General features: G+C 35.5%; 5 protein-coding genes and 1 long non-coding RNA gene across 6 annotated transcripts; 4 read left to right on the top strand and 2 right to left on the bottom strand.

The window, feature by feature from the left end:
- Positions 1–16,413: 16,413 nt before the first annotated feature.
- Positions 16,414–20,917, top strand: LOC108336968 (ACT domain-containing protein ACR2). Its single transcript, XM_017573409.2, has 8 exons — positions 16,414–16,487; positions 16,576–16,627; positions 17,013–17,127; positions 17,235–17,302; positions 18,210–18,902; positions 19,365–19,469; positions 19,979–20,335; positions 20,840–20,917. Exons 1-7 carry the CDS (start codon positions 16,414–16,416, stop codon positions 20,312–20,314), a joined length of 1,443 nt encoding a protein of 480 aa, XP_017428898.1. The 3' UTR covers positions 20,315–20,335; positions 20,840–20,917.
- Positions 20,600–25,987, bottom strand: LOC108337558 (probable glycosyltransferase At5g25310). The gene is made up of 4 exons (XM_017574113.2): positions 25,608–25,987; positions 25,235–25,413; positions 22,164–22,515; positions 20,600–21,428 (listed from the first exon to the last, which is right to left on the bottom strand). Exons 1-4 carry the CDS (start codon positions 25,851–25,853, stop codon positions 20,763–20,765), a joined length of 1,443 nt encoding a protein of 480 aa, XP_017429602.1. The 5' UTR covers positions 25,854–25,987; the 3' UTR covers positions 20,600–20,762.
- Positions 25,988–26,653: 666 nt separating this feature from the next.
- Positions 26,654–28,401, top strand: LOC108318936 (uncharacterized). The gene is made up of 4 exons (XM_052880627.1): positions 26,654–27,265; positions 27,350–27,475; positions 27,558–28,198; positions 28,272–28,401. Exons 1-4 carry the CDS (start codon positions 26,654–26,656, stop codon positions 28,399–28,401), a joined length of 1,509 nt encoding a protein of 502 aa, XP_052736587.1.
- Positions 28,402–28,413: 12 nt separating this feature from the next.
- On the top strand, positions 28,414–28,831 carry LOC128197657 (uncharacterized). The gene is made up of 3 exons (XR_008250286.1): positions 28,414–28,517; positions 28,607–28,729; positions 28,808–28,831. It is a non-coding gene; the product is annotated as an uncharacterized LOC128197657 (long non-coding RNA).
- Positions 28,832–32,449: 3,618 nt separating this feature from the next.
- Positions 32,450–34,865, top strand: LOC128197819 (protein FAR1-RELATED SEQUENCE 5-like). Its single transcript, XM_052880626.1, has 2 exons — positions 32,450–34,621; positions 34,707–34,865. Exons 1-2 carry the CDS (start codon positions 32,450–32,452, stop codon positions 34,863–34,865), a joined length of 2,331 nt encoding a protein of 776 aa, XP_052736586.1.
- Positions 34,866–37,572: 2,707 nt separating this feature from the next.
- Positions 37,573–40,582, bottom strand: LOC128197818 (uncharacterized). Its single transcript, XM_052880625.1, has 5 exons — positions 40,538–40,582; positions 39,224–39,358; positions 38,432–39,061; positions 38,226–38,348; positions 37,573–38,140 (listed from the first exon to the last, which is right to left on the bottom strand). The coding sequence occupies exons 1-5, from the start codon at positions 40,580–40,582 to the stop codon at positions 37,718–37,720; spliced, it is 1,356 nt and encodes a 451-aa protein (XP_052736585.1). The 3' UTR covers positions 37,573–37,717.
- Between the last annotated feature and the right edge of the window lie 31,050 nt (positions 40,583–71,632).

Genomic DNA, 71,632 nt, shown 5'->3' with positions numbered 1-71,632 from the left:
TGCATTAATTTGAATAAGAAACTTAACGTACTCTTTAGGGAATAGAATATACCTCATAAAAATAAGTGAAATTAACTTTTCCTAAATAATAATTTTTTTTATTGTTCTATACTTTTTTATTTGATATTATTAATCAGTTTAATTATGTACTATAGAATAACAAATAGAACTTGTGCTTATTTGGTCGCGCACGGGAGGATATGACAACTCTTTTTACTTTTTTTTTCTTTCTCTGCATTTTATGTATATAAATTTTTACAATCTTTTATTTTCTTTTAAAATACTTATTGTTGTTGATTAAAAATAGAATTTGTGACCAAATGATCATACTTTTTGGAAATTTTGGTCATTGTATTGTATAACCACCCGACTAACATATGATCAAGAGCTAGAAACGTCAAACAATCCAAAGATCGAGTGGTTGTACTATGCGAATGGTTATTCTTAAACAATGATTAAACTTGATGAAAATTACTTTTTTATGACAAAACATGATTAACACCAATTGTACCAATATTAGGTTGTTAATAATCTAAAGTTCATCCCGAAATCTATGAATACATATTTGAGGTAGGTGATTGCATTTGTTACGCATTATTGTTAAACTAGTTGAATTTGTACTAATTTTAACATTGGAGTACCTTTTGCATGTAACATCCTAGTTAGATTGAACAATTAAGTGGACGAATGGTAATTATGAGAAGAATCAAGACATACAAAACTTAGAAAACATATAACCTCGACCACAAACAGTCATTATAAGAACATACTCATTTAAAATATTGTGTAATATATTTGATTATTTTTTATTTCAATAAATCTTAAGAAATACACTTTTAAGTCTAATTCAATATTAGAAAACTGACTTGCAAAGTGAAGTTTACACTTATGTATTGTATATGTGTCTTTTTTTTAGTTAATGTAGGACCTTCAACACACACCGAAATATTTACATATCTAGTGACATTAATGGATAATCTCATAATGGTGACACAATAGATCCAACAAATAATAAATCTTCTGATAATAGGTGACACGATAAATCCAACAAATAACAAAAGCAACAAAGCTCGCTAAATTATGCTTCAAATAACTCTGATATTATGTTAAGAAGTTATATGTAAGTCTATCTCAACTTTATAAAACCATGTAAGGTACAATTTGTTTAAGGACCTAGAAAATAGTTTAAAGGTAGTAGTGGTTTAATAATAACACTAAATTATTTTATTCATAAAAAGTTTAACTATAAATAAATTTGACGTTAATCGAGTTTTATTTTATAAAAACTACCATATCTCTAGAATCTTTTTTAAAAACTTTCCTTGCATTCTCTCTAATTGTATGAGGTCGTCTCTCATTTTGTTTTATGATCATAGAGCACTAGTGGATTCACGGTAAAAAAGTCCACACTTCTGATCAATCAAAATCTCAAATAGAGTAAGTTTACTTTTTATTCTATTTTTTAGTCAGTTTAGCATTTTGAAGCACACGTGGTTTTAGGATCCCTGCATGTGACTCAAAAAAGCTCAAAAGGAATCTTTGCTTAGATGTTGTTTAGATCTATGATATGATGTTTGTCAAGATAGTTAGAGCATCCTATGAGAACTATAGCCTTAGGAAAAACTTTGAGCCGAAGGTGTTTTCTACACTAGATATGGGAAGCTAGTTTAAATTTAATTCTTGATGTAATATATTTTAGAATGATAATTTTACATGTTTTGAAGTGATTGATTGAATTGATACTTGGTTTATGAAGTTTTAGGTGTTTGCACTAATGTTGTGTATTGGTGGCGTGAACTGAATTGGACTTGTTTGAAGCTAATTTATAAGAAAGTTGTGTATGCTTTTTAATTAAATAAGTATAAGCTTAGACAAGTTTAATTAGGAACATACGTACCTATAATAGATCTAACTTGCATAATTTGCACACTCGCTAGGCAAACATATAGATCACTAGGCGAGAATACATAATTTTAAAGTTAGAGAGCTCTAGTGATTTGACTCGTTGAGTGAGATTTTTAAAAGCAGTCTTAGGGAATATACTCACTAAGCAACGCAAAGCTTGGTTGGGTAAGTATGATAATGTTGAAAACTCATATGCAAGTTATGTGCTTGCCTAATTGAGCAAGAGAGTCTCAATGGACGAATTTTTAAGCAATTTAGTTCAACTACTTTCTTGCTGAATGAGGCTATATGTCGCTAAGTGAGAAGATTTTTAGCAAATTCATAAAGCATCAGAGTATTCTTCTTGTTGGGCAAGTATTGTGGTCACTAGCTGAGTCTCCTTCCTAGGAGTGGCAAAACGGCTAGCTTGACCCATTTTGGCATGTCCCATCTTTGGCCTGTCAAAAACAAGTTGGGTTAGACTAGCCTACCACCAAAAAATAAGTCATAAATTGCAACTCACCCCGCCACAATTGGGTCGGCTTACTAATCCACCACTTTTTTTTAACAATTTCTTAAAAAATTTAATTTTAAAATTTATTTGTATATGTTCTTATAAATAAATATTTAAAGCATATTTAGTCATATAAATACTTTATAAGCTTTTAATTAATTAATTAATATTTTAATTAGATAAATTAAAATAATTATTAAATTTACATTTTAAATTACTTTATTCTTACAAATACTTAAAACTTAATTAGTAAGTGTTAATGAATTAAATTATAATAATATTACATATTTACATTTTTACAAAAATATAATATAAAAAATTTAATCTTTTTAATTATTTTAATTCTAATTTTTAAATTAAAAAATAAAAAAATAAACGAGTTAGCGGAGGGGCAAGCTGACCTGCCTTGGCTTGCTAATTCGGCGCGCTAGGCAGGGTAGGCCAAAGTGGGCCAACGGGTTGGAAATTTCAAACTGGCCAGCCCCATTTTGGCATGCTAGCCCGTGGGCCAAACCCACTTTAACACTCATACTCCTCCTCAGGGATGCTCGCTAAGTGAGACATGACTTTGTTGAGAAAGAACTTACTAGTCTAAAATGGTATAATTAGTTTAAATCTGGTAGATGTTATTAGGATTGATATGAACTTATTTGAATAAGGAAGTAATGATTCCTATTATGAGAATGCTACTATGGTTTTATTGTGTATATTGTATTGATGATAGAGACCAAAATTCTAAATGGGAAATGCTAAAATTTACTACAAATTTTAAATTGAGTGTTAAACAAAGTCCTTCAAATTGAGAAGACATATATGAGCAGAGTTCCTTTTCATTTGTAGTGAGTAATTTGATGTATGCAATAATATGTACAAGACCATATATATAACACACGTTATTAATACAATCAAACAATTTCTATCAAATATTGTGAAGTAGAAAGTTGGAATTTATTATGTAAAATAATCTAAACTTATAATAGGAGGTAAAAAAACTTTTTTTTTTGTTTTCTAATCTGAAGCCACTAATTTATTTGGAGTATAGTTTCCCTCTTGAAAAATATGAGAAAATCTAAATTACTAGTCTTTACAAAGCTTTAAACATTTTTTCTATCTACGCACCAAAAGAACCACTACAATATAAAATTAAACATAAAGAGTCATATTCAAGGCAAAATTTTATAAATTAACATTTCAAACATATTCCACCACATGTATCACGTCCATAAATTCACCACAAAGAGTATTATGAACTCCTAAAAAGATGAAAAAGTACTAATATACTCTCTATTACCCCTCAAAATATCAACACAAGATGTTATACCTGGATATTGACTTAGAGTCTCAATGTAATTTTAATCCAATTAGCTATAGGTTTGTGAGATGACTTAGTGTTAGAAGTCCTACATCGACTAGAGATAAGACCCAATTATAATATATAAGTAGGGTGCAAACCTTACCTTACAAGCCGGTTTTGTAGGGTTGAGTTAGGCTTAAAGCCCACTTCTTAATATGGTATCAGAATCATAGTTGAAGTCTTTCCTAGCGAGATCTATATGGGCATTATGTTCCACTCGTTGTCGAGCCATCGGATCACCCATTAATTCTACTCTTAGAGATAAGGCCAAATTCATGAATATGTATGGTGCATTCTCCATTAATCTAACATAATTTTTTATAATGCGTATTGCTCAATCAACATATGGATAAACTGCATTGAGACAGGAAATGTATGAACAATTTTATTTTTAACTTATATAAGTTCATTTTAAATTTTTTTCTTGTCCAAGTTTTTAAAAACTTCGTCCAAATATATATTATGAAGCAGAAATAAATTACGTGGTCTAAGATTAAGGTTTTCCTCTATATATATATAACCAATACGCATATTGTTGTTCGAAAGTCTTAAAACAAGACACATTTAATTTAATCGCTGGAATCACATACTTTTCAAAAGACAAAAGCAAAACAACAATATACTATAACTTACAAAATTGTACCAAGATTCTCTGGATGGGAGAATAACAAAGTACGAAGCATTTATAGTAAATTTATTATTTTACAACATTTCATTGACGTCGACCTATAATAACTACGAAGTAGTGTGATGTCAAACAAAATACCCATATAATTCATTTCAATAATTGTTATAAGAAATTTCTATTTGTCTGGTCCATCTTTACAGGGTGGAACATAAATGTAAGTTGTAAGTTGAAAGTTATTTTGATTAAAAATGAATAGCATAAACTATATAAGTAAAAACTTAACAAATCCATTAATAATTTTAAAGTTTTATATTAAAAGGTAAAAAAGTCCAAGATAACTGTAAAAAGTGATTAATGATGTTGTGAAACTTCATATGTGTTTGAGGGTGAAAACTTTATTCATTGTCGGGAGAAGATGTGTACTTTCTTTACAACTTTGAAAATTTGTCTGTCTTTGATATTCCAACACCATACGATGATAAATATCATTATTATAAGAGAATAATACGTAAGATTAATGTAAATTACCTTTTTAACAACAACAACAAAAATATTTAAAATAGCCAAAAAAATAGCTTAATCCTTGATAAATGTTTGTTTTATGTTATTTTTGGTTTTATTTATAGGATTAAAAAGATGAATTTATAAGATGAAGTTTAGTCTTATTTTCAGTCAATATGGGATTTTCTTTGATAAGACATGGATATCACAAACATATGATCAGATATTTGTAAATAGTTTGATAATGAATGATGTAATAAATTCAACAAACATTAGAATAAATTTTAATATCATATTAAAAAATGAATTTATAATTTTATAAAATTTGTAATCATTATAATTTAATCTTACTTTTAATCAATATAGAATCTTCAACAAATATAAAAAATAAATATTTGTATTATATTTCTTCAAGTAGTTATACTACTTTGTAACTCTTGGATGCCATGGAAGTGGTGGTATAGCAATCTGGTGAATGAACAAAATGGTATGACGAGAAATGTTGGTGGCGTAATAGACTATTGTGGATGAAATTGTGAGGAGGAAAATGGAGTAAACGTAAGTTGGTGACAACCATAGCTAAGATATTAGAATCCATGATAGTTGGTACCCACGTGCTCTTGTTCTACCATTTTTGTCTAGCTAGGTTAACAAATGACAGTGAATATAATATCCGACATCCTCATCCATTCGTCTACGTCTAAACATACAAATAGGAGAGAAAAGTCTCATGATGTTTTAAATTAGTAGTTGAGGCTTCTTTTTCACTAAATTTAATTTGTATTTCAATTTCTTCTTAGAAATTCTGGGTGGGGGTAATTGGGTTTAATTTTGCGTAATTTAAAATCCTCATTTTAAAAGTGTATTTAAAATATGAAATTATGGAGATGTAATATGAAGGTATTTTCTTTCAATAATTTTGATTTCCATAATCTATATCCATACCAAACAATGGTGCAACATGATGGTTAGATGAGACCATGACCAACTTCTGCACAAATTCATTCTACTTGGATTTGTTTGTGACACTTATTCAGCCTATTAAATACAGATAAGACTAACGAACGATTTCTCAATGGGGACGATGGTATCTTAAAGTTAGAAAGCAAGATGTGTACGTGCAAGAGGGTAATGACTTGAATCACATAATATATAAGGTAATGCTGTAAAAATGTCTTAAAATCCACAAATTAATTTGGTTTATTTCTGTCAAAATCCATAAATTAATTTGGTTCATTACATATTTAAGGAGTTGAATTTAAAAAAAATACAAATTTTGATACGAGTAAAAACTAAATCTGATTCATTCATATGAGTTAGGTTGACTCATCAAAATCAAAGTCTTAAATCTAAATTTTATAAAGAATAATAGTAATTTGCTTTGTATTTTTTTTAATTGTATTTGAAGTTTAATATGATTTTGGATTTTATTGTATTTTTATTTTGGATTTTATATAGAGTTTATTATTATATAAATTATTTTTTTATTAAAAAAATAGTAATTAAATGAGCTAGTGAATCAATTTGTTTAATCCATAAACATATGGTGGACCGAGTCATATTTGAATTTTTTGGACTCGCTACTAAGTGAATTAAGTTGGGTGCACTAACTAAGTAATCAACCTGTGATGAGTTGGGTAGAGTCAAGCCAAATAACCTATTTTGAGAGCTCTGATCTAAAAGTTTGATTTACAAATAAAGACAAAGTACAAATTTTAAACATAATTAAGATGTATCATATCGCAAGAAAACTTAATTAGTGGCTATTATGGAAAAAATATTGTAGTTAAAAATAAAATAAAATTGCATATTATTGTCAAGTACAATTTGTCGATAATAGTAAAAATGCGTCTATAAATCGTGTTTATCAATGACTACAATAGTAAAAAATTTATCCATAAAGTGGTTGTAGGTAAAATTTACCCACAATCAAGAATTTGTCAATAAATTTCCGTTAATAGTCCAATATATTCTAGTCATCAATAACATCTGTGAGTAAAAGACGCAATTGGTCTCCTTCTTCCTCTTCATTTTCTTCTCTCTCTTTTTTCTTCATCTTCTTCCTCTTGTCTTCCTACTCTCCTTTTCGCAGGGTCATCATCTATCGAGGAGGAGCCTGTGGGTTACACAAACACCAATAACATCTGAGCCAACTATATAAAGGATGAACACCACTCTTTACCCAAAACCTTAAGGCAATGGGTTAATGGGTCTTTCATCTTTATATACTGCTCTACTTTCTCATTTTTATCCAATGTGGGACTTGGACTCACACTTGAATTCCCAACATCTTCCCCTCAAGGGTGAGTCCCTTCCACATAGGTACACTCCCCCTCCAGCGGAAGCATTCCCAACTAACCACAACCACGAGTAGCCCTTTCCAACCGCCGTTCAACTTAACGGAACTCGCTTACCTGAATACCCTTTGCCAAGAAGACTTTCGGTATAAGGATCATTATACTCGTCTAAGCCAGTCACCAAGACAAACCATCGGTTTTGATACCACTGTTGGAAAAAATGTGACCCGCATAAATAATAATACTCTTCAATTCACTGGGCTTACTTTTCATTGAACCTTGGCAACCTTTAAATAGGTGCAAATAGGGTCTTGGGCCAAGTACAAATAATAAAAACTAACAATAGAATATCAACTAACTTAAAATAAAATCTACTTAATCTATTTCTATCTTATATCAATAAAATAAAATAATACTCTCATAAATAAAAGGAAAATCAAAATTACCTATATCTATTTTATCTTTATCAAAATCAAACCAAATATTACTAAACCCAAAACTAATAAAATAAGATTTTAATGAATCCCTAAAATTTAAGTTTATCCCAACAAACTCCCCCATAAACTTAAATTCTTCCTTCCTTCATTCGGCTTTCCATGTGCATCATCCCACATCGGGTTTGCTTCTTTCAATCAGATTTGAGTTGGAGTTATCCAAGCTCTTGCTAGTCATATCTTGTTTCAAACATCTTCTCTCCAAGATTTTCAGCTCTAGTTCATACAACCGGTTCTTCTTTGCTTTTACCTAGGTTGTTAGACGATCATGCTTATCCTTTAAATACAATACCTGGTCCTTCATAAAAACTGAATTACCTTTTCAATTATCTGACCCATGCTTAAAATATTGCTCTTTAGCTCCGGAACATAGTAAACATCCCTAATCTCTCCAACTCGTCCATTCTTTTGCATATGTCGGATTGTTCCACGCCCTTTCATGGTCACCTTGGAGTCATCTCCAAACGACATAAATTTGGCCTCCACCTTGGTGAGTTTATAAAAAAAGTTCTCATTTCCACACATATGATTGCTTGCCCCAATATCTAGATACCATACCGAGTTGGTAGAAATCTCATCAGCCTTCATCTCTTCTTCATCTTCTTCTTCCCTATTTTTATTTGGTTCATGAACTCTATATGCTTTCTCTTCCTTTTCAAGAGCCGCCTTCTTCAGCTCCTCAAGCTCAACCCTCTGTTCATTTAGAAGCCTCCCTATCCGCTGAATCTCTTCATCTTTTTGTTTGAGTTCTTTCTCCAGATTTTTCTTCTCCACAATTGTTGCATCCTTTACTGAGATCACTTCATCCATTATTGGGATTGGGCCCTCCATGTCCACTGCATCCAAGCTCTTTACCAGCAATAATTCTTCTGCATCTTCAGTAAGGAGATTCGTCTCCCCCTTTGTCTCGGTCTTGCAATACTTTGCAATATGGCCTACCTTACCACAATTGTAGCACATGCTTGATCTACACTCATTTGCATAGTGACCATACTTGTCACACTTAAAACATTCAACTCCTAACCGATCTCCTCGGCCTTTCCCTTGTCCTCGGCCTCCTCTCCCTCTGCCGCCAGGACCTCGGCTCTGAGTAATCCGAGATTTATTTGAGTCAAACTATACCTGTAGTAATTGATCGTTGGGTTCCCTCTTTTTCTTTTTCTTCCTCAATTCGTGGGCTTTTAATGACCCAGCTAACTCCTCCACAGTGAGAGTTGACGAATCCTTTGTCTCTTCAATAGTGACCACGATACTTTCAAAATCATCCGTCAGATTTCTCAAGATCTTTTCCACAACCCGATTAGGAGGAACCTCTTCTCCATTCATTCCAAGTTGGTTGGCCATCTTCTGCACTCAAGTTATAAACTCGGCAACTCCCTCATTTACATCCATCTACATAAACTCGGACCTGCATCACGCGAGTATCTCCTTTGTACAATCTATCTTTCACTCGTGTCTTTTTCAATGCAGCAATCCAGTTCACTGTCTGATGCTCATCATCTGTGGGTTCAATGTACCTGTCCTCCACTATGTCCCATACGTCTTGGGATCCACGAAGAACCTTCATCTGCAAAGACCAGTTGTCGTAATTGGTATTTTCCGACAATTGTGGCACACTTATCCCATTGAATACCTTTCTCATCTCTCTCACAAAAAAATCAAGCACGGTTACACAAACACCAATAACATCTGATCCAACTATATAAAGGATGGACACCACTCTTTACCAAAAGTCTTAAGGCAATGGATTAATACAATAGACCAATGAGAAAGTCAAAATGATTTAGAAAAGTTGACAAAATGTAAGAGAAAGTAGAAATTTTATTCAAATTAAAGGAAAAGACCTTTCAACTTCTCTATTGATGAACAAGTATTTTTTAGAGTTACATTATTATTTGGTCAATGAAAGTAATCAAATTGCAAAAATTCAACTCCATAGTTCATAGGACCTCATCAGGTCTTAAGAAGATAGTTCATGTTGCATATGAACTTACCTTACCTCCCCTTTAGCCAACACCCCCAATATCTTTCATGTGTCCTAAATGAGAAAACACATACTTGATCCCAACCATTTATTGGAATTTGATTTAGTGCAAGTAAAAGAGAACCTATTGACTCATTGGATGGCAAGTCACCATAGCAACTCAACAAGTCAAAGATCAAAGGAATCCTATTGAACTAACACGTGACTCTCACTATTTACCATTTGGTGTCATTTCTAAATATTACAGGACATTCTTTATTTTCTCATCATTGACTCTCTATAGTTAGTGAACAGAACATGACCACATTTCAACGTACAAAACCTCACCAAGATGTGAAAACAAACAATAATTCTGAAATGGTTTGATCAGATTTCACTTTCGTTAGTAATCTGAATATTCTCACTTTCTACCAATCTAGCATGGTTACCAAGTGCTGCAGTCTCATTCAGAAATTATTAGACAAGGGAAATTTCCAAATTTTTATTTTATTTTTCAATTTTCAGAAACCCCAGTCTGAATTTTTTATGGTGACGATGATGAAGTTGATGAGTCCTTCTCAAATATGTTGGACCACCACATTTAGTGATGGAGGTGAATTCTTTGGACCGGTGAAGCCACGTTTTACCAAAGGAATAGGACATGTTTGTTTTGAATTTTGTGAACAACTAATAATGTAAAATAAAAGGGTAGAGTGTCTTTAAAGGAACAATATATATCGTCATTGGGTTGATTATAAATAATTCTTTATTTTTAGATTCATTAACTTTGTAAATAAACATTCTGGATTTCTGCTTGACCTAATTTAGAATTTGGTTGGTCAAAGTCTTGAAAGAAATATTTCATCTCACTTTTACTTTCAGTTACTAAATAACATTTATCACAATACCTTTTAATATTATTTATCACAATATTTTTTTTTCTCCTTAGGGTAGGTCATTATTCTCAATCTTTATTATTTATATAAAATAAGTCTTCTTTCTCATTTCTCCCCGCCCTCTAAAATATAAGCCATTAATATTTTCTCAATAGTAAGTATTTATTACTGAAAAAGAAAGATAAAATATATATATATATATATATATATTAGAAAACAATTAATAATAAAGTAAATATGTATCGAGAAGATATATATACACTATATTATAAGTTTTTACATTTTTTTACCAATTCATATATTAATAGTCATGAATGATACATTTGTTGATTTTTTACGAGTATGGATAACTTAGTTTAATTTATAACTAAGTTGGTTTTGGATTATATATTTGTTGATTTTGGATAAAGTTTAACTTAGTTTAATCTTGGTTGGATTTAATTTTTTATCTTAGCTGCCGCTCAATCTAATTGAACTTATTTATAACTAAGTTACTTTGTTAACCACTTTGGAGTGATAAAAAATATTAATGATGTGAGTTTTTTTTTAGGTTTAGATAATAGAATTTAAATTAAATGAAAAATAAATATGTCTTTATTTATTAAAAAATCATTTTCTTAACAATTTGAAATTATCTACATTTTCTATAAATTCTAAACTGATCGTTTGTTCTTCTTACGATTAGACAAAGCTTGACAAACAATTGTGTATATATTAATCAAGATGGACTAATTATAATTTTGATATGGAGAAGTTTCTCTTGTGCTGCATAAGCTTGAATCAATTAAGGAATAACAACTTTTTTATTATTAGAATGAATTTAAATATTATATTTTCTAGGTTGGTATTTTGGAACTTCTTGAATTCACCTTCAAAAAATTCAAGTGTTGGAGTTGCTCTTTCTATTGAATAAGTTGAACCTTATAACTTACATCTCATAGATTATTTTGATTCAGATCCGTTGAATATCATAAAATGAAATTAGTATTTATAGGAATTTGAAACACTAGATTTATCGAAAACTAACTTGGGCTCATTTTGAGTATTAATTTGTCACATTTGAGTTGGATTAATAAGCATGCAATTTTGAGCGAAAACATATTGATTTTGATGGTTAAAACATGTTAAATATATTATATAGGGTGATTATTTAGGTGACATTTATGTGATTATTGACATTTATTGCATAATTTAGTTGAGTGCAATTTCTTGAGGATGTTCAAGTGATGATAATCATTGTTAAGATAGAGAACTTTTGCTCATTGCTAAAATATTAAAAAAAAAAATACACTATTCAATTTTCCTTGAAGACTTGCTGCCACAGACTCACACAGTTTCTCTTCCTTATTGGGTGCATAAAGGGTCATAGCCATTTGCAGGAGGAAGAAGAAGAGAATTTAGGTTTTTATTCTATTTTTTACTAAGGGCAAAATTGTCATTCCACACTTCATCGGGGTACAAATTGAAAACATCAAATAACTTAAGTTACAAAATGTAATTTGATAGATTTAAGTAGGATGAGTTCGACCCGATCGCTCACCCCAATCAACTTTCATATAGATTACATTAAATATCATAAATTTATAAATTGTAATTAATTTATTATAATTATTTTAGTAATAATATACAGAAGTTAAACTCAAAACTTGTTTTCTAAAACTATAAATAAAAACAAGGCAAACAAAAAATATATGAGAAAAGGCCCATGAAGCTCATACGTGAGGAGCTTCTTGCTGCACCTCCATAAATTCCCCTGCACACTCCCACATGAAAAAAAAATTCCATATTTTCCTCTTTTTTTTTTAATTCAGAATCGATTTAACTTTCAAATTATGTAATTCTAAAACTAAAAATGAATTTTAAATGGTATTATTCAAAAACTGTCTTTTTCTTAAAAGAATCAAATCACACAATTCAAAAGTTAAAAATAACTTTTAAATTATTTAAAAAAAATCTAAATTACAGAATTTGGATGTTATTTAACTTTTAGATTATAATCTAAAAGTCATTTTTATCTTTGAGATTGTATAATCTAAAAAATAAAAAACAAATAAATAATCTTCAGATTATATGCAATCAAAAAGTTATTTTTAATTTCTAAGTTACATGATCTGAAAGTTATTTTTAAGATCACATAATGGGAAAGTATTTTTATATGATACAAGAAGAAATTTATAGAGGTGCGGGAAGAAACTGAGAATAGGTGATTTTGGTCCACTTGCAGTAATTGGATCTAATAAATTCTTTTCACTTAATTGATTCGGATTTAATGACGGTTCTTTCAGAATTTAGCCCTACTCAATCCGTAGTGTAAGGTTCAAAGTGTAATTAAATTGATTTCGGTAAAGTTTAATGAAGTTTAGAAGAGTATTAGAAATAAGTTATTAATTACTTTAATATTTCAATGTGTATTTTATCTTTAAAATATGATGGTATTTTGTTTTTATCTATGAAACATTTACCTTTTGCTCTTTTTAAAATTATACTTTTATTTTTGGTACTTCCAGTACATTTATTTTTTTGTCATATATAATATTTTATTTATTTTTTAAATTAGTCTATTTAAAAATATTTGACGGAGATTAAAAGACAAATTATCGACATACTATAGATTAGGACAAAAAAACACTACATTAGAAGGACAAACAAAATAACATAACAACTAAACAAATTTATAGGGTCAAAAATTAAACAAAAATATTTTAGTAACAAAATAAAATATGACTAAACTTTAGGAATCAAAATTAAATTTAAACCAAAAATGTATTGTAACTTATGTCTTTTTATGAATAATTGAATTTGTATTTCTTCAAGTCCTAAATTTTAATGAATTGTTAGAATATCAAATGCAAGTTTTTTTTATTATTAAAACCTTCACTATATTTCTATTAGGTTAATTAAAATAATGTTTAATCCACTAGTCAAACAATATTATAAATATAAGACTTTTATTGTATTGGAATGTATTAGTCCTCAACAAATCAAGTACTTTATTAAGTGTATCCGTGTCAAGTGTTTTTATTTTTAAATTTAACTGTTTCTCTGATATTTTTTTGATTTAATAATTTTTCAAACTAAAATAATTTTATAATACTAAATATTTAGAAAATAAATAAAAAATATCTGTAATAAAATTATAAAAATAATTTATATGTGTTTTCACTAAAATCAATTAACTATTATCAATTATGTAAATTTGTTTGTAGATGGGATTGGACTATTCTACGTGCTTCCATGTATTTAATTTCTTTTTACTGATAAAGAAAAAAGTGCATTACTCTCTGCCATGAAATAATTAGGTGAAAATTTTGGTATTTTTGATGACGTTACACACACCTTGCATGTTAACCTGGAAAAAACGATGATATTATATGATAAGGATTATTAGTTGCTATCGTATCGTGATGGGAAGCATAACTCAACAGTGTCAATACGAACACATTTCACGATACTATTCATCTCGTGTTAATTAGGAAATTGTTTTATAACAAAAATCATGCATCACTTTTCAAACATGATAATAAAAGCAGTTTTAAATCTCAAAATTATTATATATTTATGGTAAGGAAAATGAGAAGTTGAAGACCTTCATGCTTCATGCGTATTACAAAATTGAAAAAGACTTCGTAGCTTTTTAAAATAGGAATTTCTCAAACTTCACAACAAAACAAAAACATGACAATTGCTAAACATTGCCCTCGTATTTGTCAATCGTGTGTGTGATTGTCAAAAATCCAAAAAGAGAGTTTGCTTTTTTATTAAGTAAATATTTTCTAAGTTTAACTCGTAATTACAAAACCGATTTATAATATATTTAACGATAATAAATTATAACTAATTCTTATACAGTATTAAGAAATAAATTTAAATTTAAATTAATCATATAAAATTAATTTATAAAAATAAAATTTATATTCACTTATATATTATAATTTATATATTAATTTTCAAAATAGTTTTATGATTTATTTATGAAAAAGATAGAACATAGGGGAAGAAATTTGTGGAAATGTGTGTATGTTTAGGAACAATAAATGTAATGGTCAAAACGTGGGTTGAGATAACTTAGTTTGACTTTTGTACATTTAACCTTTGGGTTCTTTTCTATGATCTTTTGTGTTCCAAGAACTTTGCATAACTTTGAAGTTAATCTTAAAGACATTGGCAATGAAAGGGGCCCACCAAATCAGCATTTTGTTTTCTCTCTGTCTTTCGACACATTATTATATATAGAGCACATGTTTGTCATTTCTTCTTATGTTTGAATTTGGAGAGAGGGAACTTTTCTATCTTCTGGGCATTTTTTGGAGCACTTCTGAGTTGTTTTTAGGGTTTAATCCTCCTTGGCTTTGTCAATCAAACATTCTGCTTTTTTCATGTAAGATTGTAGCTCTTTTTCCTCTCATCATATTCTTTCTAATCTTATCATATTCTTTAAGCATTTTACATACATGTTTTGAAACATGCTTGAATTAGTTTGTTTTAAATAATTAATACATTTTTAACTTTGTTTAATGATATTGACTAAAAATGATCTTCCATATATAGTCTTTTAACAAACACACATGATAACTGTGTCGATAAATAGGAGTAATTAAATTAAAAAGGATTTGATTATCTGTGACTTTGTTTCATTCATTTTCAGTTAATATAATATTAGTGTCAGAATAAGATACTTTTAGACTTGATGCTTCTTTGTGAATTTTTCAGATATTTAGTATGTTGGCAAAGTGAATTTTGTTGGTAGATTTTGAGGATCATTCTTTCTTTCAGTTTTGTAAACAAAATTTATATATATGGGTTAGGATACCCTAAATATTCTTATTATATATATATATATATTGTTTTGATAAAAAAAATTTATATTTTGATTTATCCATGTAACAATTTGAGATGAAACTATCCATTAATATGTAATTAAGTTTCTAAAGGGATAATTGTAATTCTAATAAAGTTGAACGCCCAAATTGACCCTTCAGGATACACATTGTTATGAGGGAAAATGAGAATGGAAAGAAGATTTAAAAAAAAATATTGAATGCATGTAGATAATTTTTGTTTGACTTTATATACACATTAAAAGGGTGTATAGATTTTTAACATTTTGGTTTGTTGTATATCAGCCACATTTTGGGCAAATTACTTCTTTTTTTGGATAGGTAAATTACTAAATGTATTTTATCTTTTTGGTATGAAAAAAAAAAATAAGTTTTGTATTTCCATACTCCTGATACATCCCCAACTGGGTTAAATAAAATTAAAACACCACCAAAATAGTGTTTTTATTAATAATCGATACAAAGCATTTTAATGTTTTCCAAAAGTATATTTATAAGTAAAGATTATTTGATACACTTAAATTTTTATTTTTTATTCTTTTTTTTCTTAAAATAATATAAAAATTTACATTTTTATGATATTTTACCCTTGTGTTAAATGAATGTAAGAGTATATCATGATACAATTACTAACGGTTGTAAAAATATGTAAGAGTAGAACGGCACCATGCATAGACTTTTTTGTTTTGGTGGTTTGCTGCGTAGAATAAAAAGTATTTATTTTGTTGTCTATATTGAGGTAAGAAAAGTAGAAAGAAAAGGTCCATAAATACAAAGTTTGTTCTAGAGAAAGAAAGAGGTGTAGAAGTTGTCCTACATTTTAGGGTGAACGTTTAATTATGTTGGTAAAATTTGAGTAGCTGTGCATGAAGGTGCTTAGTTGTGAGTTGGTGTTATTGTTTTTGGCATGAGTTACGAATGGTTGAAATATTTATATGTTAAAAGCTTCTCATTCGTTCGTTCATTCCTCTTCTGTCGCCCCATTCAAAAATTTCCCTCAATATTAGCACTTTCTAAGAATTAAAGTAACTCTTCATTTTCAGCATGAACAACAGCGTTTGTTGGCCTTACTTTGATCCTGACTTTGATACTCTCCCAGAAAGATTATATGGTCCACCGTAAGTCTTTCTTCCTTCCTTCAATCTCTTTCTCATTAATCATTTTCATCTCTTATATAATCAAATTTTCATTTTTCTTTCCATGAAGATGCCGAGTCTGCATCGACAATGACAGCATGAACGGATGCACAGTGGTGAAGGTACGTATCTTACTTTACAATAATCAAACAAAATAAAATATTGTTTTTTTACAATCTACCATCTTGTTTTTTACATCAGAAGATCATTTTCTGATCTATATACCATATTCTTTTCACGCCACAAATTTGCTTTTTCATATGTAATACCAGAATTGAACTGAAAATTCAATTCTAATAATATAATGGGTTGATATAATTATCAGGAATCTTATACTAATATATGTCATAGGAACAACAATCACAATACAACAAATGATATCATTCAAAATAATAACAGAAAAAATATATAACAAGACAAAAGGGAAAAACTAAAATAAGGATTTTGTTTTAAAATTCTGCTATTGTTTTTGTAATGAGTAACATATATAACATTGTTTGATTTCAGGTAGATAGTGTTAACAAGGAGGGTCTCCTCCTAGAAGTGGTGCAAGTTTTGACAGACATGAACCTTCAAATCTGCAAAAGCTATATTTCATGTGATGCTGGTTGGTTCATGGATGGTGTGTAATAAATAAATTTCTTCAGTCAATGTTTGATATTTTGAATTAAATTAAATCTTTTTCTTTTTTTTGGGTCTGAAATATCTGTAATCCAAATCTAATTGCAGTGTTTCATGTTAGAGACGAGAATGGCAACAAACTAACGGATCAGAAAGCCATTAACGAAATCCAACAGGTACTCCAATCTTCCTACAACAACGATCACAGGGTTTTATTTGTGTCAATTTCTTTTCTATACCCTTTATAGTTTTACCCGAGAAATTATTACATGTTCTAGAATCATATAGTTCTGTAAATATCTCTGCATTATGTGTAATCATATTGTTTTTTTCTATCATTTTTTTAATGTGTTATTTAGAAGAAATTTATTAGAATGACATGGAGTTCAGCTAAAACATAATCATTGGTCCTTTTAAACATTATAAAATGTCAATTCATCTAACAAAACTGAAAAACATGGTTAGATTGAAAGAGGCTTTGCTTTAAAGGATCCTAAATGCATAGGAAATTTATGGTTATAGTATGTTCAAACACATTCAACTATTGACCCAATTTAGAACAAGTTTGTTAAAACCCTTATATTTCTCTACATAGCATCTCCTTAAGAAAATAAAGAGTTACATGAAATAATCAAATTTCATTACAAGAATCTGTATATAACATAAAAAGACCTTGAACACAAAATTTAGTTTTAATTAATTTGACATGAAGAAAATAAAGTAATTAATTTCTTAGATATCTAAAGAGAAAATAGGCTTATAATTATCATCGAAACACAACTCATTATACGATAAAAAAATTTATAATAATTATTTTAAAAGCTAGATCAAGATATATCTCTAGTTAACAATTTTTACACTCGTATTTTCTAATCATTAAACTCTATTGTTAATATTGTTTCTTAATGAAAAAATAGAAGAAAGTTTGCATAAATTATTAAAATAAATTCTAGTTTTAATTGAAAAAATCAATAAAACACCTAAAAATTTTATATAAATTAAGTTTCTGATTGTTTTTGCGTGCTTTTTCTTTTCTTTTTACATAGAAATGGTAGAGGGTAAATCTGAAAAGCGTGCATGCAGGCCCTAGGAAAATCAAGAGCCTCTCCACCATCACAACAATACAGCAACATCAATTCAGTCATCACAACAATGACTAACTACAAGACCTATTCCAATAAATTCATTCCTTTACTTTCTAACTCAACTGAACAGTACACAGCAATTGAAATGACCGGTAGGGACCGTCCCGGATTATTTTCGGAGATCTCGGCCGCGTTGGTGGATCTCCGATGTAACATAGTTGAAGTCCACGCATGGAGTCACAATGCACGACTCGCATGCGTGGCTTACATATCGGATCAATCCACCGATTCTGCTATTGAGGACCCTTCTCGTTTAACCTCTATAGAAGATCACTTGACAACTGTATTGCGTGCCACCACTAATCGTAATGGTGATGGCACGAGTACTCGTCCAGATGTCAAGACCTCGGAGTTTTTGGGAGGAGAAGGGAACATGACTAGTGTGGAACGGAGGTTGCACCAACTTATGCTTTCAGTTAGGGATTTTGAGGCTCCCTCTTCTCCTAAAGAGATGAAGGGAAGGAAAAGAATGGTGACAATTGAAAGTTGTGAACAAAAGGGGTATTCAATTGTGAACATTGAGTGTAAGGATCGTCCCAGGCTCATGTTTGATACTGTTTGCACGTTAACAGACATGCAGTACGTGATTTTCCATGCTTCCATCAGTTCTCATGGAGGCTATGCATTTCAGGTATGTATATGAATCATACATTTTATTAGTAATAGATTTAAATATGTTTTTTAGGTTAATACATTTTGTTTTGGTTTTAGTTATTTTACGTTAAAAATCGTTATTTTCGATCTATAATAGTAGGAAATAGTTGTTAACTATAATCATTTTAAGAGATGAGCTAAACATGAGTATTCATAGGTTTCCTCAAGGAAGATTCATTTTTCAGAAAAAAATTATGATGAAGATCCAATAATAATGAAATATAAGTTTAATTTATATAAAAAATTAATACTACTTTTAATAGAATTTTTTTTTTATAAATTGAATGTAAAAATTTTATATGTATCAAAATATCATTTATATAAATAGGTCTGTTAGAAAAAACTGAGCTTGTTTATACCTTTTACTAAAGATAATTGATATTATTTATACAAATTAATTCCTAATTAATAGTTAGTTTGATGTTTTAACGTGTTGCAGGAGTATTTTATCAGGCACGTAGATGGATATGCTTTAGATACGGCAAGTGAGAAGGAACGAGTAATAAAATGCTTAGAGGCAGCCATAGAACGCCGGGTTTGTGAGGTAATTAAATTAAGATTTTAGTACGTGTTTAATTCTTTAAATTTCGGATAAATTTATTTTTTACTTTTCATTTTCAAAATTAATCCTTTTAGGTTATGTACTTTAAAAGACATTTCTTTAATCTCCATATCCTAAATATCATTAAATATTATGTTAGTATAATTACCAACTACAAAATGCAAAATGATCTGTATGACTAATCATTTCAATCTTACCTTTTTACATATATACATATATATAAAATTGCATGATTGCTTTTGCTTCCAAAATATTTATTTTAAGATTAATGTTTTATATAAGGGTTGTGTAACATATAGACTAAAACAAACCCTTTTAAAAATATTGAAACTAAAGATATTAATTTTGAATTTTAAAAGCTAAAAGCTAGCTTAGTGACGTTAAAAGAAATCTAAAAGAAGATTATTACTATGATATGTTTGCACTGATTGATGCAAGGTATATATATAGAAGTTACTTACATATTGTTTGATGTAACATGGCACATGCAGGGAGTTAGGTTAGAGTTGTGTGCAGAGAATAGAGTAGGGTTACTGTCGGACATAACACGAGTACTGCGAGAGAATGGGCTGGTGGTTGTTCGAGCAGACGTTGAAACGCATGGAGAGAAATCCGTGAACGCTTTCTATGTGAAGGACATATCAGGGAACGAGGTTGATGTAGAGTACTTCAGCAACTCGGTGAAGAGAGAGATGGGTCCAATCGTCACACTCCATGTCAAGAATGACACCACCAGAAGAAAAACACCTTCAAAATATTCTCCTCTCTCCTTTGGAGGCATGCTAAGATCTCGGATCGAACGTCTTTCTCATGGCTTCATTATATGACACTCAACTAGATTAATACAGGTTACGTAGTTTCTGCATGTATCATTGTAGTTCAGATCATCCATTTCATTTAGTTTTATGGATAGCTCAGTGTATGTGTATCTACCTAGGCTGTATTCAGAACCTCACACTTGTTGCCACCTTCCCCTAGGGCTGTAAATAAAATCGTGTTCATAATTAAAAATCATTTAATAAAAAATAATGATTATATGCAACGCTCTTAAATATTATAAAACATAATGAAAAACAACAAGTACAAATTTATCTGATTTTGGAAAATAAAAATGTTAATATTGTATAAATTAGGCTTTTATATATATATGTAAAGGAAAGGAGGGGGTTAGATTGGAAAATACAATTTAGGTTCAAATAATGAATCCATGGGATTCGTATTAAAGGGCAGAGAGTAATGAGTTTATAATATGTATAAGAGAAAACTGAAAATTTTCTATCTGAGTTGTATGTTTAGTCTCCTTAACCATATAGAGTGCAAGATCATGTGAAATACATCGAATCTCTTGGCAGGCCGATTCAGTGTAAAATGCTTCCTCACAGCCTTCACTCCCTCCTTGAGCTTCCAATATTCATCCTCGGAAATCGCACTAAGAATCTCTTTCAACCTCGGAATATCTGAAACGTCCACCTGCACCGAAAACGCCTTCCATTGCAGCACATCACTGAAGGGCAACACGTAATACTTGGAAAGGATCACGGGAACGCATTCGGCATAAATTGCTTCCACGATTCTGGGACTGGCCACTTCGTGGCCACTGGGACAAAGACAGAACTTGGAGTTGAGCATGAAGGAGTAGTAGTCAAGGTCTTTGGGGAGGTATTCGTAGACGCGAATGTCAGCGTCGTGGTTCTTCCAGTGGTGGAGGAGGCTGGGGCGGATTGGACCGTGCAGACCGCCGGAGAAGAAGGCGAGGTAGCGGCGTGGGGTGTTGTTGGATGGGGGCGAGAGAAGTTTGGGGGAGACTTCGCCTCCGTAAAGGTGGATTTCTGGAAGGGAGACGTCCTTTCGAGGGTTAAAGCCCTCTGAGGTGTTGGCGTTGCACATGACACGGATTGAGGTGTTGTAGAGGAAGGAATTTCCCTGTGATGCATGAGGAGCCTGCAGAAAATCAGAGGACAGTAGATTAGTTATGCAAACCAAATAGATTTTATGTAACTCGTTCTGCTATATTTTTCTTTTAAGCATACATTAGCATCTAAGTAAAAAACAATTTCCCAGAAGATAATTCCAAGTTATACTAATGCTTCAACACCTCATGGAATATAGGTAAAGGAGAAGAAAACAAGTCTTGAAAAGGAGTTGGCTATGGATTAAGATTGGATACAGAGTTTTTCTGGGTTATTATAAGCGCTGTGGCATTATCCTTTAGGTTCTTTACTCTCTTATTGTGTATAATGTAAACGAGTGTTGGATAGCAGTTTAGAGTGTCAACAATCATTTTTTATTTATTTAACAAATATTACACGTGCCTATACTAATTAATGCAATCACATCATTCCATGATGGCTTATATATATGGAAAAGATACTTTATGAAAAATTGCAACTCTTTCTCAAGAGTCAATGAGAAACAGTACTCCGATATGGATGATATTCTTTGAGAAATTCTTTTGAAAAATAGAAAGCTACTAGCTGTATTCCAATTCTTTCATAATAATATTATTAGACTGAGTTCTTAATTTTTTTTATACTCAAATGGAAAAGGTATTGACGTTTAAATTATTTGTTATCCGTCTACGGAATACCTATTTTGTGTTAAGGAAATTTATTGTGTTAATGGGAAAGAAAAGCGAAGCAAGCAGGTAAAGAGGGAAGAAAGGGAGTTTGAACTAACCCAATCATGACAGGAAAGCATGAAGTGGTCGGCACCATGAGTTGTATTCCAGAAGGGATGCCTCATGGATATGAGTCTCACATAGTCAGACACAAACTGCTTTAAAGGAGTGACATTGTATGAAAGTGGAGTATAGAGATACTTCACCATCCAAGTAACACTGAATGGCAAGAAGTAAACGTGAGCGGCATTGGGGTCGTTGGTCCTAAACCTCCCTGGACCATGTTCCATCTCATGGAGGAATCTTCCTTCAATTGAGTATATGTCCTTGCACGGGCCATCATGAGCTATTGGGAGCTCACCGTCTGGGTATACGTATACTTTGAATATTTTCTCCATCTCCAGGTAGCTCCTGTACTCATAATTTAAGTAAATTTACTCCCAAATATTCAATTAAAAATTGGGTCCTAATTTTTGCACAACATAACAACTATTTCATTCATATCTTCTTGTTTCTTTTTAAACTTCTTGTTACTTAATGGACAAGTTTACTTAGTTTTAAAATACGTATTTTTGAATTATAAATAATTTTTAAAATAATAACGATTTAAGAAGTGAATAGAAATTATTATAAATAATCACAAAACTGTTTATTTTTAAAATAAGTAAATTAGAAAAAATATAACAAAAAATTATATATTCTATTGAAACATTTTTTTTTTAAAATTAAGTACAGACAAACTATATAATAAATGTATTAATTAATTGTTTATTTATATCTGTATATTTCTTGTGTCTCCCAATTAATGTATAGACAACCAGAGTCAAGGAATAATTTTTTCCTAAAGGAAAAAGGGTTGAACCCCAAGGAGTGTCTACAGCAGAGAAAAAAGGATACGAGAAAAACAATAGGGTGTAAAGTGTAAAGTGTTAAGAAAACTTAAAGAGATAGAGAAAAACAATAGGGTGTTTGTAATTTGTAAGTGTTTTAATATCAGGCATATTTTCCTTTAAAATTAATTATGATCTTAATTTAGGGTAAATAAGAATTAATGATAGTATTGATTAAAGAATCCATTGCTATTGTTAGCTATAAGATAAAATTAATATGCGTGGATGTTAACCCACAAGATTAGGTGTTGGTTTGATTACTCGACTTGTTAAAGTCTAGGTTACATATTTATTAAGAAGTTCAGGCTGATTAAAAACAAAATTGTATGCACCAGCTGTGCATCATTAATATTTTTGATAATTAAGGAAGGTCTAAACATATGGGGAGAAATAACTTGGAAACATGTGGTATATGTTTGGAAAGAAATAATTAAGTAAACATTAGCCAAAATAAGCTCATATATACTAAAGTCGAATGTTTTTTTGTGATGAAAGTTAAATTTTTGTATATTTAATTTAAGTAATAACAAAATACAAATTTAAATGTTGAGATCTTCTACAGCTGAAACACGAATAGTCTAAGATCACGAGACTTGTGTAAGGTGAGATATTACTACCAGACTAATTTATCCTGACCTATTCTTGATTTCAATGTTGAACGGTTGATTAAAATGCATTTGAGAATATTTAAGAGGTGCTATGTAGTTTAATAGAAGAGATAGGGAAGATATTGGTGAGGAAAGAATGACGGGTTCACTGATTTTAACTTTTTACTGTTTGAAGTAAAGATTTGTACTTTTTATGGGAACGAGTGAGAAAGATGAGGTGGACCAATAATACTAATAATAAAAAATAGTAAATAAGATTATTAATAACAAATAAAGTTTTCTTCTTCTTGACTTTTTACTTCTTTCTTTAAATCCAAATATATATTTTTTTCTGTTCCCTCTATTTCTTTGTTATCTACTAAAAATAGCATTAATAATAAGAAGGAATAATAACTTAAAAAGGAGAACTTTAATATGCGAGCGGGATGAATGGAAATTCGTATCGAGAAAAAATATATATATATATATATATATCTTAAGAAAAACTATTTTAAGAAAAATATGATCGTGCAAGCAATAAGATTAACCTCAAATAAAAAATTCAATCGCCATCATTTTCCAATATGTTTATATACTTTCATTTTCAATTATTGCACAATTAATCCTCATCCGTAAGGGTTTCCATTTGCATTGTGCACGCTTGAAGATTAAGTTTTAGAATCACGTGTCTCTTATACAGTCCTATTAAATAATCTCACAACAACCATGATAACGATGATTATGACACGAGATGTTTGAATAAATTTTTCCACTTCACTCTATGAAAAATATAAAAAAAAAATAAAACAAATAATTTTTCATAAATTAAAATTAAATCACATACATAATTAAAATCTGATTTGGAAAAGTTGAATTAGTTTATACGTAACGAAGAGTGTTATAAATTTGGTTTCTTCCTATTTATAATATTTTTATGCAAATAGCAAGAAACCCATAGTATTAAAGGTTTGGTTCCTTATGGAAATTAATGAATAGCAAATATGGGGTGTGGAGTGGAGGAGTATGGAATGATGGCTATTAAGCTTGGGACAGTACATATTTCTTTCTTATAATGGAAGCTATATATGAATCATGGAAGCAGGGGATACCAGTTACCACTCCATTACTGCTGGACTGCTGTAATAATAAAAAAGTTGATCCATAGCAAAGGAGCTTTTTGCAGTATCATCATTGGCTTGCTCGCTATACTTTTTCATGATTCACGAGGATGAGTGTGAAAATACGAAGAGAATAAATCAATACTAGCGCACTCGCCATTCCCTTATCGTATATCAGAAGAAAAGATTCATCAAAAGTAAACATCTCTTTCGTGGCATTAATATGTTACGATGTCGGTGACTTGTAAACCAAGCAGTGAAGAAGCTTTTTGATATTCTATTAGTTCTAGTTGCTGGTTTATTTTAAAATTCATACAAATTCTAATTTCTATTTAGTTTAAAATACCGATACGTAGTCATTAAACTTGTATTACTATTGATGATGTAATATTGCGTTAACTTGGTGATTAGGTTATGATCTATTCATGTAATATATTCCATTAATATTTCTTTGTTTTTTTTTCTCTTTTTATGATGAATTTTGATCATTAGATAATTTTTTTCGAGAAATAAGAGAGGTGGTGAGAGATGTTACCGATGAAACAAGCGAGCGTTACGATAGATAGCTCCGGCTGGTACATAGTGGCGGTCTCCGCCGTCATGCACGGTGGTTGCCACAGTGTGATTGCTCCTCTCACCTTCTGATTCTGACGCAGCCTTTCGCATCGAAGCTCTCGCCGCCGCGAGTGTTTGTTCTAGTTTTCCTACCTTCCTCTGTTCACTCAAATTAACTCGTAGTCAATTTTCTTAATTACTTCGTTTCATTCTCGCACAATCATATACTAAAAATTAAACAATAAAAAGGATGATAAAATCCTAATTAAAGCCGATAATTAACGAAGCACAATCAGCTTTCGAAACAGAGGAAACAAAATCAATAGAAGAGAGAAAATAACAGTTGAACTTACGGTAGCAGCTCGGTCATCACTGAATTTGTTCCGGCGAAATTCGCCAGAATTTACGACGGCGTGAAGTTGATTCTCGCCGGAGAGCTTCATTCGCAGATGATCCAGAGAAACTGAATGTCCACGTTTTGGACCAGCGATTGTCGTGAATTTGAGTAACTGAACTGGACGCAGCACCACGAGGACGATGAACGAAAGTAGAATGAGCGCGAGAATTGGAGAGAAGAGACATTTGCGTGGAATATCCATTTTTGTTATTGTTCTGATTGCTGGAATAACAGAGGTAGGAGCTTTTGGTTGGTGAGATTCGTTACGCGAGAAAGTGAAAGAAAACGAACACTCAGTTTTCAGAGAGCGAAAATGAAGTGATGCAAACTTAGAGAATAAATGCGAGTGAAAGTGAGCTTGTTCACCTCCTGTCTTTTCTTAAAGGAAAATGTTATTCCAATAACGTTTTTTTAACACAGTTTTGACACCGGCACCTGGCAGCTTCCAATTGGCTCAGTAATTTGAAAATGGAACAGAGAAGGGGTTACGGTCATAGGGGTATTTTGGGCTTTCCAAATTAAATTTTGACAAAATTTGGGTTTCGCGGTTTAGGGTGCCAAAGACGTTCGTTCAAGCCTTCCTTCTTCTCGTTCGTTCAAGCCTTCCTTCTTCTCGTTCGTTCAAGCCTTCTCTGTCGTCCGTCTTCTCTCTCGGTGTGTCGTCCGTCTTCGAAGCTTCTCTTACCGTGTTCGAAGCTTCCATCCTCGGTTTCGTTCTCTCCTCCTTCTTCAAAACGTGCGTTGAAACCCTTACATTTTGGTGTAAGTAAAAATGGGCGAGCCCTGACATTGTGTTTTACTCTGTGTTTTTGGTTTTCATTAAGTTGAATGATATAACTGAGTGTGGAATGTTGTCTTCTTAGGACCGTTGCAATGGAAGGGAAAAAAGCAAGTGTAAGAAAAAAATTAAATTTTTTGTTTATATATTATTTAATTATCTTACGGATTGTAGTTAGTAATAAATTTTTATGATTTTTTTTGTAGTGGCGACTTCTTATCTCGATGGATTCATCGATCATTATTGAAATGAATCGTTTACTCCGACAGTGTCATGTGGATCGGATTAGGATGACACCATTTATGTGGTGTGTGAATATTAATAACCCTGTGGAGGTGAATTTAAAATTATTGAAGGTTATGGTTTGCAGGTGGGTTGGAAATGATAACAGTTTTAGAGTTATTCAAAAGTTGGTGCCCTTTAGAGTTGTTGATGTGTTGATGAGCTTAGGTTTAGAAATAGGTGGTTTAGAGATTCCCTTTAATGAAGTAGTTGGTGGATTGGTTGGTGAAATGTTCAAATCAAAAACCATCAGTTTGAAGGACTTGACAGACATGTTTAATGTCATTGTTGATGATAAAAACATTGAAGTCGATGTAGTGTGTAGGTTATATATATTAGTTTGTTTGGTTGTTTTCTATTTCCCTAGGAAATCAAGGCATGTTTGTAACATGCCTTTTGGAGTGTTAGATGACTTAGACCGTTTGTGTCTATATGATTGGTGCACCGGTGTACATAAACACATTGTAGAGAATTTAAATAAATGTAAGAAGAAAATTATGGGAGCAGGTATCCCCCAGTCAGTCACTCTCAGTGGCAATGTGGCAGTGTTGCAGGTAATATGATATGTAGTTCACTATTTTGATGTAGTGCAGAACATTGTGTATTATGTTTGATGAAATAATTTTATGATATTTTAGGCTTGGGCGGTTGAGAGACTTTCTTTGCATGGTCATCCTTCGCACCGGTTTTTCCCGCGCATAATGAGATGGTTCCCGTTTAAATCAAGGACCGAAAAAATTGAAAATATTTTTATGACCGGAGATGTAAGTGTTTTGTTTTTCGTTATTTTGTATGTTAAAATGGATTGTGTATTTTGTCTGAATTTGTTGTGTGCTATTGGTGCAGTTAAATATGGAGTGGTATATACGAAATGAAGATCGTCATAGGCCGGAAATCCGTGCAGCTTTCAACATGGATGACGGAGGAATGAGTGAAGGATCCAAGGTTGAAAAAGACGATGATGAAGACGAAAGCTCTGATGACGGGGCATGGGAAGCAGGTGCGGAGGAGAGATTGAGGAAAAATAACGAACATATCAGAGCATTGAATGCCAAGATTGGAGTTCTGACTAGGGAGCTATTTGAAATTTATCAAACTCCAATCTTTCATGAAGAAGATGCATGTGCCACTGATGAAGAGGTTGGGGGTGGAGTTGGAGGTGAGGAGAATGCTGAAGTTGGGGGAGAAGAAGAAGGTGATGGACATGGAGTTGGAGGTGAGGAGAATGCTGAAGTTGGGGGAGAAGAAGAAGGTGATGGAAATGAAGTTGATGACCCCCTAGGTGCACATGCTGAAGTAAGAGGGGATGATGAAACTGTTCGTAACATTAATTTTATTGAAATAGAAGATGATGGTGATGAAGGAGAACCGGAGGTCGTGCCATTGGCTATACCCCCATTGCGGAGTTTTGTTGGTGATCCAAGCACTAGTGTGGATGTAAACCAATTGTATACAGCAGTCAGCATCAGAGAGATGAACGTACACAGGTATGTGGTATGAATTGTAGTTGTGGTTGAGGAATATGTATTGTTTGTGATTGACTAATATTTGTATGTTTAGGGTTGTAAGCGAGATAATTGGCCAAAGCTTGAGCACTACTTCAATTTACACTTTGGCCCCAATGAAATACGTTGATAACATGGTTAGTATTGTCACATTTGGTTGTGTTTCATGTTATAGTTTATTTTAGTAATGTGAAAATTTTTTATTGTGTAGGTGGTGTTCTTTGCTTGTACGGTCTTTATGTACTTTGAGAAAAGGTTGTGCGGTGTTGTTAAGAGGTTTCATTTTAGTCCGTTATACTCGGTAAATAAAATTTGAAATTGTATCATATTTATGATTGAAGAAAGTATTTTTGATCGATTTTTTATTGATTAATTTGAAATTGTCCGCAGCACCATATTCTTACAGATTATAGGAAACGTCCACAGAATCGCCATGTATTCACGCTTCATAACTATAACACTTATTTGCGTTCCGATCATTTTGGACTTGAAGAATTACCCACGGCGGACTTTGTGAGTAACCTTGAATTTGCAAATCTTGTCGACTTTTGGTTGTAAATGTGTTACTGAAATTGTTTATATTTTTTGTAGTTGTTTCTGCCATTTGTCCACGATTATCATTGGTGGTGTTATTCAGTGAAATTGAGGTCAATGGAGATTTTTGTGATTGATTCATTGGGGAAGGGGATCAGAGACCGCAAAAGGATAGACACAACCGTTGTAAGATTCGACATCTTTCATTGTTGATTACCGTGTGATTATGACATAACCCTGCATTGTTTAAGTATTTATTGTTTTTGTTAACTGGTAGGCTGAAAATATGGCACGGTTTTTTTGCATCCTGATGAATATACCGGAAGGTAGTATTGGTCCTTTGACAGTTAAACAAGCAAATATCCCATCCCAACCAAACATGTTAGTTTCTTCAACTGTACTGCCGGATTATATTGTGATGTATATGGGCAAAAGTAATCTGATGTTGTGGGTATATTATTTCAGACATGATTGTGGAGTAATAATGTTGAAAGCAATGGAAATCTGGGATGGAGATGAAAAATACAACGGGAAAAACATGCCTGAATATACAACTATAAGTTGGAACTGTGTGTTTGATAATATTCTTGTATGTCCTGGTTTCTAATGTGGAAAATGTTGGTTTCAGGAGGAGCTGCTTGGGATTAGAAAGAAATATGTGTGTGACTGGATCCTGGACAATGACAACATTAGCAGAATGGAAGCCCTACATCTATACGGCATTGTCTAGGATTGCTAAGAAATTATCAAATTTTGACATGTATAAGATGTTCAAATATGTACCTAATGTTATTTGACAATTTTGACATGTATAAGATGTTCAAATATGTACCTAATGTTATTTGACAATGTACAGTTGTGTTTGTAATAAGAATAGTGGTTGGATTTCGAAATGAATTGTTTTTACTTTGCGTTTGTGTTTGTTATAATGACAAAATTAGTGATTGAAAAATGAACGCAGCATTATAATAAAGATTTGAAAAGTACGAGACCATTTTCACTAAAATTAATGGTAATTAATGCGAAGGATTTGATCAATTTCTGAGTGGGGAGATGGGTGTTGGTGATTGATGTGAACGCAAGAAGCGTGGAGTGACCCGTGATGAGTAGGGGGACGAAGTAGTGCAAGGAATGAGTGAGACTGCTGAAAAAAGGCTCTGGTAATCGTTTACAGCACCCCTGTAAACGATTACCCGAGAGAAATTGCCAATTTGTACAGAAACTCCAACACAGGTACTCAGTCAGGTGAACACAGGTCACCATTCGACAAAAAAGTGACTTTTAGGCACTTCTGGACCTGTCTGAGGCTGGTGCAGGTGTTCCAGTGGTGGGAGAGGGTGGATGGTGATGTGATGTGAGGCCAAGGAGTGTGGGGTGACCCCTCATGAGTTGGAGGAGCAAGCTGTGCAAGGAATGAGTGAGAGTGCTGAAAAAAGGCTATGGTAATCGTTTACAGCACCCCTGTAAACGATTACCCGAGAGAAATTTGGAATTTGTACAGAAACTCCAACACAGGTACTCAGTCAGGTGAACACAGGTCACCATTGGACAAAAAAGTGACTTTTAGGCACTTCTGGACCTGTCTGAGGCTGGTGCAGGTGTTCCAGTGGTGGGAGAGGGTGGATGGTGATGTGATGTGAGGCCAAGGAGTGTGGGGTGACCCCTCATGAGTTGGAGGAGCAAGCTGTGCAAGGAATGAGTGAGAGTGCTGAAAAAAGGCTATGGTAATCGTTTACAGCACCCTTGTAAACGATTACCCGAGAGAAAAATCCAATTTGTACATAAAGTGTGACACAGGTACTCAGTCAGATGAACAAGGGTCACCATTGGATAAAAAACTGACTTTTAGGCACCATTTTGTATGACATAAATAAATTCATTATAACACACCATTAATAGAGATTCAGTTACACAACATACACAACAAAATGATACATTGTACGTTTCAAATATTACAGTCATCCATGAAATACTTATAATGGTGTTCATATAAAATTACAGTTATCCTAAACCCACTATTGGTTGTCTGCTTGATTGGACGTTGATGGTTGGTCAGATGGACGGACAAATTTGCGGAGGATGTCATCCACATTGAGTTCCTTCTCTGCCCACATAGGAAGTCGAATGACAGGTTTTGGTGTCTCCTTAACAAGGTCAATTGTAGGAGGAGAAACTTTAGCTGGAAATACCTTCACTATAGAGCGATGCATAATATTGAGGTAGTGGTTTTGCCTAAATGGAGTGAAGGGGTGGACCTAAATGTACAAACGGAATTTGTAAGAAGAAGAACACTTAAATACCAATAAAATAATTATGGTAGTTAAGTACAAATTAGATGGCTTACAAGATTGAGTATGATAACGGAACCAACTGCGATATTTTCTGCAATTTCAGGATCTTCAAGAGCTTTCTTGTGCAAGGAAGCCTTCATCGTGGCAGTTGGGTCCTTAAGAGTCAACTGCATATCTCCCAACCCATTGGGCTTGCACTCTTTCAATATGCAAACCACCAATGGAAGGACCTCAGCTGATTTTGCCTCTTGGAGGGAGTTAACGTTCTCGAATTTTCCATCCTTTACGAGACCTATGATAACAAAATATGAAAACAAATTACAAGTATTGAAGGTAATAATGTTCTTGGAAGCGTGTATGAGATTCAGTGTACCGTGGTGTTCAATAAACATCTGTGCCCATTTCCAAGCATTGGAGTTGAAATCTCGTTCATAGGTTGCGTCAGCAACATCACGAGCAAATTCTTGTGTCGATTTCGGTTGTTCTGTTCCCGTTCTATTCACGAAAGCTGCTTGGATGTTACCTGCAGGACCAGGAATAAGCGTTGCGGAAGCATCGCATTTTTTCAAAAACGATTCAAGGACATCATCATCATAAACAAGGTCTTCCCATGCATCCATGATTATGCAGAAATTTCCTGTGGACATAAAAATTGTAGGTTAAGGAATACACATCAGTGGGATGATTAAAGAAGTCACTCACAACTAAACAATGGTAAACGGGTTACTGTCACCTGATTGAAGCCTACAGAATTGGTTTCTACCCGAATTTGAAATACAAGTACGTGAACGATGAAATAATATGAAATCAATGAAACCAAAAAAATATTAATATTATATCTATTTCCATTAACTTAACTTATTCAAATCAAGTTACATTAATTGTGGAGAGATAGTCTGACTTGATGGGTAGCCTTTAAAAGTGAAAAGCATTGATTGGGGGTTAGGAGAGAGAAACTTTATGCTGACAACCATCAATGCATGCTTTCACAGGATAACCAAATACGTGTATGACAAGGCAAAAATATGACCTTTTGGCGGGAATACACAGCTGCGTCAACAACCAACGTTAGAATCCAACGTTCACACTTATTTCCATTGACCAAGCACTTCCAGACAACTTACCCGGGTGTTCATTAAAGAGAAGGGCCAAAACGAAGTTCGGAGGGTTGGTGAGAAGCACATAAGGATCATTTATGGTGGACTTAAATGTAGAAGATGAGGTTGGTTAGGACCACTGAGCTTCATTAAAGGGCACACCATTTTTCACCAGGGTACGTTTTAATAAGTTCTTCGAAAAAGATTTTATTTTCATTATTTTTGTAGTTGCCAGTGGTCATAGTGGTAAGTGTGATGAGTGAATATAATTTGCTTTATGTCTAAAGGTGGGTTTAATGTCAACGCACACAATGGATGGGGATCAAGGGAATGACTATAATGACAATGTTGATGAGCCCAATGAAAGTTTATTGGAGATTGACCCAACAGTGCATATGTGTTTTGACTCAATGGTTGAAGCAAAAACTTTTTACACAAACTACGCCATTAGACGTGGGTTTGCCGTGCGGACTAGAACTTCTAAAAAAGATAAAGACAACAACGTCTACTACCTCAGAATAGTTTGTTCAAGGGAGGGAAAATATGTGTCTTCGGTCAAACCAGTGGTAAAAACACTTCCAAGTCAAACTAACCAATGTCCTGCTGGGATAACCATTGCAAAGAAGGAGGACAAGTGGTTTATAAGGACCGTTGTTCTGGACCACAACCATGATCTTTGTCCAAATAACTCCAAACTATTTGCAGCCAATAGAAAGTTAAGCATGCATGCAAAACACACGTTGCAGGTGAACGACGATGCTGGAGTTAGGTTAAATAAGAGTTTCCTTAGCATTGTGAACGATGCGGGGGGATATGAAAACATGGAATTTGTGGAGCGGGACGCTCGAAACTACATTGGCCAACACAGAAGATCTTTATGTAAGGATGGTGATGGTCAGGCACTCCTAGGACACTTTTCGTCAATGAAAGATAGAAATAACGAGTTCTTCTATGACATTGCTCTGGATGAAGGGAATAAAATTTGTAGTGTGTTTTGGGCTGATGCAAGAAGTCGTGCTGCATGGGAAGAATTCGGTGATGTTGTTTCCTTTGACACCACTTACTTAACAAATAAGTACGACATGCCATTTGCGCCTTTTGTTGGAGTTAACCATCATGGACACTCGATTTTACTTGGTTGTGGATTGTTGTCTTCGGAAGACACTGCCTCATTTGTCTGGTTGTTCCAAAGTTGGCTAAGATGCATGCGTAATAAGACTCCTCAAGGTATTATTACTGACCAATGCAGAGCAATGGCCAACGCTATTGAAGAAGTGTTTCCTCATACGAGGCACAGGTGGTGTTTATGGCACATCCTTAAGAAGTTGCCCGAAAAATTGCACGGGTATAGAAATAATCCCGTTATCAAAACCGAACTACATGCGCTTATATATGATTGTGTTTGTCCAACAGAATTTGAAAATGGTTGGAAGGAACTACTTACCAAACATGGATTGGAGGAAAATGAATGGCTATGTAATTTGTACGAAGAGAGACATAAATGGGTCCCGTGTTACTTGAAAAAAGATTTTTGGGCAGGCATGTCTACGACTCAGAGAAGTGAGGGAATGAATGCCTTTTTTGATGGATTTATCAACTCTACAACAACACTTCAACAATTTGTGGTCCAATACGACAATGCACTTAGGGTAAAGGCGCAGAAGGAAATAGAAGCCGACTTCTCCTCCATGAACACGACTATTGCATGTGGTTCTCAGTCGCCAATTGAGAGACAATTTCAAATGGAATACACACATGCAAAGTTTGAGGAGGTTCAAACTGAATTCCGTTCAAGGATGAATAGTTTCATCAAAGACACCTTAAAGGAGGACTTGTGGAACACTTACACTGTAAAAGAGGAACGAATGTGGGAGGGTAATCGTGTACCGGATAAATTTTACAAAGTTCAATTTGATCCCATCACACAGACAACCAGTTGCTCTTGCCACCTCTTTCAGTTTAGAGGAATTATATGTCGCCATTCCCTGTTGGTATTTGGCCAAGAAGATGTTTACAGTGTTCCCTCACAATACATTTTGAGGCGGTGGAGCAAAAACATTCGAAGAAGACACACACTAATAACAGCATCGTATAGTAATTCGACAAATGAACCACGGATGCAAAGATACAAACTGTTGTGCAAATGTTTTTATGAAATTGCTGAAGTTGCATGTGAGTCTGAGGAAGCTAGTACTGAATTGGAAAAAGAACTTCATTGTTTGGGTACAAAATTTGGGTGCAGTTCTTCCATGACAAATAACATCATCAGTGATGCAGGCCAACTAAGATACGATACTGGTGCATGCACGTCAATACCACTTACTCCAATTGGAACATCTGATGTCCTTGTACACAGTCCTGCAACTGTTAAGCGAAAAGGACGTCCACGCACAAATAGGTTGAAGTCCACTGTTGAGAAAAGAACCAAAAGAAGAAAGTCAACTTCATTCACAAACACTTCAACACCACCCACCGAACAATGCGTGAGTCATTATTTACGGTCAAAATATTTATTACATACTTTTTTGTCCATCAATTATGTTTAACTTAGTAGTTGTGTTGTTTCAGGGCGAAAGACCAAGTAATGTTGTTGAATGTGATCACCCTCACCCTCAACATTTTGAAGCGGACACTATCCAACTATCACAAGATACCGAAATGGGTCATTTTGGATTTATGTCGTTGTTGTCAGCTGTACATAACAATTTTGATAACAACATCAACTGATATATACAAGTTGTTTGCTGCTTATTTTGTTACTTTATTCTGTTTTTGTAAGTTAAAATGGTCATGAATGAAATTCCTTTAATGAATGTATGTAATGCATATGACCACACCAGTTTTTTTAATTGTAATCGATTACGAGGCTCTGGTAATCGATTACGAGGCTATTGTAATCGATTACGACGCTGTGGTAATCGATTACTATGTTCAGTTATTTAAACCAAATTATCCCACCGCATAACGTGTATAACTTGCAATCGTGTTCATAACCGCCCAAAACACATCCTTCCTCAAATTCGTTTCGAAAACCTCTCTTCTCTCAGTGCAAAACCCTAAACGAAATAGAATGGCTGATTGTGGAACGAAGAAACAAAAGGCATCTTCTTCCATTGGTGGACGTCGCCGTCGGCGGAGTCCAACCCCATCACCATCGTCATCCCCTCCAACGGCTACCAATGATCTCTTCTCGTCGGATGAGCAACAGGAGAAATATGCCCAACATTTCGTAAATCGGGAAATTTTGGAGAGTAAGTATGTAGAGGACGAATACTTTCAAGGAAAAAATTTTCAATTCTATGACATATTACACGAAGCTGGGCTGACTGCATTTGTGTGTTTAAGAAGACATTACCACCCACAATTAGTCGAGTGTTCTATAGCAACATGTCAATATCGGATACTGGGGTTATTCGAAGCGAAGTTAGAGGTGTAAAAATTAGGGTCAGCCCTAATCTTTTTCAACAACTGACTAATCTCCCATGTCATGGTGTTTGTTACGAAGGCAAAGTTGTAGATGAGTGGAAAGAACAATACGATTCTGTCACTGCAAGGCAACTAGTGTGTAGAGATGATGCAGCCATACAATCTAGAATACTAGCGGGGCACATGAAGGTTCAACCAAGGATACTTCATTACGTTCTGACTAGAGTATTAATTCCTCGTGCAACCAATATTGGTCAGGCATCCGAAGAGGATATTATGCTGCTATGGGCATTTTTCAATTCCATTCAAATTAACTGGGGACATCTTATTAGATATAAGATGAAAAGAGCATTAAGGGAGAACGCAAAGTTGTCGTATCCACATTTGATAACCATCTTCATGGAACACTTTGAAGTGCCTACTGAAAGTTATCCCATTTCAGAAATGAAGTTCAAGCAAAGAGTTGGTTGTGAAGTTGTAGCATCATTTGGTTATATGCAAAATGATGAAGGAGAATGGGTTCCCAAAGGCAATGCCCCCCATCCCCCCGTACAAGAAGGTCAACAGAATCAAGGACAAGATGATGAACAAGGCAGTTCATCTACAACACTAGATAATGTAATCAACCGCATAGAACAACTTCAAACCTTTGTTGGTACAAGATTTGATGCCTTTGAAACTCGATTTGATGCCCTTGAAACAAGATTTGGAAACATGGACATGGTCATCACTACAAGGTTTGATGCGTTGCAATCGCGTGTTGGGAACATTGAAGAACAACTGCAACACTTGCCAAGTGCTTCTGGAAACAATCCTTAGACTTAAAATTGCTTGTTTAGGCTTTCTTTACTGCATTTTAAAGAACTATGTACTCCAGTTCCTGCTTTGATCATTTCAAGTATTTAATAAAATGAAGTTGTTTAGTTTCCAAATGGTTCCTCAACTCTCGAAATTTATTATGTCATGTTCAATTTATGATACACTTAATACCATGCCAGTTGTGAGTAAAAGTCAGTAACCAATACCACTTAATACTAACCAATACCACTAACCAATACCACTTAATAACACTGCAGTTGTCTGTAAAACTAAAAGTCACTTTTTTGTCCAATGGTGACCTGTGTTCACCTGACTGAGTACTTGTGTTGGAGTTTCTGTACAAATTGGCAATTTCTCTCGGGTAATCGTTTACAAGGGTCCTGTAAACGATTACCAGACCCTTTTTTCAGCAGTCTCACTCATTCCTTGCAAAGCTTGCTCCTCCAACTCATGAGGGGTCTCCCCACCCTCCTTGGCCTCACATCACATCACCACCCACCCTCTCCCACCACTGCAACACCTGCACAAGCCTCAGACAGGTCCAGAAGTGCCTAAAAGTCACTTTTTTGACCAATGGTGACCTGTGTTCATCTGACTGAGTACCTGTGTTGGAGTTCCTGTATAAATTGGCAATTCCTCTCGGGTAATCGTTTACAGGGGTCCTGTAAACGATTACCAGCCCCTTTTTTCAGCAGTCTCACTCATTCCTTGCAAAGCTTGCTCCTCCAACTCATGAGGGGTCTCCCCACCCTCCTTGGACTCACATCACATCACCACCCACCCTCTCCCACCACTGCAACACCTGCACAAGCCTCAGACAGGTCCAGAAGTGCCTAAAAGTCACTTTTTTGACCAATGGTGACCTGTGTTCATCTGACTGAGTACCTGTGTTGGAGTTTCTGTACAAATTGGCAATTCCTCTCGGGTAATCGTTTACAGGGGTCCTGTAAACGATTACCAGCCCCTTTTTTCAGCAGTCTCACTCATTCCTTGCAAAGCTTGCTCCTCCAACTCATGAGGGGTCTCCCCACCCTCCTTGGACTCATATCACATCACATGTTACTGAAAATGACCACTCAAACACCAACATGTTACAAACAAGCCTGCAACTTAGGAGACAAAAAAAATTACGACATTCTGAAATCGACAAACCCACAACTCATAATAACAATGGTATTGAATAGATAAAATATGAGACCAATTCAAACCAAAACTCAAATTTTATTTCATTGAACCAAATCGGATACATTGAACATTGTTTTCTTAATCTATTTACAATGATTACAATTTTCATTACTTTCCAAATAACATTTTCAATCAACTAAATACACAAATCACTCATTTTTTATTCTAAGCACTACGGTCCCGGTGTATGGAGTCCTAAGTGCTCTTCCCTTGTAACGCCTTCGTGATCCAACCCTAACATACGTCTTCAAAGGTTTTTCATTTCCGTCAATGTCAGTAGGGGATACAAAACCAGTGTTCACAGATGGTTCTGTACGAGGCACACTTTGTCCAACGTCATCTTTATTTTGCCTTCTTGCCTTCTCTTCAGCCAATTGTGCCTCCAAAGTTGCAACCCTCCTTTTAAGTTCTTCAATTAGAAATTCTTGTTCCTCTAAGGCACGCATAAAAGTTTCTCTGCGAGCTCTTTTTTGTTTCTTCTTTCCTCTTGCTTTAGCATCCTTTCTTTTAGGTGTTGGTCTGTATTCCTCCTTATCCTTCGTTGAAGGACCACCATAAACATCGTCAACAACCTGAAATTTAACAACACATAACAGATTACACAACTTTGGTCAATATATGAAAACATAACAAAACTTTCGATAACAAACAACTTACCAAACCTGTCTCCATACACCGTTTAACGAACTTGTCTCCAACACTTATATTCATCCAATGCAATATTCGTGGAAATTTATCAATAGGACCTTTTGGTGGAACAAACAGCTCAAAAAACCATACCTAAGACAAATAAATCATCTTAATTTGTAACAAACTTAATTCAAATAACAATTTAAGTAAGTACATCAAATACTATTAATTACCTGCAGCATGTACACACAACCGTTGACGTAAACGTTTGAAATACCTTTGCCTTTCTTCAAGCCTTTTGAAGCTTTGCACAAACTATGTAACAGAAAACGATAAACTAGACTACCCCAACAATAACTACCCAAAGCACTTAAGTTGTCAACAACATTAAACATTACGGGAAACACTTTCCCGCTACGTTTTGGAAATAAAATCTCACTTATCCCTACCAGGAGGTAAAGGCTACAAAAATGAGAACAAGGAATCTTCTTCTTTTGTTTTCGCATTAGAATTTTGTATATTGAATTCAATTCCTTTGTTCCTTTGCCTATGTATTTCACACATTCACTATTGCCCAGCTCTTCCTTTAAGTTAATGTTTGCACCATCTGTACTCAGTCCCAACCCTAAATAAATATCATTTTCATTTATATTCAAAACTTTATTCCCAACTATAAAACCACTACTACAGTCGTCCCACTTACCCAATAACTCACTCAGTATATTTCTACCTACTTTAACATTGACATTGACATCTAAAAACCAAGCAAATGGAGTTGTCGCAATCAATGATCGATGCTCCTTTGTTAAGCGTTCGTTCAAAGTACATATATACTTTGTCGAAAAAGAGTGACGAACACTCAACTGCATAAACCAAAATCAATTCATCAAAACAACGAAACCCAATAACCCAAGCACCACAACACAACGATACGAACCCCAAACATTAACCCAAATCAAATAACCATGCTACGAGATGCCCAAACCGAATATCCAAGCTACGACATGGAATGGAAAACCACTTACCTTAGTCGTCGGACAATCGTCACCGGAACTTGCCATTACACACGATAACAGGAGACCAAACTGGCCGGAAACAACAGGATGCAAATGGAACGAAGCGAGACGAAACGCGACCTTCCACCTCTCAAGAGAATGGACCTTCGTTTGCAATGGAACAGAGAAAGGGAAAGGCAATGGACCAGAGAAAGGGAAAGGGGTATTTTAGGATTTTCACTCAAAATAAGGGTTACGGTCATAGGTTTTAAAAAAAAAAAATTTTAAACGAACCAATGAGGTGGTGACACGTGACGTTGTCAAAAGAGTGTTAAAAATCTGTTGTTGGAATATCGCGGTCCTTTCTTAAATACCGATGCTTCAGCATTTGGTTTGTATATATATAGTTAGAAAAACCTTTTTTTCTTTTAATTTTTAAACTTAAAAATACATTTTGTGATCTCTACAATACAACTTTTAATTTTATTTAAATTCTATATAATTTTAGTCTTGTTACTATTTTGATAAAAATCTAGATGTCTTTTACTAATATTTTCTTAAGTGTTTATGTATTATATTTTCACTTAAAATATTGATGTAAGTAAAGAATCATATTTAACCAGATTCTAATATTTACATATTTTTAAAACATATATTAAAGATCACAATGACTTTTTAAATGTTTTAATTTGACCAAGGTAAAGGTAAGAAAACTTTAAGATATAATTAAAAAGTTTAGAAAGAAAGAATAAGAAATGAAGATTTTGGAAAACAAATATATTATTTTCTTTTGTGTTCTTTTCTAGAAAACAATTATTTTTCTTTTTCTATATTTTGTTTTTTATTTTTACTTTTTCTTATTTTGTTTTCTTTTCACTCTATTTTTTCCATGAAATACTTTTCTTCCTTTTGTTATTTTTATTATTTTGTGGATAAGGTACTCATCCACCCACTTTATTTATCTCTCATTCCTAACAGAATTCATTAGTTCATTCTTTGATTTTAGGTTTAATAGGTTCGGAAGTCCCTATTTATGCAGATTTGTATCAATTGGGTCCTCGTATTATGAACGTTTTCAATTGGGTCCCTGTTTTGGTAAAATTTGAGTCAATAAAGCCCTTGCCGTTAAATGCTATGGATGGCGTTAATTTTCTTCTAATGTGACATGCTGAGGTGTCTTTTAATTACGAGGTGGCACGACATCAGAAGAGTCTTGTTGACTAGCTTTGACTGATTCATAACGTGACCAGTGAAGACCTGTCACATGTCAACCCCTTTCCCACCCAAAATTAGGGTTTCAGATAGGGGAAAGGAGGAAACCCAGAAACCCTAGCCGTCAACCACCTTGAAGCCACCACCGTCAACCTTCAAATCGCCGCTATCCACCATCGCAGAAACGTGAATCGTATCAGCCACCAGAATCGCGATTCCTTCGTCCTCCGCCACCAAGCATGATTCGATCTCCTTCCTCGCAAGCTTCGCCGCAACCTCCCCCAAACTAGAGATGCAAGCCTCTCAGAATCGCGCCTTTTTTTTCGCATCTCGCAGCTGCTTCGCCAAACCTTAGCGCCACAAAACCGCCGTGAAGACGCTGCCATGATCGCAACCACTAACCTTCATCACCCTCGCACCTGTCAGAGAAAACACGCAGAAACCCAATCACAGAGAAAATCAAAATCGCGCAGCTGTTCGAAAGCCATGGTGTGAATCATCTTCTCCTTCGTTCATCTCCACCTGTAACCACAATCAGACCTACAAACAAACCCAGAAACAGAAGAGAGCCATCTCCATTCGGAAATTCTGGTGCGAGAAGCGGAGAAAGCATTTTCCCATTCTAACGGCGCGTAGGCAGAGGCACAAGGAGAAGCCCTTTCCCATGGTGGCGGTGAAGACTGGTGCCACGATTATGATTGCGGCGGCTTCTGCGAAGATGCAAAGACGACAATGGTGACCGGTGAGGCTCGAGTTGGCGGCGGTGGTTGACGGCACAGTGGTTGAAGGGAATTATTGAAGAAGAACGATGATACCTCGTCATTTATTTTAAATATTTTTTAAACTTAAAATCAAATAAATCCACATCATTATGCCACCTCGTAATTAAATCACACCTCAACATGCCACATTGTAAGAAAATTAACGCCATCCATAGCATTTAACGGCAAAGGCTTTATTGATTCAAAATTTATCAAAACAAGGACCCAATTGAAAACGTTCATAATACGAAGACTCAATTGATACAAATCTGCATAAATAGGGACTTCCGAACCTATTAAACCTTGATTTTAAGGTAAAGGAAAAACATGATCTTTTTCTTTTTAAGGTTTTGCAGTAGCTTAAAACAAGAAAAAAAAGTTTAAGGCTCAAAGGAGATACCAATGAATTAATATCAGAGTGGTCAAGTAACTAAAAACAAGAAATGTTTCAATAATATCAAATCATGTATATCTACTTAAGTTGAAAAACAAAATAATCAAACTAAATATTAGAGTATAAACAAAACATGAACAAGTGATAAGAAAAATATAAACGACACATAGTGGTTCATTCATCATCATTAAGCTCTAAACTTAAAAACTCTTTCAAAAAAGATTCAATCAAGTAACTCTCAAATTAACTCAATTAATAATTTATAACTATGAAACAATTAGTCTGACTTCAAATTAATTCAATAATCTATTGGGTATAAAGCACGAATCCTGTTAGAAGCGCTTAATGAGACAATTGAGAAAAGACAAAAAGTAAACAAAGTTATTGAATAAAGCAAGCACAACAATGGACCCTATGGATAAACTCTAGAATAGATTAAGAAAACCAAAAGATCAAACTATAAAGGAAACTGGATTGTTCTATTCACTGTGTCGAGCTATAACAAGTGAAATCTTTCATAATTTGTTAACACTGGGCTTATTAATGAGCCGACCGATCACTAACTATAAAGCTTGACAATTGAGTTTTACTAAACCTGAAAGCTCATTGTTCAAGCAGAAATATTTTTGTTTTAATTTTTGTTTTAATTTTTGTTCTTAATCTTTTACTCTTCTTTCCTTCTTTTTTTTAACTAATATTTTCCATAATAGCTCCTAGATTATGCAAAAATAATATTAATCAATAAAGTTCGTCTGAATTAAAATACAACTAAAATAATTGAATTGAAACACAACTACTGTCTATTGTAAAAAATAATTATTATCATTTTCTTTTGCTACATTATACCTAATTTGAGTATTAAAATGTTTTTTAGGAGGAATCCCAATAATTTATTGGAGAGATCTCACCAAAATATATTTTAACCTTTTATAATGAAAAGAAATATGTACATCTCAAATTTATAACATAAAAGGAAAAGATCAACGTGGAGACTAGTTGTAAACATATTTTGACCCTAAAACAACATTAAAATATATATTTTGTTATCTTAAGAATACATTGAATATGAGCTTGTTTCAAAACAAAATCTAATTATGGAGATGCAAGTTATTTGTTATATCTCGTAGTACTCACCAGTACAATAAGAAGAAAAGGTACCGGTTCTTTTTTATTATTGGCATCGGTTTTGCAACCGAGGTATATGTGGGCGAGGTAAAAAGATCAGATTTTATGCCTCGCTCATGGACTGAGAAAAATCAAATATGAATATGCCTCGGTTCTTAGATAACCGAGGCAGTATCATTTTTTTTTTTTTCAGATGCAACCCGTTTCAGTACGCAACCAGCAACCAGAAATTGTTCAGTTCTCAGCAACCTCAGCAACCAGAAATTGTTTCAGTGGTGGAAGTCATTGTTTTTCAAACAACCGAAAAATCTTAATCCCAATCCAAGATCAAAACAGACCTAACATACGCCAAAATCTACAAAATTTCTTCACTGGGCTGGCCTCAAGAACAATGCCAAAATCTACAAAATTTCACAAATCTAACATGGTTAAACTTCTGCAACGAATAAGATATGAAGAAGAGGCAGACGAACAAGAGTAGATGAACGACGGTGGATCTGGAGCGGTGGATGGATTGTCGGTCTAGGGCGGCGGCTCGCGGTGGATCTGGAGCGATGGATGAAGATGAAGATATACAGGGGAAGAATGGCGGAGGCAGCAACGACGGAGGGCTCACCGATCTGGAGCGGCTTGGCGATGGCGATCTGGACCGGTGGATCGAGAGCGACGGAGCCATCAGCGGCGGAGGTAGCAACGGCGGAGGGCTCGCCGATCTGGAGCGGCTTGGCCATGGCGATCTGGACCAGTGGATCGAGAGCGACGGAGCCAGCAGCGGCGGAGGCAGCAACGACGGAGGGCTCACCGATCTAGAGCGGCTTGGCGATCTAGAGCGGCTTAGCGATGACGATCTGGAGCGGCTTGGCGATGGCGATTTGGAGCAGCGGATGCAGTAGTGGCGGAGGTAGCAGCGGAGGTAGCAGCGGAGGAGGCATCAACAGAGGAGGCTACAGTTGTGACAGAGGGGAAGAATGGGAGAGAACGGAGGGGAAGAATGGGAGAGAACGGAGAGGAAGAATGGGAGAGAACTGAGGGGAAGAATGGGAGAGCACGGAGGGAGAAGAAGTGAGAGCACTGAGGGAAGAATGGGAGAGCACGGAGGGAGAAGAAGTGAGAGTGATGAATCAATATTTTCTCACTTCACTTTGTTTATTGTGCTAGAATTAATCAGAAAATTGTGCTTAAATGTCCGGTATTTTCCTGTTTTTACTAATTGTGTTTAATTTGATCATTAATTCTAATTTTAATTAATTTGAATTATTTGAGAGAATTATTTGCATTAGTAATTGCAGGAAAATTGTGGAATTACAATTTGTGACATTTGAAGGTTTAATGAAAAATGGAAATTAAACTCAGAGCATCTCACGGCCATTCACGGTTTAGTTGGAAGAAAATTCAAAATGAAGTGGATTCACTTGGAGAGTGATGTTTACGTTGGTGGAAGTTTTAGCTCAAAAGTTTAATAAGCTGAAAAATAAAGTGCACCCATGCACGTTACTTGCTGCCACATCTATATTATATTCACTTTTGTTTTCTTAGGAGACAAAGAGTGCAAGAGTAGCATGGGCTTTGAAACATCACGTCCCGTGTCCAGTACAAAAGAAATAAAAGTGTGATATTCTTCTTGGAGAAGAGGCGCACAGGAGAATAAGAAAAGTGTGTTGTAATGAGAAAAAGAAAGCCAGCTACACACGTTCGTTACAGAGGGCACTTGGTGACGTGCTGGAATGGAGAGTTTCAAAAGCAAGAGTTAATTCCAGCTGCACGATGTGTTGATTCCAGAAGCACCCAGCAAACTTGAAGATAGCAGCTGCCTCACGGACCATTCACCACCACCGCATCACCACGCAGAGCAAGCATGTCCAAGGGCTTCCTCTCGGTGCAGCCACGTCCAGCAAAGCTTCAAGCTTCACCCGCCACCTTAGTTGATGCATGAAGAATTGATGGAGCAAATGTTGCACGGATTGCTGGAAAAGAAGCAACAGAGAATGAAGCCGCAAGGAGCAGTGGTATGCACAAGCTGAAGCGGTCATTTCAGAGGGAGAACAGGTCCAGTACTTCACGGTGGTGTAGCAGCCACTATCTATATCAATCCAGCAGCCCGCACGAAGAAACCTCACGCCCACAGCAGTAGCTTGGAATAGCAGAAGTGGTGTGCACGGACAGCAGCATGGCAGTCCAGAGTTCACGCAACCAGCAGAGAAGCCTCGAAGCATCCAACGTTCAAGCCCTTCAACGTCCAACATCCAGCAAGCTTGGAGCAGTGTGTGCGTGCACGGAGAAGGGAGGAGCAGTAGCCACCAAGGAAGAATGCGTCCAGCAGTTATGGAGAATGATGGAAGTGTGAAACATTGGAATGGAGGAAGAGAAGAGTTCACGGTTCACGGTTGTTGCTGGAATTGAAGAAAGAAGCATGAAAGAAAGAAGAGGGAGATGCCGAGATAGCAGCATCCAGCAAGAATGGATAAGTGCAGCTGCCACCTTTGTTGAAGTAAGTGAGTGTTTGCCATGCAAGAAGAGAGGCACACGCCCAACAACCACCACCGAAGCAGGACCAGCAAGTCCAGAAAGCATTGTTTCCACAATCCAGTAGCTGCCACACGTTGAAAAGAGAAGCATCAAACGTTAAAGCAGGCAGCCAAATGTACAGCCATGGAAGAAGCTTGTAGCTGAGCACAGTGTTGAGCTGGAAGTGAAGTAGCTCGTCCAAACTTCACGGTCCAATAAGCAAGAGTTGAAGCAGCTACAACAGGTTGGAAAGAAGCAAGCATGAGGCAGCATGCGGAAGTGTACTGAGGGCCCCACCTTATTTATTTCTGGCACAAAGTAATGGAAGAAATTAATTTTAAAAGCATGGTAATGGTATACCAGAATGGAAGGCATGAGCAGCATGCACCACACGCACCACTACATCTTCATTTCCAGCGAAGAGTAGCACTTACCTCCGAGAATAAAAGAGGGCAGAGAGTTCGAGAGTGCGGGTTCACGGTCTGGGGTGACGCTTGGGAGTTCACGGTCTGGGAGAGGTCCTCTCTTCCAGTGGCACTAAATTTCCATTTCCAGTAGCTCTCATTCCCGTAGTGTAGAATTCTGAAAATTTGTAGTGTAGGAAGTGCATTGTAAGAGAGTAACGTTTTAGTGAAGGAGAGGGTCCCGTGGAGGAGGAAGCTCAGTAGCGGGTTGGGCATTGGACGACTGGAACAAAGGCTGAAGATTTCACGGCATGCAGTGGCTGTAGTGGAAAATAGCACAGTAGAAATTGGAGGCCAAAACGGTGTGCAAGTTCTAATTTAACTGTGTTGGTTGTTGTAATAATTTCATGCACAATTTAAATTCAATGCAATTTCATGTTGTTAAATTCCAGAATTGTTTGCTGCTTTTATTTTGTTGTTGTAATTCAAATTCAGTAGCAATTTAATATTTATCGTTGTGTGCCTATCGTTTAATTTTTACTGTTGTTTACACTGCGTTGTTGATTATTGCACGTTAAATTATTAGTTGTAGTTTTGATCTAAATGTTTTGCCGCCGTAATGTTGATGTTGTTTTCAGATTTGAATTTTACTGTTTTATGTTTTTACTTTTTACTGTATTTTCATTTTTACTATTTTCTGTTTTTACTATTTTCTATATTTTATGTTTTCTGTATTTTGTTTTTACTGTTTTACTGATTTTGAATTTCTGTATTTATTATTTTTACTGTTATTATTTACTGCTGTAATTTCTTTTTCTGTTTTTACTGTTTTTTGTTTTTACTGTTTTCTGTATTTACGTTTTCTGTATTTTCTATTTTTCTGTATTCTTGTTTTTACTGTCCCAGATTTATTTTTTACTGTTTTATGTTACTGTATTTTCATTTTTTTTACTGTTTTCTAAAATTTACTGTTTTACTGTTTTTACTGTTTTCTGTATTTATTATTTATTGTATTTTCGTTTTTTGTATTTTTATTTTTTTGTATTTTAGTTTTCTGTTTCAGAACTGTTTTTAATGATTCATTGTTCATTGCAATTTCGTTTTTACTGTAGTAATTTCGTTTTTTACCGTTTTAATTTTGTTTTACTGTACTGCGTTTTACTTCATCGTATTTATTTCAACGTTTTTAAAATTCAGTCGCATTTAATTTTCATCCGCAACCAAAAACAAACTTTCAAAACTCCCCCCAATTCGTAATTGACTTAAAACTGAACCACACAATATTGGTCCTTGAGAGACGACCTAGGAGTCACTTCCTAGTATCTATACTGCATTATTTTGTTGTATCAAATTTGTATGCGGTGCGACCCGCGTACCAAATTTTGGCGCCGTTGCCGGGGACCAATAGTGGTTTAGTCTTGGATTTTTTGTTGTGTGTTTGTATTTGTTATGTTTCGTGTTTTGTCTCGTGTTGTGATGTGATGTTCTGTTTTCTGTACGCATGTCATATGTATTTTGATTGTTAAAAAAAAATAAAAAATAAAAAATAAAAATTAAAAAATGTTTTTTGTTTTATTTGTTTCGTAATTTTCAGTATTTTTATTTTTCCATGTCTACCAATTTTGATTATGTGAATTATGCTTATTCTGCCAATGTCTGTGATTATGATTCTCCTTCTGCTTGGTACTCTAATTGTAATTCTGCTGAATTCTACGATGAGAATTATATGGCTCGTCCTAAATTTCCTGAGACCGCTCCTCGTGAGCCGGTTCCACCTACTGAGGATGGTGATCATTTAGTGATCACCACTGGACTGATAAATTTGCTGCCCCATTTTCATGGAGTTGCGAATGAATGCCCACAGGCGCATTTGGAGAAGTTCTATGGAATTTGCTGTTATATGAAACCTCCAAATATCCCAGATGATCACATTTTCTTGAGGGCATTTCCGCATTCATTACAAGGAGCAGCTAAGGATTGGCTGTATTATCTTCCTCCAGGACTCATTACCAGATGGGAAGATCTGGAGCAAAAATTTCTGAGCAAATTTTCCCCTGTGCATGATGGAAACAACAACAATCCTGGATGGAATAACCCTACCTTGGGATGGTACAGTGCTCTACAACATCAATATCAAGAACCACCATTCCAGAGTACTTTCATGCCTCCACCAGTCCGGCAAGAACAACAGATGCAATTCCATGATGTTACTGCCGAAATAGCTCCTCAGCTTTTCACTTCTGAACCCGCATTGAAGGAGTTATTGGAGCAGAAAACCATGCAGAGCATTCAGTTTAAGCGAGAAATCATGGAGCTTCAACAAAAGACACAAGCTCTCATTCAGAGTACGAATAATCAGATATGGCAGTTGACTACTCAACTCACTGAAGAACAGTCTCAAGATTCAGAGATACCATTTCAGACTGTTCAGATTCCAGATGACGATGGCAGTGCCATCAACATAGGAGATGGGGAACAAAGTTATGAGCTTACCACTGAGCAACCTACTTTCCCATCGTCCTATGTCCCTATTCTTGCACCTGAGGAGACTGACGAATATCTTGAGGATGAGGCCAGAATAAGCAGTACTTTTGAGCCAGGTAGACCACCTTCATCTTCCCACACTTTAGCAATCTTCAAGGAAGTGGAGGTAAGCATACCGCAAATTGATTATTTTGTTGATTGTGATGATGATCGGTATGCTGATGACTATATTGTTGCTGAGTCTGATTTTAATTTTTCCTCTGTGCATGATGAGGACCGCTTTTTACTATCACACTCGAATGATTATTCTCCATGCATTGAACCTGAATCTGAGTCTGCGGTTAACATAGTTTCTAATTTTGAAATTGATTCATGTTCTGAGGATGTATTTGAGGTTCAGCCTGTTACACTGGATTTGGGTGTCATACCCCTGCATGAAATTTCTGTAGTGCCACATTGCACTAACCCTATTGCAGGAGGTACACATGAATTTGATCAACAAACACCGACAGTGGACAACAAAGGTGCTGACATTGGCAGTTCGAAGATCAACAGGCATCTGCTGAACCCGCTCAGTAACACTATTTGCTGCTTAGATCCGGCGATGGTGGATATTTCCCTGCTTGATCAGATATGGAGGATGAAGCAGTTTTTTCCTATTAACTTTCGTGCTGGATACTGAAGCGAAAAACATCTCCCTGATTGTCCAAAATTGGCAACTACCACCATAACCAGGGGAGTTTTCCTGTTCCTTCTTCCCTTAATTTTCTTGGTTTGTGAATTAGGGGAGAATTCTGATTTTCTTAGTTTTCGATTTCTTATTTTTATTTAAAAAAAAAATTTATTTGTGTTCTGTTTTTGGTCTGTTATTTTGTTAATGTATGTTTTGTAAATATGTGTTTTGTTTGCTGTTTTTGAAATATGTGTTTTATCTGCTTTGATATCTTGTGTTTGGTATTAGGTATTTTGTTTCGTTAATACGTGTTCTGTTTTATTTATTTATTTAGTTTTTGTTTTTGTTAAAAAAAAAAAAAAAAAAAACAGAGAGCATAAAATTGCAGTAAAAGGCAAAGAGGTGAGGTTTGAGCAGAGATATAATCTGAGTGCATTTATTTGAAATAACCTAATTCACCGAAAACATTCTGTCTTACACTGCTGATAATAAAATAAAATACATAAAAACATAATAAAGATGTTCAGGGTTCAATCATTTCTGATCGTTAAATATTACAGACCATTAAAAAAAAAACATAAAAAAAACATAAAAGCATAAAAAAAAAAATAAAAAAAAATTAAGTGTTCAGATTACATGCCTTGTTCAAATTCTGGCCACACTCGGCCAGCTAAAACATAAAAAAAAAAAAAAAAAAAAACAAAAAACATTAAAAATTCAACGAAAGAATTCTCGAGCTGGTTGTGGCGGTCTAAGGGAGAGCTCCGTTGAGGGAGCTCTGGTTCGGAATGTGAGAAGCATAGGTGGCGGGATTTGTCGTACGTCCCTATCGTCGTCGATGATGATCGGAACGGGAAACAGATTCAGCAGCCTCGGTGCCCTCATAATCACCCAGTCATAATCTTTCGGCCAAAAAAAAAAAAAAATTGTGTGTTAAGAATAGAAGAGGAAAGGAAAAAATCAATAAAAGTGAGATTTGATCAGAGTCTTACCGTACATATATAGTGGCAGTTGCGAAAACTGAGTGCCAGTAGGGTCTATCTCCGCTTGCCAGCGCCTGACCCGATTGCCGTGATTGTTGAACCAGCAGTGCACGTTGTATTCGCTGGCATCTCCGAAGATCCTTAGTCGAGACGCGATCTCGACGACTTGCGCTCTGCTTGGGTGTGTGACCCCAAAGTTGTAGATTCTGGTCATCATCTGGGTCTGATCTTCGGTAGGACGCCACCGCTGACTGGTGTATCTCTCTGATTCCATCTCACTCATTCTTCCTCTCGCTGTATTCTAAAAAAAAAAAAAAAAAAAAAAAAAAAAAAACAAAGCATAACTCATAAAAAAGCATAATTTAAAAAAAAAAATTTAGTTCTGTGTTTTCTTTATTATTTCTTGTTTACTTTCGGATTTATTTTGTCCTGGCTGTCTTTGATGTTTTTGGTTTGGTCTCAGATCTGTTTCACGGTCCTTGCAAAAGGGTCCTAAACGGATCTACGTTCTGTTGTCCTGTTGTCCTTGTCCGTGTTGTTCTTGTTTTAATTTATGTTTCTGTGTTTTTAGTTTTTAGTGGGGTACGTGGCGTTGTTCTACCCGATTGTCTCTGCCATACCTTCAAACGAAGGGAGATTAACGTCTGGTTTCCAGCCGATATACCCCTTATGTTTTAAGACAGTTGTGTTTTAAGTGTTTTTAGTTTTAAAAAAAATTGAAAAGGAGAAGAAAGCGCAAGGGAAAGTAGGAAAAGGGAGAGTAGGCAAGAGGAAAGCAGAGGAAAACAGAAGAAGAAAAGAGAAGGCAGAAAGAAGAAAAATGTAAAGCAAGCAGAAAGAAAGGGAGATCCAGGTGAAGAAGGACTTACCTGGAGAAGTGGGCTTGCAGAGGCTCCTCGACGGTCTCAGACTCTTCAGAAGACGCGGTGGCAGAGGCTCCGCGCAGACTCCAGATGCTCAGAGGAGAGAAGAGAGGAGTAGAGAGAGAGAGAAGAGAGGAGTAGAGAGAGCAGGGCAGTCAGAATTGTCGCTCAGGCGCTGAAGTTGGCCCATTTATAGCCAAATTGTTTTCACTGTAGCAATAGTTTCGGTCATAGCCACTGAAACTGTTGCCACAATACCGGTCTTCTCCTTTTTCAAAAAATAAAAAAATAAAAAAAAAAATAAAAAAATTAGCATCTACTGATGGGTGCTAGGTGATTTGGACATCTGCTGATGAATGTCACTTGTAACATCTACTGATGGATGTTACTGAAAATTTCTTCCCATTTCCCTACCTTTTATTGCACTTGTCCATAATATGTTTCCTGATTGCTGATGTATGCTTAGAGCACATTGAGGACAATGTGTAGTTTAAGTGTGGTCTATAGGGAGAGATTCTGATTGTTCTTTGTTTTATGTGTTAAATTTTTTGTTTTTGAGTGTTAAATTTTTTTCTGTTTTAGATTGTTTTTAGTGTGTTTTTGTGTGTAATTTTACATTTTTTCTCTTCAATTCTGGACTTTGTTTAAGTTGTAGACTCGTCTTTCATTTCACTTGATTGATACTCATGGCATGAAATCTTTGCTTTTCTCTGCTTGGAAAATGATTATGATGTTTAAGAGGTTGATTTAATTGTGACAAATACCCTGTGTGAGAATTTGAGCCACTTTATTTCTTTCTTGCGTGTGACATGTCTCTTGATTGCTTGCACATGTGCCTTGGCTTGACTCTTGTTGATGATTCTTGATGGATATGCATGTTTAGAAATGATAAAGGCATTTCATTTCTTGAGCCTCGTTAGCCAAATAAGCCTACCCTGTTATTATCATTTGATAACCCCTTTAAGCCTATACTGTATCCATTTCTTTGTTTTAAAGCTCATACAATAGCCCTAAGTGAAAAACCATGATTACCTTAACCTTAGGAAAATTTGGAGCTTTGGAAGTGTTTTGGGAATAAGTGTGGTCTCTGTGGGGATTCTTATATATTGCCAAGTTGGTTCCTCATCTTGTTTTATTTTTGGAAATATGATCTTGTTGAGTGATAAAAAAAATTGAAAAAAAAAAATTGAAAAAAAAAAGAAAAAGAAATTGAAAAATGAAAAAAAAAAAAAACAATTTTGTGAATAATGGAGTCAAGAAGAGGATTGAATTAGAGGTTTGGTTGTGATTTGACTGTGTTTACACTTGTTCCCCATTGCTCCTCTATTTCTTGTGGTTTGTAGCTACTTATCCATATATATCCTCCCTTGTCCTTGGCCCCATTACAGCCATAAAAGACCTTTTGATTTAAACATGCATATACTTCTGAGTGTTGATTTTAGAGGCTTGCCAAGTCTGTTTGTGTTTGCTTTCTTGAGTGCATCGAGCTGATATTATTATTTACCCTAGACACTTGAGAGAAACACTGATAGTGCATCTGTGAGGTTTTGGTACTTTTAATTCACCTCTTGAACTGATTAATTGTTTTACCATGTTTTGAATTGCTTGGATGATTTCTGCGAGTATCTGTTTTCTATGATTTTGTGTCAGATATTGTCTACATCTTTTCGTTGTCCAGATTTCTTGAGAACAGTGTAAATTTTCTTTCTTTCTTGTGAGTTTTTATTTTCTGTGTGCTGAGTTTTTGGTCGTACACCTAATGTCCTTTGAACTATTTCCTGATTTGCGTCTTGATTTTGCCCAGGAGTGCAAAAGACTAAGTGTGGTCTATTTTGATGAATCAATATTTTCTCACTTCACTTTGTTTATTGTGCTAGAATTAATCAGGAAATTGTGCTTAAATGTCCGGTATTTTCCTGCTTTTACTAATTGTGTTTAATTTGATCATTAATTCTAATTTTAATTAATTTGAATTATTTGAGAGAATTATTTGCATTAGTAATTGCAGGAAAATTGTGGAATTACAATTTGTGACATTTGAAGGTTTAATGAAAAATGGAAATTAAACTCAGAGCATCTCACGGCCATTCACGGTTTAGTTGGAAGAAAATTCAAAATGAAGTGGATTCACTTGGAGAGTGATGTTTACGTTGGTGGAAGTTTTAGCTCAAAAGTTTAATAAGCTGAAAAATAAAGTGCACCCATGCACGTTACTTGCTGCCACATCTATATTATATTCACTTTTGTTTTCTTAGGAGACAAAGAGTGCAAGAGTAGCATGGGCTTTGAAACATCACGTCCCGTGTCCAGTACAAAAGAAATAAAAGTGTGATATTCTTCTTGGAGAAGAGGCGCACAGGAGAATAAGAAAAGTGTGTTGTAATGAGAAAAAGAAAGCCAGCTACACACGTTCGTTACAGAGGGCACTTGGTGACGTGCTGGAATGGAGAGTTTCAAAAGCAAGAGTTAATTCCAGCTGCACGATGTGTTGATTCCAGAAGCACCCAGCAAACTTGAAGATAGCAGCTGCCTCACGGACCATTCACCACCACCGCATCACCACGCAGAGCAAGCATGTCCAAGGGCTTCCTCTCGGTGCAGCCACGTCCAGCAAAGCTTCAAGCTTCACCCGCCACCTTAGTTGATGCATGAAGAATTGATGGAGCAAATGTTGCACGGATTGCTGGAAAAGAAGCAACAGAGAATGAAGCCGCAAGGAGCAGTGGTATGCACAAGCTGAAGCGGTCATTTCAGAGGGAGAACAGGTCCAGTACTTCACGGTGGTGTAGCAGCCACTATCTATATCAATCCAGCAGCCCGCACGAAGAAACCTCACGCCCACAGCAGTAGCTTGGAATAGCAGAAGTGGTGTGCACGGACAGCAGCATGGCAGTCCAGAGTTCACGCAACCAGCAGAGAAGCCTCGAAGCATCCAACGTTCAAGCCCTTCAACGTCCAACATCCAGCAAGCTTGGAGCAGTGTGTGCGTGCACGGAGAAGGGAGGAGCAGTAGCCACCAAGGAAGAATGCGTCCAGCAGTTATGGAGAATGATGGAAGTGTGAAACATTGGAATGGAGGAAGAGAAGAGTTCACGGTTCACGGTTGTTGCTGGAATTGAAGAAAGAAGCATGAAAGAAAGAAGAGGGAGATGCCGAGATAGCAGCATCCAGCAAGAATGGATAAGTGCAGCTGCCACCTTTGTTGAAGTAAGTGAGTGTTTGCCATGCAAGAAGAGAGGCACACGCCCAACAACCACCACCGAAGCAGGACCAGCAAGTCCAGAAAGCATTGTTTCCACAATCCAGTAGCTGCCACACGTTGAAAAGAGAAGCATCAAACGTTAAAGCAGGCAGCCAAATGTACAGCCATGGAAGAAGCTTGTAGCTGAGCACAGTGTTGAGCTGGAAGTGAAGTAGCTCGTCCAAACTTCACGGTCCAATAAGCAAGAGTTGAAGCAGCTACAACAGGTTGGAAAGAAGCAAGCATGAGGCAGCATGCGGAAGTGTACTGAGGGCCCCACCTTATTTATTTCTGGCACAAAGTAATGGAAGAAATTAATTTTAAAAGCATGGTAATGGTATACCAGAATGGAAGGCATGAGCAGCATGCACCACACGCACCACTACATCTTCATTTCCAGCGAAGAGTAGCACTTACCTCCGAGAATAAAAGAGGGCAGAGAGTTCGAGAGTGCGGGTTCACGGTCTGGGGTGACGCTTGGGAGTTCACGGTCTGGGAGAGGTCCTCTCTTCCAGTGGCACTAAATTTCCATTTCCAGTAGCTCTCATTCCCGTAGTGTAGAATTCTGAAAATTTGTAGTGTAGGAAGTGCATTGTAAGAGAGTAACGTTTTAGTGAAGGAGAGGGTCCCGTGGAGGAGGAAGCTCAGTAGCGGGTTGGGCATTGGACGACTGGAACAAAGGCTGAAGATTTCACGGCATGCAGTGGCTGTAGTGGAAAATAGCACAGTAGAAATTGGAGGCCAAAACGGTGTGCAAGTTCTAATTTAACTGTGTTGGTTGTTGTAATAATTTCATGCACAATTTAAATTCAATGCAATTTCATGTTGTTAAATTCCAGAATTGTTTGCTGCTTTTATTTTGTTGTTGTAATTCAAATTCAGTAGCAATTTAATATTTATCGTTGTGTGCCTATCGTTTAATTTTTACTGTTGTTTACACTGCGTTGTTGATTATTGCACGTTAAATTATTAGTTGTAGTTTTGATCTAAATGTTTTGCCGCCGTAATGTTGATGTTGTTTTCAGATTTGAATTTTACTGTTTTATGTTTTTACTTTTTACTGTATTTTCATTTTTACTATTTTCTGTTTTTACTATTTTCTATATTTTATGTTTTCTGTATTTTGTTTTTACTGTTTTACTGATTTTGAATTTCTGTATTTATTATTTTTACTGTTATTATTTACTGCTGTAATTTCTTTTTCTGTTTTTACTGTTTTTTGTTTTTACTGTTTTCTGTATTTACGTTTTCTGTATTTTCTATTTTTCTGTATTCTTGTTTTTACTGTCCCAGATTTATTTTTTACTGTTTTATGTTACTGTATTTTCATTTTTTTTACTGTTTTCTAAAATTTACTGTTTTACTGTTTTTACTGTTTTCTGTATTTATTATTTATTGTATTTTCGTTTTTTGTATTTTTATTTTTTTGTATTTTAGTTTTCTGTTTCAGAACTGTTTTTAATGATTCATTGTTCATTGCAATTTCGTTTTTACTGTAGTAATTTCGTTTTTTACCGTTTTAATTTTGTTTTACTGTACTGCGTTTTACTTCATCGTATTTATTTCAACGTTTTTAAAATTCAGTCGCATTTAATTTTCATCCGCAACCAAAAACAAACTTTCAAAACTCCCCCCAATTCGTAATTGACTTAAAACTGAACCACACAATATTGGTCCTTGAGAGACGACCTAGGAGTCACTTCCTAGTATCTATACTGCATTATTTTGTTGTATCAAATTTGTATGCGGTGCGACCCGCGTACCAAATTTTGGCGCCGTTGCCGGGGACCAATAGTGGTTTAGTCTTGGATTTTTTGTTGTGTGTTTGTATTTGTTATGTTTCGTGTTTTGTCTCGTGTTGTGATGTGATGTTCTGTTTTCTGTACGCATGTCATATGTATTTTGATTGTTAAAAAAAAATAAAAAATAAAAAATAAAAATTAAAAAATGTTTTTTGTTTTATTTGTTTCGTAATTTTCAGTATTTTTATTTTTCCATGTCTACCAATTTTGATTATGTGAATTATGCTTATTCTGCCAATGTCTGTGATTATGATTCTCCTTCTGCTTGGTACTCTGATTGTAATTCTGCTGAATTCTACGATGAGAATTATATGGCTCGTCCTAAATTTCCTGAGACCGCTCCTCGTGAGCCGGTTCCACCTACTGAGGATGGTGATCATTTAGTGATCACCACTGGACTGATAAATTTGCTGCCCCATTTTCATGGAGTTGCGAATGAATGCCCACAGGCGCATTTGGAGAAGTTCTATGGAATTTGCTGTTATATGAAACCTCCAAATATCCCAGATGATCACATTTTCTTGAGGGCATTTCCGCATTCATTACAAGGAGCAGCTAAGGATTGGCTGTATTATCTTCCTCCAGGACTCATTACCAGATGGGAAGATCTGGAGCAAAAATTTCTGAGCAAATTTTCCCCTGTGCATGATGGAAACAACAACAATCCTGGATGGAATAACCCTACCTTGGGATGGTACAGTGCTCTACAACATCAATATCAAGAACCACCATTCCAGAGTACTTTCATGCCTCCACCAGTCCGGCAAGAACAACAGATGCAATTCCATGATGTTACTGCCGAAATAGCTCCTCAGCTTTTCACTTCTGAACCCGCATTGAAGGAGTTATTGGAGCAGAAAACCATGCAGAGCATTCAGTTTAAGCGAGAAATCATGGAGCTTCAACAAAAGACACAAGCTCTCATTCAGAGTACGAATAATCAGATATGGCAGTTGACTACTCAACTCACTGAAGAACAGTCTCAAGATTCAGAGATACCATTTCAGACTGTTCAGATTCCAGATGACGATGGCAGTGCCATCAACATAGGAGATGGGGAACAAAGTTATGAGCTTACCACTGAGCAACCTACTTTCCCATCGTCCTATGTCCCTATTCTTGCACCTGAGGAGACTGACGAATATCTTGAGGATGAGGCCAGAATAAGCAGTACTTTTGAGCCAGGTAGACCACCTTCATCTTCCCACACTTTAGCAATCTTCAAGGAAGTGGAGGTAAGCATACCGCAAATTGATTATTTTGTTGATTGTGATGATGATCGGTATGCTGATGACTATATTGTTGCTGAGTCTGATTTTAATTTTTCCTCTGTGCATGATGAGGACCGCTTTTTACTATCACACTCGAATGATTATTCTCCATGCATTGAACCTGAATCTGAGTCTGCGGTTAACATAGTTTCTAATTTTGAAATTGATTCATGTTCTGAGGATGTATTTGAGGTTCAGCCTGTTACACTGGATTTGGGTGTCATACCCCTGCATGAAATTTCTGTAGTGCCACATTGCACTAACCCTATTGCAGGAGGTACACATGAATTTGATCAACAAACACCGACAGTGGACAACAAAGGTGCTGACATTGGCAGTTCGAAGATCAACAGGCATCTGCTGAACCCGCTCAGTAACACTATTTGCTGCTTAGATCCGGCGATGGTGGATATTTCCCTGCTTGATCAGATATGGAGGATGAAGCAGTTTTTTCCTATTAACTTTCGTGCTGGATACTGAAGCGAAAAACATCTCCCTGATTGTCCAAAATTGGCAACTACCACCATAACCAGGGGAGTTTTCCTGTTCCTTCTTCCCTTAATTTTCTTGGTTTGTGAATTAGGGGAGAATTCTGATTTTCTTAGTTTTCGATTTCTTATTTTTATTTAAAAAAAAAATTTATTTGTGTTCTGTTTTTGGTCTGTTATTTTGTTAATGTATGTTTTGTAAATATGTGTTTTGTTTGCTGTTTTTGAAATATGTGTTTTATCTGCTTTGATATCTTGTGTTTGGTATTAGGTATTTTGTTTCGTTAATACGTGTTCTGTTTTATTTATTTATTTAGTTTTTGTTTTTGTTAAAAAAAAAAAAAAAAAACAGAGAGCATAAAATTGCAGTAAAAGGCAAAGAGGTGAGGTTTGAGCAGAGATATAATCTGAGTGCATTTATTTGAAATAACCTAATTCACCGAAAACATTCTGTCTTACACTGCTGATAATAAAATAAAATACATAAAAACATAATAAAGATGTTCAGGGTTCAATCATTTCTGATCGTTAAATATTACAGACCATTAAAAAAAAACATAAAAAAAACATAAAAGCATAAAAAAAAAATAAAAAAAAATTAAGTGTTCAGATTACATGCCTTGTTCAAATTCTGGCCACACTCGGCCAGCTAAAACATAAAAAAAAAAAAAAAAAAAACAAAAAACATTAAAAATTCAACGAAAGAATTCTCGAGCTGGTTGTGGCGGTCTAAGGGAGAGCTCCGTTGAGGGAGCTCTGGTTCGGAATGTGAGAAGCATAGGTGGCGGGATTTGTCGTACGTCCCTATCGTCGTCGATGATGATCGGAACGGGAAACAGATTCAGCAGCCTCGGTGCCCTCATAATCACCCAGTCATAATCTTTCGGCCAAAAAAAAAAAAAAAATTGTGTGTTAAGAATAGAAGAGGAAAGGAAAAAATCAATAAAAGTGAGATTTGATCAGAGTCTTACCGTACATATATAGTGGCAGTTGCGAAAACTGAGTGCCAGTAGGGTCTATCTCCGCTTGCCAGCGCCTGACCCGATTGCCGTGATTGTTGAACCAGCAGTGCACGTTGTATTCGCTGGCATCTCCGAAGATCCTTAGTCGAGACGCGATCTCGACGACTTGCGCTCTGCTTGGGTGTGTGACCCCAAAGTTGTAGATTCTGGTCATCATCTGGGTCTGATCTTCGGTAGGACGCCACCGCTGACTGGTGTATCTCTCTGATTCCATCTCACTCATTCTTCCTCTCGCTGTATTCTAAAAAAAAAAAAAAAAAAAAAAAAAAAAAAAAAACAAAGCATAACTCATAAAAAAGCATAATTTAAAAAAAAAAATTTAGTTCTGTGTTTTCTTTATTATTTCTTGTTTACTTTCGGATTTATTTTGTCCTGGCTGTCTTTGATGTTTTTGGTTTGGTCTCAGATCTGTTTCACGGTCCTTGCAAAAGGGTCCTAAACGGATCTACGTTCTGTTGTCCTGTTGTCCTTGTCCGTGTTGTTCTTGTTTTAATTTATGTTTCTGTGTTTTTAGTTTTTAGTGGGGTACGTGGCGTTGTTCTACCCGATTGTCTCTGCCATACCTTCAAACGAAGGGAGATTAACGTCTGGTTTCCAGCCGATATACCCCTTATGTTTTAAGACAGTTGTGTTTTAAGTGTTTTTAGTTTTAAAAAAAATTGAAAAGGAGAAGAAAGCGCAAGGGAAAGTAGGAAAAGGGAGAGTAGGCAAGAGGAAAGCAGAGGAAAACAGAAGAAGAAAAGAGAAGGCAGAAAGAAGAAAAATGTAAAGCAAGCAGAAAGAAAGGGAGATCCAGGTGAAGAAGGACTTACCTGGAGAAGTGGGCTTGCAGAGGCTCCTCGACGGTCTCAGACTCTTCAGAAGACGCGGTGGCAGAGGCTCCGCGCAGACTCCAGATGCTCAGAGGAGAGAAGAGAGGAGTAGAGAGAGAGAGAAGAGAGGAGTAGAGAGAGCAGGGCAGTCAGAATTGTCGCTCAGGCGCTGAAGTTGGCCCATTTATAGCCAAATTGTTTTCACTGTAGCAATAGTTTCGGTCATAGCCACTGAAACTGTTGCCACAATACCGGTCTTCTCCTTTTTCAAAAAATAAAAAAATAAAAAAAAAAATAAAAAAATTAGCATCTACTGATGGGTGCTAGGTGATTTGGACATCTGCTGATGAATGTCACTTGTAACATCTACTGATGGATGTTACTGAAAATTTCTTCCCATTTCCCTACCTTTTATTGCACTTGTCCATAATATGTTTCCTGATTGCTGATGTATGCTTAGAGCACATTGAGGACAATGTGTAGTTTAAGTGTGGTCTATAGGGAGAGATTCTGATTGTTCTTTGTTTTATGTGTTAAATTTTTTGTTTTTGAGTGTTAAATTTTTTTCTGTTTTAGATTGTTTTTAGTGTGTTTTTGTGTGTAATTTTACATTTTTTCTCTTCAATTCTGGACTTTGTTTAAGTTGTAGACTCGTCTTTCATTTCACTTGATTGATACTCATGGCATGAAATCTTTGCTTTTCTCTGCTTGGAAAATGATTATGATGTTTAAGAGGTTGATTTAATTGTGACAAATACCCTGTGTGAGAATTTGAGCCACTTTATTTCTTTCTTGCGTGTGACATGTCTCTTGATTGCTTGCACATGTGCCTTGGCTTGACTCTTGTTGATGATTCTTGATGGATATGCATGTTTAGAAATGATAAAGGCATTTCATTTCTTGAGCCTCGTTAGCCAAATAAGCCTACCCTGTTATTATCATTTGATAACCCCTTTAAGCCTATACTGTATCCATTTCTTTGTTTTAAAGCTCATACAATAGCCCTAAGTGAAAAACCATGATTACCTTAACCTTAGGAAAATTTGGAGCTTTGGAAGTGTTTTGGGAATAAGTGTGGTCTCTGTGGGGATTCTTATATATTGGCTAGTTGGTTCCTCATCTTGTTTTATTTTTGGAAATATGATCTTGTTGAGTGATAAAAAAAATTGAAAAAAAAAAATTGAAAAAAAAAAGAAAAAGAAATTGAAAAATGAAAAAAAAAAAAAACAATTTTGTGAATAATGGAGTCAAGAAGAGGATTGAATTAGAGGTTTGGTTGTGATTTGACTGTGTTTACACTTGTTCCCCATTGCTCCTCTATTTCTTGTGGTTTGTAGCTACTTATCCATATATATCCTCCCTTGTCCTTGGCCCCATTACAGCCATAAAAGACCTTTTGATTTAAACATGCATATACTTCTGAGTGTTGATTTTAGAGGCTTGCCAAGTCTGTTTGTGTTTGCTTTCTTGAGTGCATCGAGCTGATATTATTATTTACCCTAGACACTTGAGAGAAACACTGATAGTGCATCTGTGAGGTTTTGGTACTTTTAATTCACCTCTTGAACTGATTAATTGTTTTACCATGTTTTGAATTGCTTGGATGATTTCTGCGAGTATCTGTTTTCTATGATTTTGTGTCAGATATTGTCTACATCTTTTCGTTGTCCAGATTTCTTGAGAACAGTGTAAATTTTCTTTCTTTCTTGTGAGTTTTTATTTTCTGTGTGCTGAGTTTTTGGTCGTACACCTAATGTCCTTTGAACTATTTCCTGATTTGCGTCTTGATTTTGCCCAGGAGTGCAAAAGACTAAGTGTGGTCTATTTTGATGAATCAATATTTTCTCACTTCACTTTGTTTATTGTGCTAGAATTAATCAGGAAATTGTGCTTAAATGTCCGGTATTTTCCTGTTTTTACTAATTGTGTTTAATTTGATCATTAATTCTAATTTTAATTAATTTGAATTATTTGAGAGAATTATTTGCATTAGTAATTGCAGGAAAATTGTGGAATTACAATTTGTGACATTTGAAGGTTTAATGAAAAATGGAAATTAAACTCAGAGCATCTCACGGCCATTCACGGTTTAGTTGGAAGAAAATTCAAAATGAAGTGGATTCACTTGGAGAGTGATGTTTACGTTGGTGGAAGTTTTAGCTCAAAAGTTTAATAAGCTGAAAAATAAAGTGCACCCATGCACGTTACTTGCTGCCACATCTATATTATATTCACTTTTGTTTTCTTAGGAGACAAAGAGTGCAAGAGTAGCATGGGCTTTGAAACATCACGTCCCGTGTCCAGTACAAAAGAAATAAAAGTGTGATATTCTTCTTGGAGAAGAGGCGCACAGGAGAATAAGAAAAGTGTGTTGTAATGAGAAAAAGAAAGCCAGCTACACACGTTCGTTACAGAGGGCACTTGGTGACGTGCTGGAATGGAGAGTTTCAAAAGCAAGAGTTAATTCCAGCTGCACGATGTGTTGATTCCAGAAGCACCCAGCAAACTTGAAGATAGCAGCTGCCTCACGGACCATTCACCACCACCGCATCACCACGCAGAGCAAGCATGTCCAAGGGCTTCCTCTCGGTGCAGCCACGTCCAGCAAAGCTTCAAGCTTCACCCGCCACCTTAGTTGATGCATGAAGAATTGATGGAGCAAATGTTGCACGGATTGCTGGAAAAGAAGCAACAGAGAATGAAGCCGCAAGGAGCAGTGGTATGCACAAGCTGAAGCGGTCATTTCAGAGGGAGAACAGGTCCAGTACTTCACGGTGGTGTAGCAGCCACTATCTATATCAATCCAGCAGCCCGCACGAAGAAACCTCACGCCCACAGCAGTAGCTTGGAATAGCAGAAGTGGTGTGCACGGACAGCAGCATGGCAGTCCAGAGTTCACGCAACCAGCAGAGAAGCCTCGAAGCATCCAACGTTCAAGCCCTTCAACGTCCAACATCCAGCAAGCTTGGAGCAGTGTGTGCGTGCACGGAGAAGGGAGGAGCAGTAGCCACCAAGGAAGAATGCGTCCAGCAGTTATGGAGAATGATGGAAGTGTGAAACATTGGAATGGAGGAAGAGAAGAGTTCACGGTTCACGGTTGTTGCTGGAATTGAAGAAAGAAGCATGAAAGAAAGAAGAGGGAGATGCCGAGATAGCAGCATCCAGCAAGAATGGATAAGTGCAGCTGCCACCTTTGTTGAAGTAAGTGAGTGTTTGCCATGCAAGAAGAGAGGCACACGCCCAACAACCACCACCGAAGCAGGACCAGCAAGTCCAGAAAGCATTGTTTCCACAATCCAGTAGCTGCCACACGTTGAAAAGAGAAGCATCAAACGTTAAAGCAGGCAGCCAAATGTACAGCCATGGAAGAAGCTTGTAGCTGAGCACAGTGTTGAGCTGGAAGTGAAGTAGCTCGTCCAAACTTCACGGTCCAATAAGCAAGAGTTGAAGCAGCTACAACAGGTTGGAAAGAAGCAAGCATGAGGCAGCATGCGGAAGTGTACTGAGGGCCCCACCTTATTTATTTCTGGCACAAAGTAATGGAAGAAATTAATTTTAAAAGCATGGTAATGGTATACCAGAATGGAAGGCATGAGCAGCATGCACCACACGCACCACTACATCTTCATTTCCAGCGAAGAGTAGCACTTACCTCCGAGAATAAAAGAGGGCAGAGAGTTCGAGAGTGCGGGTTCACGGTCTGGGGTGACGCTTGGGAGTTCACGGTCTGGGAGAGGTCCTCTCTTCCAGTGGCACTAAATTTCCATTTCCAGTAGCTCTCATTCCCGTAGTGTAGAATTCTGAAAATTTGTAGTGTAGGAAGTGCATTGTAAGAGAGTAACGTTTTAGTGAAGGAGAGGGTCCCGTGGAGGAGGAAGCTCAGTAGCGGGTTGGGCATTGGACGACTGGAACAAAGGCTGAAGATTTCACGGCATGCAGTGGCTGTAGTGGAAAATAGCACAGTAGAAATTGGAGGCCAAAACGGTGTGCAAGTTCTAATTTAACTGTGTTGGTTGTTGTAATAATTTCATGCACAATTTAAATTCAATGCAATTTCATGTTGTTAAATTCCAGAATTGTTTGCTGCTTTTATTTTGTTGTTGTAATTCAAATTCAGTAGCAATTTAATATTTATCGTTGTGTGCCTATCGTTTAATTTTTACTGTTGTTTACACTGCGTTGTTGATTATTGCACGTTAAATTATTAGTTGTAGTTTTGATCTAAATGTTTTGCCGCCGTAATGTTGATGTTGTTTTCAGATTTGAATTTTACTGTTTTATGTTTTTACTTTTTACTGTATTTTCATTTTTACTATTTTCTGTTTTTACTATTTTCTATATTTTATGTTTTCTGTATTTTGTTTTTACTGTTTTACTGATTTTGAATTTCTGTATTTATTATTTTTACTGTTATTATTTACTGCTGTAATTTCTTTTTCTGTTTTTACTGTTTTTTGTTTTTACTGTTTTCTGTATTTACGTTTTCTGTATTTTCTATTTTTCTGTATTCTTGTTTTTACTGTCCCAGATTTATTTTTTACTGTTTTATGTTACTGTATTTTCATTTTTTTTACTGTTTTCTAAAATTTACTGTTTTACTGTTTTTACTGTTTTCTGTATTTATTATTTATTGTATTTTCGTTTTTTGTATTTTTATTTTTTTGTATTTTAGTTTTCTGTTTCAGAACTGTTTTTAATGATTCATTGTTCATTGCAATTTCGTTTTTACTGTAGTAATTTCGTTTTTTACCGTTTTAATTTTGTTTTACTGTACTGCGTTTTACTTCATCGTATTTATTTCAACGTTTTTAAAATTCAGTCGCATTTAATTTTCATCCGCAACCAAAAACAAACTTTCAAAACTCCCCCCAATTCGTAATTGACTTAAAACTGAACCACACAATATTGGTCCTTGAGAGACGACCTAGGAGTCACTTCCTAGTATCTATACTGCATTATTTTGTTGTATCAAATTTGTATGCGGTGCGACCCGCGTACCAAATTTTGGCGCCGTTGCCGGGGACCAATAGTGGTTTAGTCTTGGATTTTTTGTTGTGTGTTTGTATTTGTTATGTTTCGTGTTTTGTCTCGTGTTGTGATGTGATGTTCTGTTTTCTGTACGCATGTCATATGTATTTTGATTGTTAAAAAAAAATAAAAAATAAAAAATAAAAATTAAAAAATGTTTTTTGTTTTATTTGTTTCGTAATTTTCAGTATTTTTATTTTTCCATGTCTACCAATTTTGATTATGTGAATTATGCTTATTCTGCCAATGTCTGTGATTATGATTCTCCTTCTGCTTGGTACTCTGATTGTAATTCTGCTGAATTCTACGATGAGAATTATATGGCTCGTCCTAAATTTCCTGAGACCGCTCCTCGTGAGCCGGTTCCACCTACTGAGGATGGTGATCATTTAGTGATCACCACTGGACTGATAAATTTGCTGCCCCATTTTCATGGAGTTGCGAATGAATGCCCACAGGCGCATTTGGAGAAGTTCTATGGAATTTGCTGTTATATGAAACCTCCAAATATCCCAGATGATCACATTTTCTTGAGGGCATTTCCGCATTCATTACAAGGAGCAGCTAAGGATTGGCTGTATTATCTTCCTCCAGGACTCATTACCAGATGGGAAGATCTGGAGCAAAAATTTCTGAGCAAATTTTCCCCTGTGCATGATGGAAACAACAACAATCCTGGATGGAATAACCCTACCTTGGGATGGTACAGTGCTCTACAACATCAATATCAAGAACCACCATTCCAGAGTACTTTCATGCCTCCACCAGTCCGGCAAGAACAACAGATGCAATTCCATGATGTTACTGCCGAAATAGCTCCTCAGCTTTTCACTTCTGAACCCGCATTGAAGGAGTTATTGGAGCAGAAAACCATGCAGAGCATTCAGTTTAAGCGAGAAATCATGGAGCTTCAACAAAAGACACAAGCTCTCATTCAGAGTACGAATAATCAGATATGGCAGTTGACTACTCAACTCACTGAAGAACAGTCTCAAGATTCAGAGATACCATTTCAGACTGTTCAGATTCCAGATGACGATGGCAGTGCCATCAACATAGGAGATGGGGAACAAAGTTATGAGCTTACCACTGAGCAACCTACTTTCCCATCGTCCTATGTCCCTATTCTTGCACCTGAGGAGACTGACGAATATCTTGAGGATGAGGCCAGAATAAGCAGTACTTTTGAGCCAGGTAGACCACCTTCATCTTCCCACACTTTAGCAATCTTCAAGGAAGTGGAGGTAAGCATACCGCAAATTGATTATTTTGTTGATTGTGATGATGATCGGTATGCTGATGACTATATTGTTGCTGAGTCTGATTTTAATTTTTCCTCTGTGCATGATGAGGACCGCTTTTTACTATCACACTCGAATGATTATTCTCCATGCATTGAACCTGAATCTGAGTCTGCGGTTAACATAGTTTCTAATTTTGAAATTGATTCATGTTCTGAGGATGTATTTGAGGTTCAGCCTGTTACACTGGATTTGGGTGTCATACCCCTGCATGAAATTTCTGTAGTGCCACATTGCACTAACCCTATTGCAGGAGGTACACATGAATTTGATCAACAAACACCGACAGTGGACAACAAAGGTGCTGACATTGGCAGTTCGAAGATCAACAGGCATCTGCTGAACCCGCTCAGTAACACTATTTGCTGCTTAGATCCGGCGATGGTGGATATTTCCCTGCTTGATCAGATATGGAGGATGAAGCAGTTTTTTCCTATTAACTTTCGTGCTGGATACTGATGGACAAATTTGTAAGCACCAAAATATGATGTCACAAACTTGTTTTTCAATCGGCAAGTATGACCGAATCGTTCAAGTAATAAACTTGGTAAGACCAAGTATCGTTCTTCCCAAAGGACTCACGGCCTAGTTTAGTTGTGTGGTTTGTTGATTAGCTAAGACTTACAAACGAAATAATTGGATTATATTATGCAAGACGAAAACTAAACATGTATGCATGAATTGATCAATGGCAAAGACTAAAGATAAACACTTTCAATGGATTATATGAATGAATATGTTGTTGGGGGTCAATTTCATCTCATCCACTCTCATACATTTTAGGAATTCAACATTCAAATCATCATTGTTAATGCCACTCTCTAAAGTACCATTCTAGATGGCTTCTCCCTAATCAAATAGTTCATACAATTCCTAGCATTCCTAATGATTAGTTCATAAGTGCAGGAGCTTAACGACAACCAATATAATATTGTCAGTATAATATTGGGAGAAATTCCCCGGATCTAGACTTCCCCGTACGTGTCCGTATCGACAAAACCAATAATCATGCAATAGAATGAGTTAAACAATGCAAGCATTAAGCAAAGAGGAAAAACCCTAACTAATGATGAAAGAAAGCATAAGTCTTAGATTAAGATGCAAGCATAAATTCCATATATGAGAGCTTCAAGAGATTACATTGATTCCCCAACAAACATACAAGGTTTAGTTCACCATATTCATGGTGAACCTAGATGAACAATAATGAAAGAATGAAAGAATAAACCCTAAAAAGGTGAAGAGGTAGCCTGAGCATCCAAGATCCTCCTTCAAAGGGGTGGAAGAGAGAGTGTTTGCCTCGTTTCTGCCAAAGATGTCTAACCCTAGGACGTGCAAGTCCTTATATACTATTCTAGAGTTACAAAAGATTACAAAAGCCCAAGCCCAAAAAGTGCCGCTCAGCGCTATTTACCGCTCAGCGGTGGTTGCGTGACTCGTTTCTTCCCCTCAGCGGCCATTTTGCCCCTCAGCGTGACTCCCGCAACCTCCTGAGTGCCGCTCAGCGGTAAAATGCCGCTGAGCGGTGCCTTCGACTTCTCTTTTTGCACTCTTTCTTGTCTTTTCTAATGTCATCTCTCTCCTTCTTCACTCTTTTCACTAAATTCATCTCAAAACCTGCACAAAAACACTTAAATCAAGCATAAACCTGTCCAGCTCTCTTATTTATGAAAATATAGATAAACTGCATGATTTCAAGCTAGTTTTTAAGTCTAAAGGTTGCTTTTAGTATCAATATTAAGCATGAAAATAACAGTTTTTCAACTGTTATCAGATACTGAAGCGAAAAACATCTCCCTGATTGTCCAAAATTGGCAACTACCACCATAACCAGGGGAGTTTTCCTGTTCCTTCTTCCCTTAATTTTCTTGGTTTGTGAATTAGGGGAGAATTCTGATTTTTTTAGTTTTCGATTTCTTATTTTTATTTAAAAAAAAAATTTATTTGTGTTCTGTTTTTGGTCTGTTATTTTGTTAATGTATGTTTTGTAAATATGTGTTTTGTTTGCTGTTTTTGAAATATGTGTTTTATCTGCTTTGATATCTTGTGTTTGGTATTAGGTATTTTGTTTCGTTAATACGTGTTCTGTTTTATTTATTTATTTAGTTTTTGTTTTTGTTAAAAAAAAAAAAAAAAAAAACAGAGAGCATAAAATTGCAGTAAAAGGCAAAGAGGTGAGGTTTGAGCAGAGATATAATCTGAGTGCATTTATTTGAAATAACCTAATTCACCGAAAACATTCTGTCTTACACTGCTGATAATAAAATAAAATACATAAAAACATAATAAAGATGTTCAGGGTTCGATCATTTCTGATCGTTAAATATTACAGACCATTAAAAAAAAACATAAAAAAAACATAAAAGCATAAAAAAAAAATAAAAAAAAATTAAGTGTTCAGATTACATGCCTTGTTCAAATTCTGGCCACACTCGGCCAGCTAAAACATAAAAAAAAAAAAAAAAAAAAAAAACATTAAAAATTCAACGAAAGAATTCTCGAGCTGGTTGTGGCGGTCTAAGGGAGAGCTCCGTTGAGGGAGCTCTGGTTCGGAATGTGAGAAGCATAGGTGGCGGGATTTGTCGTACGTCCCTATCGTCGTCGATGATGATCGGAACGGGAAACAGATTCAGCAGCCTCGGTGCCCTCATAATCACCCAGTCATAATCTTTCGGCCAAAAAAAAAAAAAAAATTTGTGTGTTAAGAATAGAAGAGGAAAGGAAAAAATCAATAAAAGTGAGATTTGATCAGAGTCTTACCGTACATATATAGTGGCAGTTGCGAAAACTGAGTGCCAGTAGGGTCTATCTCCGCTTGCCAGCGCCTGACCCGATTGCCGTGATTGTTGAACCAGCAGTGCACGTTGTATTCGCTGGCATCTCCGAAGATCCTTAGTCGAGACGCGATCTCGACGACTTGCGCTCTGCTTGGGTGTGTGACCCCAAAGTTGTAGATTCTGGTCATCATCTGGGTCTGATCTTCGGTAGGACGCCACCGCTGACTGGTGTATCTCTCTGATTCCATCTCACTCATTCTTCCTCTCGCTGTATTCTAAAAAAAAAAAAAAAAAAAAAAAAAAAAACAAAGCATAACTCATAAAAAAGCATAATTTAAAAAAAAAAAAATTTAGTTCTGTGTTTTCTTTATTATTTCTTGTTTACTTTCGGATTTATTTTGTCCTGGCTGTCTTTGATGTTTTTGGTTTGGTCTCAGATCTGTTTCACGGTCCTTGCAAAAGGGTCCTAAACGGATCTACGTTCTGTTGTCCTGTTGTCCTTGTCCGTGTTGTTCTTGTTTTAATTTATGTTTCTGTGTTTTTAGTTTTTAGTGGGGTACGTGGCGTTGTTCTACCCGATTGTCTCTGCCATACCTTCAAACGAAGGGAGATTAACGTCTGGTTTCCAGCCGATATACCCCTTATGTTTTAAGACAGTTGTGTTTTAAGTGTTTTTAGTTTTAAAAAAAATTGAAAAGGAGAAGAAAGCGCAAGGGAAAGCAGGAAAAGGGAGAGTAGGCAAGAGGAAAGCAGAGGAAAACAGAAGAAGAAAAGAGAAGGCAGAAAGAAGAAAAATGTAAAGCAAGCAGAAAGAAAGGGAGATCCAGGTGAAGAAGGACTTACCTGGAGAAGTGGGCTTGCAGAGGCTCCTCGACGGTCTCAGACTCTTCAGAAGACGCGGTGGCAGAGGCTCCGCGCAGACTCCAGATGCTCAGAGGAGAGAAGAGAGGAGTAGAGAGAGAGAGAGAAGAGAGGAGTAGAGAGAGCAGGGCAGTCAGAATTGTCGCTCAGGCGCTGAAGTTGGCCCATTTATAGCCAAATTGTTTTCACTGTAGCAATAGTTTCGGTCATAGCCACTGAAACTGTTGCCACAATACCGGTCTTCTCCTTTTTCAAAAAAAAAAAATAAAAAAAAAAATAAAAAAATTAGCATCTACTGATGGGTGCTAGGTGATTTGGACATCTGCTGATGAATGTCACTTGTAACATCTACTGATGGATGTTACTGAAAATTTCTTCCCATTTCCCTACCTTTTATTGCACTTGTCCATAATATGTTTCCTGATTGCTGATGTATGCTTAGAGCACATTGAGGACAATGTGTAGTTTAAGTGTGGTCTATAGGGAGAGATTCTGATTGTTCTTTGTTTTATGTGTTAAATTTTTTGTTTTTGAGTGTTAAATTTTTTTCTGTTTTAGATTGTTTTTAGTGTGTTTTTGTGTGTAATTTTACATTTTTTCTCTTCAATTCTGGACTTTGTTTAAGTTGTAGACTCGTCTTTCATTTCACTTGATTGATACTCATGGCATGAAATCTTTGCTTTTCTCTGCTTGGAAAATGATTATGATGTTTAAGAGGTTGATTTAATTGTGACAAATACCCTGTGTGAGAATTTGAGCCACTTTATTTCTTTCTTGCGTGTGACATGTCTCTTGATTGCTTGCACATGTGCCTTGGCTTGACTCTTGTTGATGATTCTTGATGGATATGCATGTTTAGAAATGATAAAGGCATTTCATTTCTTGAGCCTCGTTAGCCAAATAAGCCTACCCTGTTATTATCATTTGATAACCCCTTTAAGCCTATACTGTATCCATTTCTTTGTTTTAAAGCTCATACAATAGCCCTAAGTGAAAAACCATGATTACCTTAACCTTAGGAAAATTTGGAGCTTTGGAAGTGTTTTGGGAATAAGTGTGGTCTCTATGGGGATTCTTATATATTGGCTAGTTGGTTCCTCATCTTGTTTTATTTTTGGAAATATGATCTTGTTGAGTGATAAAAAAAATTGAAAAAAAAAATTGAAAAAAAAAAGAAAAAGAAATTGAAAAATGAAAAAAAAAAAAAACAATTTTGTGAATAATGGAGTCAAGAAGAGGATTGAATTAGAGGTTTGGTTGTGATTTGACTGTGTTTACACTTGTTCCCCATTGCTCCTCTATTTCTTGTGGTTTGTAGCTACTTATCCATATATATCCTCCCTTGTCCTTGGCCCCATTACAGCCATAAAAGACCTTTTGATTTAAACATGCATATACTTCTGAGTGTTGATTTTAGAGGCTTGCCAAGTCTGTTTGTGTTTGCTTTCTTGAGTGCATCGAGCTGATATTATTATTTACCCTAGACACTTGAGAGAAACACTGATAGTGCATCTGTGAGGTTTTGGTACTTTTAATTCACCTCTTGAACTGATTAATTGTTTTACCATGTTTTGAATTGCTTGGATGATTTCTGCGAGTATCTGTTTTCTATGATTTTGTGTCAGATATTGTCTACATCTTTTCGTTGTCCAGATTTCTTGAGAACAGTGTAAATTTTCTTTCTTTCTTGTGAGTTTTTATTTTCTGTGTGCTGAGTTTTTGGTCGTACACCTAATGTCCTTTGAACTATTTCCTGATTTGCGTCTTGATTTTGCCCAGGAGTGCAAAAGACTAAGTGTGGTCTATTTTGATGAATCAATATTTTCTCACTTCACTTTGTTTATTGTGCTAGAATTAATCAGGAAATTGTGCTTAAATGTCCGGTATTTTCCTGTTTTTACTAATTGTGTTTAATTTGATCATTAATTCTAATTTTAATTAATTTGAATTATTTGAGAGAATTATTTGCATTAGTAATTGCAGGAAAATTGTGGAATTACAATTTGTGACATTTGAAGGTTTAATGAAAAATGGAAATTAAACTCAGAGCATCTCACGGCCATTCACGGTTTAGTTGGAAGAAAATTCAAAATGAAGTGGATTCACTTGGAGAGTGATGTTTACGTTGGTGGAAGTTTTAGCTCAAAAGTTTAATAAGCTGAAAAATAAAGTGCACCCATGCACGTTACTTGCTGCCACATCTATATTATATTCACTTTTGTTTTCTTAGGAGACAAAGAGTGCAAGAGTAGCATGGGCTTTGAAACATCACGTCCCGTGTCCAGTACAAAAGAAATAAAAGTGTGATATTCTTCTTGGAGAAGAGGCGCACAGGAGAATAAGAAAAGTGTGTTGTAATGAGAAAAAGAAAGCCAGCTACACACGTTCGTTACAGAGGGCACTTGGTGACGTGCTGGAATGGAGAGTTTCAA

Source organism: Vigna angularis, chromosome 7 (assembly GCF_016808095.1).
Source record: "Vigna angularis cultivar LongXiaoDou No.4 chromosome 7, ASM1680809v1, whole genome shotgun sequence".
Classification (NCBI taxonomy): Eukaryota; Viridiplantae; Streptophyta; class Magnoliopsida; order Fabales; family Fabaceae; genus Vigna; species Vigna angularis.
This window is presented reverse-complemented; position numbering and strand designations above follow the sequence as displayed.

Excerpts from the sequence above, each read along its gene's own strand:
- LOC108318936 (XM_052880627.1), top strand. The coding sequence starts at position 26,654 with ATGGATTCATCGATCATTATTGAAATGAATCGTTTACTCCGACAGTGT. Across the intron at positions 27,266-27,349 it reads GCAATGTGGCAGTGTTGCAG|GCTTGGGCGGTTGAGAGACT; the intron begins GTAATATGATAT and ends ATGATATTTTAG. Across the intron at positions 28,199-28,271 it reads AGAGAGATGAACGTACACAG|GGTTGTAAGCGAGATAATTG; the intron begins GTATGTGGTATG and ends TTGTATGTTTAG.
- LOC128197818 (XM_052880625.1), bottom strand. The coding sequence starts at position 40,582 with ATGGTGGATAGCGGCGATTTGAAGGTTGACGGTGGTGGCTTCAAG. Across the intron at positions 39,062-39,223 it reads ACGATTGTCCGACGACTAAG|TTGAGTGTTCGTCACTCTTT; the intron begins GTAAGTGGTTTT and ends TGGTTTATGCAG. Across the intron at positions 38,141-38,225 it reads GGTGTATGGAGACAGGTTTG|GTTGTTGACGATGTTTATGG; the intron begins GTAAGTTGTTTG and ends GTTAAATTTCAG.
- LOC108336968 (XM_017573409.2), top strand. The coding sequence starts at position 16,414 with ATGAACAACAGCGTTTGTTGGCCTTACTTTGATCCTGACTTTGATACT. Across the intron at positions 17,303-18,209 it reads CCATTAACGAAATCCAACAG|GCCCTAGGAAAATCAAGAGC; the intron begins GTACTCCAATCT and ends GCGTGCATGCAG. Across the intron at positions 19,470-19,978 it reads TAGAACGCCGGGTTTGTGAG|GGAGTTAGGTTAGAGTTGTG; the intron begins GTAATTAAATTA and ends TGGCACATGCAG.
- LOC128197819 (XM_052880626.1), top strand. The coding sequence starts at position 32,450 with ATGGATGGGGATCAAGGGAATGACTATAATGACAATGTTGATGAGCCC. Across the intron at positions 34,622-34,706 it reads CACCACCCACCGAACAATGC|GGCGAAAGACCAAGTAATGT; the intron begins GTGAGTCATTAT and ends GTGTTGTTTCAG.
- LOC108337558 (XM_017574113.2), bottom strand. The coding sequence starts at position 25,853 with ATGGATATTCCACGCAAATGTCTCTTCTCTCCAATTCTCGCGCTCATT. Across the intron at positions 25,414-25,607 it reads GTGATGACCGAGCTGCTACC|AGGAAGGTAGGAAAACTAGA; the intron begins GTAAGTTCAACT and ends TTGAGTGAACAG. Across the intron at positions 22,516-25,234 it reads AACGCTCGCTTGTTTCATCG|GAGCTACCTGGAGATGGAGA; the intron begins GTAACATCTCTC and ends TTATGAGTACAG.